The sequence below is a fragment of the Triticum aestivum genome, chromosome 4A, assembly GCF_018294505.1.
Source record: "Triticum aestivum cultivar Chinese Spring chromosome 4A, IWGSC CS RefSeq v2.1, whole genome shotgun sequence".
Taxonomy (NCBI): Eukaryota; Viridiplantae; Streptophyta; class Magnoliopsida; order Poales; family Poaceae; genus Triticum; species Triticum aestivum.
The window spans coordinates 102,272,466-102,344,554 of NC_057803.1; positions in this window are offsets into that span (position 1 = coordinate 102,272,466).

Consider the following 72,089-nt stretch of genomic DNA (forward strand, 5'->3'; position numbering starts at 1 on the left):
ACTGCGGGCCAACTCGCTTGGCCATCTGGAGCAGATTGAAAGTTACGCCCCTGGCCACCAGGTCAGGTTTGGAAGCTTAAACTACACGGCCGATATCCGCGGAGGCTTGATCTTCGACGGATTCGAGCCCCTGCCTTGTGCGCCATGCGGTCACGATGAGTACGATTTAGCTCTACCATCGGATAGTGTTCGAGAAATCGCTCCGGCAGCCGCTCTGACCCTCAATTCGGAGCCAGTTGCGCCATCTGTGGATGGGTGGATAGACCCCGCCACGGAGGCCGTATCCTCTGTGGTGATCGAGCCGAATATCGACCTTACCCTTCACGAGAGCCGTGTTGCCAAACTGCCGGATCCTTCCCCGGCCACGGACTCCGAACCGCCTGCGCCCGTTCCTATCGAATCCAATTGGGCGCCGATCATGGAGTTTACCTCCGGGGATATTTTTCAGCACTCGCCCTTCGGCGACATACTGAACTCATTAAGGTCTCTCTCCTTGTGAGGAGAATCCTGGCCGAACTATGTCCGGCAGGATTGGGATGCGGATGACGAAGAAATTCGCTGCCCACCCACCACCCACTTAGTAGCCACTGTCGATGACTTAACCTACATGCTCGACTTCGACTCCGAAGACATCGACGGTATGGACAATGATGCAGGAGACGAAGAGGAACCACTGCCCACAGGGCACTGGACAACCACCTCATCATACGATATATACATGGTGGACACACCCAAAGAAGGCAATGGCGACGAGACAACGGAGGATGACCCCTCCAAGAAGCAACCCAAGCGTCGGCGTCAGCGGCGCCACTCTAAGTCTTGCCAATGCAAAAGCGGTGATACCGACACAGGAGATAACAGCACTCCGGACAGTGCCAAAGACGGCAACAATCCCCTTCAGCAAGATTTAGGGCAGGAGGATGGAGAAGCCAGCCCACCATAGAGAGCGGCAGATGGAGAGGCGGAGGATGATAATTACATGCCTCCCTCCGAAGACGAGGCAAGCCTCGCGATGATGAATTCGTCGTGCCTGAGGATCCTGCCGAACAAGAGCGCTTCAAGCGCCGACTTATAGCCACGGCAAATAGCCTTAAGAAAAAGCAACAACAGCTTCAAGCTGGTCAAGATTTGCTAGCCGACAGATGGACCAAAGTCTTTGCGACCGAGGATATAAACTCGAATGTCCCTCCAAGAGTTAACCAAAGCGTAGGTTGCTACCCCTACTGGAGGAGGAAGCATTCAAACCCACATCTCCAGCACATGATGCGGCTGACCAGCCACCTCGTGGTCGCGACAGAGAGGCATTTCAGCCAAAAACTCAGCCCGCACCCTGACGCCATTCAAATAAAAAGGCATGGGGAAATACGCCAGACCTGTGAGACGTATTGGAGGACAAAGTGTAACACGCAAGATCAATCTACGGATCACGAGGGCGCGCCACTATGCGAGACGATAATCGTCACACCGGATACAGTAAAAGTAAGTCCGGCCGGGCCGAACACAGCGGGCAAGACTCATTTGAGCTGCGTCGCGACATAGCCCAGTATAGAGGCCCCGCACACCCCTTATGCTTCACAGACAAAGTAATGGATCATCAAATCTCAAAGGGTTTCAAACCCGTAAATATAGAATCATACGATGGCACAACAGATCCTGCGGTGTGGATCGAGGATTTCCTCCTACATATCCACATGGCCCGTGGTGATGATCTACACGCCATTAAATACCTCCCACTCAAGCTCAAAGGATCAGCTCGACATTGGCTCAATAGCTTGCCAGCAGAGTCCATCGGCTGTTGGGAGGATCTGGAAGCCGCATTCCTCGACAACTTCCAGGGCACTTACGTGCGACCACCAGATGCCGATGACTTGAGCCACATAATTCAGCAGCCAGAGGAATCGGCCAGGCAATTCTGGACACGGTTCCTAACAAAGAAAAATCAAATCGTCGATTGTCCGGATGCAGAGGCCCTCGCAGCTTTTAAGCACAACATCCGCGACGAGTGGCTCGCCCGGCACCTTGGTCAGGAAAAGCCGAAATCTATGGCAGATCTCACGACACTCATGGCCCGCTTTTGCACGGGAGAAGACAGCTGGCTGGCTCACAGCAATAACATATCAAAGAACCATGGTACTTCGGATACCTAGGATGGCAATGGCAGGTCACGTCGCAACAAACATAAGCGCCGCATTAACAGCGACAATACCGAGGATACGTCAGTCAATGCCGGATTCAAAGGCTCTAAACCCGGTCAGTGGAAAAGCCATTCAAAAGAAGCACTCCGGGCCCGTCTAGTTTGGACCGTATACTCGATCACTCGTGTCAAATACACAGCACCCACGACAAGCCAGCCAACCACACCAACAGGGATTGTTGGGTGTTCAAGCAGGCCGGCAAGTTAAATGCCGAAAACAAAGATAAGGGGTCACATAGCGATGACGAGGAGGAGCCCCGGCAGCCGAACACCGGAGGACAGAAGAGGTTCCCCCACAAGTGCGGACAATGAACATGATATACGCAACCCACATCCCCAACAGGGAGCGGAAGCATGCGCTCAGGGACGTATATGCGTTGGAGCCAGTCGCCCCAAAGTTCAACCCATGGTCCTCCTGTCCGATCACCTTCGATCGCAGAGACCACCCCACTAGTATCCGTCATGGCGGATTCACCGCATTGGTCTTAGACCCAATCATTGACGGATTTCACCTCACTCGAGTCCTGATGGATGGCGGCAGCAGCCTGAACCTGCTTTATTAGGACACAGTGCGCAAAATGGGTATAGACCCCTCAAGGATCAAACCCACAAAAATGACCTTTAAAGGTGTCATACCAGGTGTAGAGGCCCATTGCATAGGCTCAGTAACACTGGAAGTGGTCTTCGGATCTCCGGATAACTTCCGAAGCGAATAGTTAATCTACGACATAGTCCCGTTCCGCAGTGGCTACCATGCACTGCTCGGGCGAACCGCATTTGCGAGATTCAATGCGGTACCGCATTATGCATATCTCAAGCTCAAGATGCCAGGACCTCGGGGGGTCATCACAGTCAATGGAAACACAGAGCGCTCTCTCCGCACGGAGGATCACACTGCGGCCCTCGCAGCAGAAGTGCAAAGCAGCCTCTTAAGGCAATCCACTAGTTCGGCGATTTAAGGACCCGGACACCTTCAAGCGTGCCCGGAGTAATCGGCAACAGGACCACCTGGCACGTTCCGAGCTCGCATAGCAATGTGGCCCCCACCCCGGTCCCAGCCAAACGGTGAAATCCGTGCCACACATACATAATTACGCATTAAAAATACCACGGGCACATGTGGGGAGGGGGGCACGACCACGGCACGCTCCAAGATGCGGCTTAAACTGCACTAGGGGCTTCCCGCTCTATTATTTTTCTCTTTCAGGACTTTAATCTCTGAAACCCTGTCCGGAAGCATGATTGCCGAACACATGATGCAGCAACCAAGACGGCAGAAAGCTACGTCACACCACGGAACTCCTAGGTGGATTACGATAACAAGTCAAATATTTGCCTTAATACTATTCCTCAACTTGCCCTTGGAAGGGACATGTCAAACAGTCCTACTTTTTACTTATCGCACTACTTGTATCATTCTGCTTTAACGCACCTTTTTGAATAAACAATGCATAGCATTAAGACTATTATTGCATTCTTCCTTTATATATATATATATGTTCATTCACGACATCTAGCACCCGTACACTCTGGTATGGCCAATACGCTAGGGGCTTAAGCATACCCCATAATACGGCGTGAGAAGTCTGAACACTTTCGACAGTGCGGCACCCCGAACTTATTGCATTATATGCATCAGCTCCGAATCATGTCTTGGGTCAATAGTTGGGTTTTCCCGGCTCCCATGTTTTGGTACCTTACGTTCCACTATATCGGCTAAGGTAGCACTGGGAGAACTATTGCGATTGTGCCCCGATTCTGCTAGGCTAAGCACCTCAGTAGACAAAGCTAAAACTGACTGTCATAATAAGGCGAGAGACTGGTCGCTGTTCGAGAGGTTTCGAGTCCCTAAAGACTTATGCCGCTTAGAGTGAGGAGTCGGCCCTGTCCGGCTTAAGGCGTGTATCGCGCCCCGAATTCGGCCTTCCAAATACTAGGGGCTTCGCCGAAATTTAAAATTATAGAATTCTATGGCTAAGTGAGAGTGATAACGCATTATAGTCTGATGCCTTGTTCGTTGTGCTGAGCACCTCCCTCGAAGGACCCAACAATGGGAACAAGAGTGCTCAGGTTTATCCCGAACACCCTAGCACTCCGGCGTGGGGGCAGAAGCCGATGACTAGCCATCTCTCAGATTTGATAAACAGCCGAACATAAGGCAATATTTTAAATTCAAACAAGCGTTGCATAGCGCATATGAACAAGTTTTCATAATATAGGATTACACGAGCAAGTTTACTCAAATATTACATCTTTCGCACACTCGTCCGCTACAAGACGGGCACCCTTCAGGACACCCTCATAATACATCTCGGGGTGACGATGCTCCTTGCCCTGCGGCGGCCCTTCCTTCACCAGCTTCACGGCGTCCATCTTGGCCCAGTGCACCTTCGCACGGGCAAAAGCCCGGCTTGCACCTTCGATGCAGACAGACCGCTTGATGACTTCCAGCCGTGGGCAGGCATCCACAAGCCGCCTCACTAGGCCGAAGTAGCTGTTGGGAAGGGCGTCACCAGGCCACATCTGGACTATAAAGCCCTTCATGGCCTGTTCAGCCGCCTTGTGCAGCTCGACCAGTTGCTTCAGCTGGTCGCTCAGAGGCATCGGGTGTTCGGTCTCAGTATACTGAGACCAGAACAGCTTCTCCGTTGAGCTTCCCTCCTCGGCCTAGTAAAACTGTGCGGCATCCGACACGCTGCGGGGCAAATCTGCGAATGCTCCTGGAGAGCTCCGGATTCGGGTAAGTAACAAGTAATTTACTTTCACATGCTTACTTTGCATATAGAATGCCTTACCCACCGCTATCTTCTTCATCGCATCAATCTCCTGGAGAGCCTTTTGGACTTCAGCCTTGGCACTCTTTGCACTCTCAAGGGTCGCGGCAAGCTCAGACTCTCGCGTCTTCAAGTCAAGCTCCAATGCCTCGTGCTTCGTCACGAGAGCGTGGAGCTCTTGCTGCACCTCTCCCACCTGTGCCTCTTGTTTTTCCTGCTCGGTGCACTCTTGGGCCGCTTTGTTTTCAGCCTCGGATAGCGCTTGCTTTAGGGTTGCCACCTCGGTCGTCGCCCCTGGCAAATTAAAGATGATCCTGTCGTTTTGCAATCGCATCCCTTTTATATATATACATATCTACAGACTAGGTATTACTTACCTTTGTTCTCCTCGAGTTGCCTCTTGGCAAGGCCGAGCTCTTTCTTGGACCCTTCGAGGTCCTGCTTCAGTACGGCGACCTCCGCAGTCAGTGCAGCAGAGGCCAGCAACGAAGCCTGCATACACATATAGACATACTTATATTAGACTCTTACAGATATTAGTTGATCCTCTATTCGGCTTTTCTTTTTGAACACCAAACAGAGCATCAGGGGCTACTGTCTATGCGGTAATATTTTTCCTATATTTCAAATACTTACCTCAAAGCCTGTTAGAAGGCTGGCATAGGCTTTAGTCAGTCTGCTCTTGGCGGACTGAACCTTCTGGATCACCGCACTCATAATAGTGCGGTGCTCTTCGTTGATGGAAGCGCTGCGAACAGCTCCCAGCAGACTATCCGGTGCCTCTGGATGGACAGAGGTCACCGGCACAGGCATCTTGCCCCTTTTAGAAGGAGGCCGCCTGCCCGAGTCTAGAACCACTCGAGGTTCCGGTGCGGTGTTCGGCTGAGGGCCGAACTTGGAGCCCTCGAGAGCCTTACTCCCTCTGCTCCTGGAGTCCGGAAGGTCTCCTTGAGGCGCCTCTGGGATTGTCTCCCCTCGACCCAGTGCCTCTTGAGAAAATACCTCAGCATTGTCTGTAGGGCAAGGGGAGGTGGCGGTCGGAAGTGGATCGATATCCATGCCAACGAGTCCAAGGAGCCGCCCAACGAAGATACATCGATACGGGCTTGGGGCGGTCTGTATAATCATATTCAGCGTTAGGAGAAGCAGTGCAACAAAGGTATGCTATGAGTTACTCTGGTATCCGAATACTTACGACTTCTCCAGGGGCTCGGCCCTGAGCAGCCACTCGTCTTCGTCTTCGGCGACGGTGGTGGAGCAGTCCGGAAGGAGAGACCTTCCCTTCTTGGACCCTTCGCCCCCCCGGTTGGGGCGGCCTTCCTTTTCTTATCTCCCCCGACTGGAGGGGGAGCGTCTTCATCTTCCTTGTAAGTGCATCTAGTGCCCCTTAGTGATTTTGGTGTATTGAATACTTATAGGTTAAGGGACTAATGCGTTTGTGAGTGTACACAGGTCTATAAGTCTATGAGGAGTTTGATATTTACAGGAAAAGTTGACCCCTAAAAATGAATATCTTCGACTGAAGATTTTGGTATTTTTGAAGACTTTCATGAAGACTTTGAAAGTGAAGAAATTGGTGTGTCCGTGAATACTTGATATTCATGCGAGGAATATGAAGCTTGAAGACATTCGTTTTCATAGTTTTGTTTTTTCTCTTTCTTGAGTCATAGGAAACACCGTACTGTTAAAGGGGGTCGAGGAAATACTAAGGAAAAATTTCCATGTGATGCTCAACTCAAAATCCTACACCTACCAAACCCTTCGAGTGAAGCCATTGGAAATCTCATACAGTTCAGTCAATTTCTTCAGTGACAGAGACGAAGTTCTTCTGGTCTCTGAGGAATTTGTCCTGACTGAGGAGTTAGGAATTCGCTAGTGCGGATTACCTACACAGTGAGGAACATGATAGCCCTGAGGATTTTACTACTCAAAATTCCGACTGTTGCTGTGCTATGTGCCAGCTGTCCCAAAATATCTATCCACCTAATGGTCATATCATTGAAGGGCATTTATGTCTTATCATGTCGGGCTGCTCCCTAGGCTATAAATAGTCGCCCCCTACAACCACTAGCTGGTTGGCTGCTCCGAGAGAAACTGACACTTGTCATTTGAGAGCAACCCATCCTCTTAGGACTTTGAGCGAAAATCATCAAGTCAGGAAAAACCAAAACCGAAAACCCAAACACCTACAAACCCCAAGTGATTGAGCATCACTGAAGAGATTGATCCTGCATGGATCCGACGCTTGTTACCTTTGAAGACTGTGCTTCTTCTAGACGGTTAGGCGTCATGGTCTAGAGCATCCAAGAGGAATTGTGGATCGCTGAGTGACCGAGTTTGTGAAGGTTTGGAAGTCGCCTGAAGACTTACCACGAGTGATTGGACAAGGTCTGTGTGACCTTAGTTCAAGGAGAATATGGTGAGGATTGGGTGTCCTGAGATGCATGTTCAGGACTGGGTGTCCGGGACTGTGTGTCCTCGAGTTTAAATACTCAGCCGCTCCAACCAGACGTACAACTGAGACAGCAGTTGGAACTGGTCTACCAAATCATTATCTTCACCTAGCTTACTGGTTCTATTTCCTAACTCTTTCATTCCCTCATAACTGTGTTGTGTGTTTGTTCATATCTGTGTTTGAAGACTTTGACTGAAGACTTTCTCAATTTCCTTAGTTCAATTTCTTCAGTCTGTTTGTCTTCATCCTGTGTTATCCTGTGATTACGCTTCCTGTACTATGTGCCTGTCTTCATTTCATCATGATGACTATGCTTGTATTCTGTTATGTTTACTTTTGAGTACTTATTCCACTGCTAGTAGTTCTTCACTAAGGAATTTCCTCACCGGCAAATTCCTCAGTGAAGAATTTTATAAAAATCGCCTATTCACCCCCCCTCTAGTCGATATAACGCAGTTTCAATTGGTATCAGAGCAAGGTACTCCCTTGTTCTGTGTGATTTTGGTTTAACCGCCTAGAGTTTTAGTTATGTCGACCGCAGGTATGACGAAAGTGACATGCCCCATCTTTGACGGTCATGAGTATCCCAAGTGGAAGGCCATGATGAAGAAACGCCTCATGGCGATGAACAGCGAGTTGTGGACCGTCACTGAGATTGGTCTGGCCGATCTGTGCAAGATGGCGGAAGCTGATGACATTCGCAAGTACACTCTTCTCAACCTCACGGCGAAAGATGTCATCTGCTCTAGTCTGTCATAAAATCAGTTCAGGAATATCTTGCATCTTGATCATGCGAAGCTCATCTAGGACCGTCTCTCTAAGGTCTATGAAGGTCATCGAACCTGTCATGATCCTTGGTTTGAGGACCTCAAGGAATCTCTCAAAGCGATGACATTCGAACCAGAATCATCATCTTCTGCATCATGCCTTATGGCAAAAGATGTTGAGGTAACTGAATGCTACCTATCCGAGTCTAGTGATGATGAATCTGGTGATGAATTTGGACCCAGCTATGTCAAACTTGCTTCCCTTGCCACTAAACAACAAAGAGCTTTGGAAAAAGTTCACTATATGCTAAACAAGAGCGATGATATGTTGGGTGAAGAAATGGATCAGTCAAAAGCTTTGGATGAAAGTCTTCAGAGACTTCATACTAAGTATGACACCCTTCAAGATCAACATAACACTCTCTTATCTGACCATGAGAATCTTTCTTATGAATTTATTCAAAGAAAGAAAGACCTTGAGAAGCTAAGAGTGAGTTATGAAGATCTTCAGAAGGAGCGCGATTCATTACTTGCTCAACAAATCAGCGCTTCTCAGGAAGAATTTGTTCCTCCAAGCTTGAAGTGCATTGAACGTGAATCTGCTAATTCTTCACTTGAATGTTCAAATGCTGCTAATGTTTCAAATTCTTCACATGCCTCTACTATCACTAATTCCTCATCTGAGGCACATTTCTAGTATCACTGACGATGCAGGGCTGAAGGAATTGTACACGACAGATATGTACAAAAGTCTCAAAGGGCATCAGGCTCTTTGTGATGTGCTTAAAAAGCAGATCCTCAACAGGAACCCTAGGAAAGAGGGTATCGCCTTTGAGAGGAAACGCAATGCTGATGGTACATATTGGAAGCCTGAGCAGTACCCCAAAACTACATGGGTTGCTGCAAAGGGACCTCCAGTTGATCCATCTAAGTTATCTGGATTTGCATGTGAATCTCCTCATTCTGATGATGAGTCAATTGACTCCAACTATAAACTGTTCAAAAATCAGAATGGTGAAGTATTTGCTAGATATATTGGCACTAACTGCAGGAACAGCTCCCCTATGAAGAAAATCTAGGTTCCCAAAAGATGCCTTGAAAATCTTCAGGTGAATGTCATCATGACGCCACCTATGAAGAATAGGAACCCTAGATCAAATTCTTCATATGGACCAAATTCTTCATATGGATTCAAGTCCTCATACGGACCAAATTCCTCATATGGATCAAAGTCCTCATATGAACATCATCGTGCTAACCCGTCTGTTTCGCAGGGAAGATCTAAGGATTATGTATATGTGCATTATTCTTCAAATCATTATGTCCATAAGTCCTCGAAGAATTTCTCTGCATACTCTTATGCTTACTCTAACCCCTCTTATGTGAAACGAAATGGACTGGCTTCTATGCCATCCTTCTCGTAAGGAGCTCACAGAATGATAAACTCTTTGCCACCCCTTCAGATGTGGGTGGTGAAGAAAAAGAACTAATCTCTTCTGCAGGGTCAGGTCTCCAGACGCACGTAATCGTCTGAAGAATTTGCTAGAGACCTGAGCATGCCTGATAGGATGCAGGCTAATCATGAAGAAATGAACTTTCAATTCTCACGTCCTCATATTGCTTTATAAGTTCTTTTACTTGATGAAATTGATCTGATGAATTGATGTCATATTCTTCACTGATGAAGTATGTGAGTTTGTAAGCTGCACTAATTCGTCTGTAGGATGATCAACCCAAAGCCACTGAGTGGGTCCTCGATAGTGGATGTACAAACCACATGACTGGTGACAAGAATCTATTGATGGATGCTCCATTATCTCCGTCGCATCTGAAGCATATCATCTTTGCTGACAAAGGCAAAAGTCAGGTATTGGGTCTAGGTAAGGTTGCGATTACAAAGGATCGACACATGGACAAAGTCATGCTTGTTGAGTCCTTAGGATACAACCTTATGTCTGTCTCAATGCTTTGTGATCTTGATATGGTTGTTGTCTTTGGCAAGTACCGTTGTGTTGTGGTTATGGAAGCTGACAATTCCAAAGTCTTCGAAGGCTTTAGGAGAGGAGACCTGTATATTGTTGATTTCTCTACAGGACCACAACCAGCCGTGTGCTTACTTGCAAAAGCTTCAGAAGGCTGGCTCTGGCATCAACGACTTGGTCATGCAGGCATGAGGAATTTGCACACGCTTGCAAAGAAGAAGCATGTCATTGGCATCGAGAATGTCAAATTCCTCAAGGATCACCTATGCGGAGCCTATGAAGCTGGGAAGATGACGAAGGCCAAGCATCCAGCAAAGACTATCATGACCACCACTCGCCCGTTTGAATTGCTTCACATGGATCTCTTTGGTCCTAATCATTATTCTGCTATTTCAAATGAAGCATATCAATATGGCTTTGTTATTGTTGATGATTATTCTCGCTACACATGGGTACACCTTGTTACTTACAAACATGAAGTGCAGGAAGTCTTCAAACGATTTTCCTTGAGGGCTTCAACCAACTGTGGTGTGAAGATCAAGCACATCAGAAGTGACAGTGGCACTGAGTTCAAGAATTCTGGTCTCGATGACTATCTTGATGAACTTGGTATTACTCATGAGTTATCTGCTCCTTACACTCCTCAGCAGAATGGCGTCGTGGAGCGCAAGAACAGGACTCTTGCTGAGATGGCTCGCACTATGCTTGATGAATACAAAATGCCTCATCGTTTCTGGACTGAGGCAATTGATACTGCGTGCCACATCATCAACAGAATGAACCAGCACCTAAGGAAACTATCAAGTTCAAGGCTACTGAGGATGTCATTCCTACTGAAGAATCTGCTGAAGAATTCATTCCAGAACATTAAGAACGTCGGGCTAATGCACCTGAAGAAAATGCTGAAGAAAATGGTGCTGAAGAAAATGTTGATCAAATTCTTCAACGACAACCAGGTCATCCTCGCATTGCAAAAGAAGTGCAAGTTGAAAAGATCATTAATGACATCAAAGCGCCAGGTCCTCTCACATGCTCAAAAGCTTCACATTTGTCTAACTTTTGTGGGCACTATGCTTTTGTCTCTATTACAGGGCCCACTAAGGTAGACGAAGCATTTCTGGAGCCTAAGTGGATTCAGGCCATGCAAGAATAACTACATCAGTTCGAGCTCAACAATGTCTGGGAACTGGTCAAACGTCCAGATCCTCGCAAGCACAATATCATCGGCACAAAGTGGATCTACCGCAACAAGCAAGATGAAAATGGCCTTGTGGTGAGGAATAAGGCACGGCTTGTAGCTCAAGGCTACACACAGGTTGAAGGAATTGATTTCGATGAAACTTTTGCACCTGTTGCTAGACTTGAGGCTATTCGCATATTACTTGCTTATGCTAACCATCATGATATCACTTTATATCAAATGGATGTGAAAAGGGCATTCCTCAATGGTAAGCTTGAGGAAGAAGTATATGTTGCTCAACCCCCAGGTTTTGAAGATCCAAAGAATCTTGACAAAGTCTTCAGACTAAACAAGGCCCTCTATGGCCTCAAGCAGGCCCCACGGGCTTGGTATGATACCTTGAAGGAACTCCTCATGAAGAAAGGCTTCAAACCCGGTTCACTCGACCCTACTCTTTTCACTAAATCTTATGATGGTGATTTTTTTGTGTGCCAAATATATGTTGATGATATTATCTTTGGCTGTACTGACCAACGTTATAGTGATGAATTTGCCTATACGATGAGTGAAGAATATCAAATGTCTAGGATGGGAGAGTTGAAATTCTTTTAGGTCTTCAAATTCGTCAACAACGCAATGGCATATTCATATCTCGGGAGAAATACCTCAAGGATGTACTGAGGAAATTTGGCATGCAAGATTGCAAAGGCGTCAAAATTCCTATGCCCACAAATGGCCACCTGTGCATTGATGAAAATGGTATTGACTTCGATCATAAGGTATACCGCTCCATGATATGTTCCTTATTGTACTTATGTGCATCTAGGCCAGATATAATGCTTAGTGTTTGCATATGTGCCCGATTTCAAGCTACACCGAAGGAATCACACAATAAGGCTGTGAAGCATATTCTTCGATATCTAGCTCACACACCAACACTTGGATTATGGTAACCCAAGGGCTCGGCTTTTGATCTTGTTGGATATTCTGACTCTGACTATGCTGGTGATCGTGTGGATCGCAAGTCAATATCTGGTACGTGTCATTTCCTCGGACGATCTTTGGTCTGTAGGTCCTCGAAGAAACAGAACTGTGTATCACTATCTACTTCTGAAGCTGAGTACATTGCCGCTGGTTCTTGCCGTGCCCAATTGCTATGGATGAAGCAAACTCTAAAGGACTATGGCGTCAACATGAAGAATGTGCCTCTCTTCTGTGACAATGAGAGTGCCATCAAGATTGCTCACAACCCAGTTCAGCACTCGAAGACAAAGCACATTCAGATTTGTCATCATTTTTTCTTCATGATCATGTGTTGAAGGGCGACATTTCTATTGAGCATGTGAAGACTGAAGAACAACTAGCCGATATCTTCACAAAGCCCCCAATTGAAGTCCTCAAGCAGACATATTCCTCAGTTGATGGAAAGGGCAAGGCACCAGCTGTAATAGATGAAGGCATTCGTCCATTGGATGGTCAGATTCGCAAAGTTGCATCTTATTCCACCAATGATGACTCTGCCACACATGACTCTGCCAATGCACCCAAGTCCACTCCTCAAGCCACTGCTCCGCGCGTGATGACTGACCGTGAACTTCTGCTTAGTCTTCACCAGAAGGTGGATCGAAATCACAAATGGGTTAAGCGTCAGTTTGGTTCACTTCTTCACAACATGACTGCCACACACAATGCAGTGAAGAAAAACCACTACTACCTCCATCAAGTCTTCGGTCGCACCTGGGCAATCCTGTCACATCTGTATGGTGAAGAAGATCTGAAGAACATGGGTCTCAAAGAAGATTTTGACTGGTCTGCACCTCCACCAAAGAAATTCAAGAAGGTCCAGGTTCCTTCTCTGGTGGCCAGCTCATATTCTTCATCGCGCGACACTGATGAACATGAAGATTTGGACGACACTGCAGCAGGCCCTACATCAACAAACGACCCCAACAACGCTGGCGCTCCTTCATCAACATGATTATCTTCAAGGGCGTTAGTCCTCATTTTCGATCCTTTTGGTCATTCGATGAAAAAGGGGGAGAAATATGAGTTAGTCTTCAAGCGGGTCTACTATATGGGCGTTTTTTTGCTAAGTTACAACTCTCGTTCTTCTGAAACTTTATTGGATCGAGTTGTAATCTTAAACCCGATGGTGCTCTGATACTTTTGATGCACTATTCTGCATGCTTATTCCTTGTTAATATTATTGCACGCATGTTGAATTTCATCAGGCACCATATTTCATCATGCATTTCAAATTCTTCATATTATATGTTAAATGCGTGTATGAATTACAAGATATAGGGGGAGATCTCCATGATTCGACTCTTCAAGTGTGCATTGCTTCAAAAGTAAATTCCTCACTATGCACATCTTCAGGGGGAGTTCTTCTATATCTTGCAATCAAATTCCTCAATATCAATAGTTACACTTCATATGTTTATCCCCATTGAAAACTTGACCTATATTGTCATCAATCACCAAAAAGGGGGAGATTGTAAGTGCATCTAGTGCCCCTTAGTGATTTTGGTGTATTGAAGACTTATAGGTTAAGGGACTAATGCGTTTGTGAGTGTACACAGGTCTATAAGTCTATGAGGAGTTTGATATTTACAGGAAAAGTCGACCCCTAAAAATGAATATCTTCGACTGAAGCTTTTGGTATTTCTGAAGACTTTCATGAAGACTTTGAAAGTGAAGAAATTGGTGTGTCCGTGAATACTTGATATTCATGCGAGGAATATGAAGCTTGAAGACTTTCGTTTTCATAGTTTTGTTTTTTCTCTTTCTTGAGTCATAGGAAACACCGTACTATTAAAGGGGGTCGAGGAAATACTAAGGAAAAATTTCCATGTGATGCTCAACTCAAAATCCTACACCTACCAATCCCTTCGAGTGAAGCCATTGGAAATCTCATACAGTTCAGTCAATTTCTTCAGTGACAGAGACGAAGTTCTTCTGGTCTCTGAGGAATTTGTCCTGACTGAGGAGTTAGGAATTCGCCAGTGCGGATTACCTACACAGTGAGGAACATGGTAGCCCTAAGGATTTTACTACTCAAAATTCCGACCGTTGATGTGCTATGCGCCAGCTTGTCCCAAAATATCTATCCACCTAACGGTCATATCATTGAAGGGCATTTATGTCTTATCATGTCGGGCTGCTCCCTAGGCTATAAATAGCCTCCCCCTACAACCACTAGCTGGTTGGCTCCTCCGAGAGAAACTAACACTTGTCATTTGAGAGCAACCCATCCTCTGAGGACTTTGAGCGAAAATCATCAAGTGAGGAAAAACCAAAAACCCAAAACCCAAACACCTACAAACCCCAAGTGATTGAGCATCACTGAAGAGATTGATCCTGCGTGGATCTGGCGCTTGTTACCTTTCAAGACTGTGCTTCTTCCAGACGGTTAGGCGTCATGGTCTAGAGCATCCAAGAGGAATTGTGGATCGTCGAGTGACCGAGTTTGTGAGGGTTTGGAAGTCGCCTGAAGACTTACCACGAGTGATTGGACGAGGTCTGTGCGACCTTAGTTCAAGGAGAATACGGTGAGGACTGGGTGTCCTGAGCTGCGTGTTCAGGACTGGGTGTCCGGGACTATGTGTCCTCGAGTTTAAATACTCAGCCGCTCCAACCAGACGTACAACTGAGACAGCAGTTGGAACTGGTATACCAAATCATTGTCTTCACCAAGCTTACTGGTTCCATTTCCTCAACTCTTTCATTCCCTCATAACTATGTTGTGTGTTTGTTCATATCTGTGTTTGAAGACTTTGACTGAAGACTTTCTCAATTTCCTTAGTTCAATTTCTTCAGTCTGTTTGTCTTCATCCCGTGTTATCCTGTGATTACGCTTCCTGTACTCTGTGCCTGTCTTCATTTCATCATGATGACTATGCTTGTATTCTGTTATGTTTACTTTTGAGTACTTATTCCGCTGCTAGTAGTTCTTCGCTAAGGAATTTCCTCACCGGCAAATTCCTCAGTGAAGAATTTCATAAAAATCACCTATTCACCCCCTCTAGTCGATATAACGCACTTTCATTCCTCCTTGCCTTCGGGGGAGGAGTGCGTCATAGAGTCATCGAACGATGAGTCCGGTACTACCTGGGCGTCGAGAACTCCTTCGAGTTCCCTTGGCCTTCTTGGTCTTCCCTGGCACCTCGTAAGGAGCCGGAGTCAGCATCTCCGTCAGGAGAGCGTCCGCAGTGTCTTCGGGCAGAGGGTCCGGACAGTTGATCTTCTTCGATGCCCCCACCCAGTCTTGTCAAAGGCATGGGAGCTCAGACCTCAAACGTGGTTAAGCTATGGGAAGTAAAAATCCTACCAGATGTACAGAACTTACCGAATTCGCAGGGCGCTTCACGCTTAGCCCATGGTCCTCGGTGAGAGGGGGAGGGACCTCGGCGCCCTTGAATAGCACCCTCCAGACGTCCTTGTGCACCGTGTCGAAGAGCTCGCTCAGAGTGTGGTGCTGGGCCGGGTCGAACTCCCACAAGTTGAAATCTCGTTGTTGACACGGGAGGATCCGGCGGAAGAGCATCAGCTTGACTATGTTGACAAGCTTGAGCTTCTTGCTTGCCATATTCCAGATACATTTCTGGAGTCCGTCCAGCTCCACCGATGAACCCCAGGACAGGCCCTTCTCTTTCCAGGAGGTGAGCCGTGTGGGGATTCCGGATCGAAACTTGGGGGCCACCACCCAGTTGGTGTCGCGCGGCTCGGTGATGTAGAACCACGCCGATTGACACCCCTTTATGGTCTCCACGAAGGAGCCTTCAAGCCATGTAACATTGGGCATCTTGCCCACCATGGCTCTGCTGCATTCTGCTTTTTGGCCTCCCACCACCTTCGACTTGATATTGAAGATCTTTAACCACAGGCTGAAGTGGGGTGAGGGAGTCCTGGATTAGGGGGTCTTCGGACAGCCGAATTATATCCTTTGGCCTGACTGTTGGACTATGAAGATACAAGATTGAAGACTTCGTCTCGTGTCCGGATGGGACTCTACTTGGCGTGGAAGGCAAGCTAGGCAATACGGATATGGATATCTCCTCCTTTGTAACCGACCTTGTGTAACCCTAACCCTCTCCGGTGTCTATATAAACCGGAGGGTTTTAGTCCATAGGACACAACAACTACAACATACAATCATACCATAGGCTAGCTTCTAGGGTTTAGCCTCTCCGATCTCGTGGTAGATCTACTCTTGTACTACCCATATCATCAATATTAATCAAGCAGGACGTAGAGTTTTACCACCATCAAGAGGGCCCGAACCTGGGTAAAACATTGTGTCCCCTGCCTCCTGTTACCATCTGCCTTAGACGCACAGTTCGGGACCCCCTACCCAAGATCCGCCGGTTTTGACACCGACATTGGTGCTTTCATTGAGAGTTCCTCTGTGTCGTCGCCGTTAGGCTTGATGGCTCCTACTATCATCGATAGCGATGCAGTCCAGGGTGAGACTTTTCTCCCCGGACAGATCTTCGTGTTCGGTGGCTTTGCACTGCGGGCCAATTCCCTTGGCCATCTGGAGCAGATTGAAAGTTACGGCCCTGGCCACCAGGTCAGGTTTGGAAGCTTAAACTACACGGCTAATGAGGGAGTCCTGGGTTAGGGGGTGTCCGGATAGCCCGACTATACCTTCAGCTGGACTCCTGGACTATGAAGATACAAGATTGAAGACTTCGTCCCATGTCCGGAAGGGACTTTCCTTGGCGTGGAAGGCAAGCATTGGCGATACGAATATGTAGATCTCCTACCATTGTAACCGACTCTGTGTAACCCTAGCTCTCTTCGGTGTCTATATAAACCGGAGAGTTTTAGTCCGTAGGACGAACAACAATCATACCATAGGCTAGCTTCTAGGGTTTAACCTCTCTTATCTCATGGTAGATCTACTCTTGTACTACCCATATCATCAATATTAATCAAGCAGGACGTAGGGTTTTACCTCCATCGAGAGGGCCCGAACCTGGGTAAAACATCATTTCCCCTGCCTCCTCTTACCATCCGACCTAGACGCACAGTTCGGGACCCCCTACCCGAGATCCGCCGGTTTTGACACCGACATTGGTGCTTTCATTGAGAGTTCCTCTGTGTCGTCATTTTAGGCCCGATGGCTTCTCCAATCATCAACAGCGATGCGATCCAGGGTGAGACTTTTCTCCCCGGACAGATCTTCGTATTCGGCGGCTTTGCACTGCGGGCCAATTCGCTTGGCCATCTGGAGCAGATCGAAAGCTACGCCCCTGGCCATCAGGTCAGATTTGGAAGTTTGAACTACATGACCGACATCCGCGGAGACTCGATCTTCGACGGATTCGAGCCACAGCCGAGCGCGCCGCACTGTCACGATGGGCATGATTTAGCTCTGCCGTCGAACAGTGCCCTGGAGGTCGCACCTGTGTCCGCTCCGACCCCTAGCTCGGAGCCGATCACACCAATCGAGGATGGGTGGTTAGACACCGCCTTGGGGGCCGCAATCTCTATGGCGATCGAGCCGAACACCTGCCCTATTCTCTGCAAAGCCCGTGACTCCAAGGAGCCAGACTCCTCTCCAGACTCCGAGCCCTCCGCGCCACGACCGATCGAACCCGATTGGGCGCCGATCATGGAGTTCACCACCGCAGACATCTTTCAGCACTCGCCCTTCGGTGATATTCTGAATTCACTAAAGTCTCTCTCTTTATCAGGAGAGCCCTGGCCGGACTATGGTCAACAAGGTTGGGATGCGGATGATGAAGAAATTCAAAGCCCACCCACCACCCACTTCGTAGCCACTGTCGATAATTTAAACAACGTGGTCGACTTCGACTTCGAAGACATCGACGGTATGGACGACGATGTAGGAGATGAACACGAACCAACGCCTACAAGGCACTGGACAGCCACCTCATCTCATGATGTATATATGGTGGACACACCCAAAGCAAGCGACGACGAGGAACACAGGGATGCAACGAGGGATCGTTCACTCGAAAAGCAATCAAAGTGGCGACATAAACGCCGCTCCAAGCCCCGCCTCGACAGAGACAACAGTCATACAGACCCAGCCATAGAGCAGGACGAGCCGGCGGACGATGAACATGCCTTCGAGCAAGCGTCCGAACAGGGAAACTTGGATAAACAAACCGAACACCCCGTCCCCGGTGAAAACAACAGTCCGGACAACCTTACGCCGGATAAACTCATGGAGTAGAAGAACCTCCACAAAAGGCTCGTCGCCACTGCGCATTGCCTGAAAAAGCAGAAGCGGAAGCTCAAAACTACGGAAGATGCACTCAGAATCAGATGGAGCAAAGTACGCAACACCGCAGACAAATATGCCGGCAGTCACCGCACAAAAAGCTATCCAAAGCGAAAGCTACTGCCTTAATTTGACGAGGAGGCCTTAGAGCCCCCGCAGTCAAAAAATAGGAAAGCCATCCGGTCGAACGGACGACCGCATCAAAAAGTCGCACACAAGCCGGCACGCGATCCACCAAAGGATCCGCATCAAAAAGACGGCCCAGCCAGATCTATATATGGGCCAAGAAAGCAAGCTCTAGTAAGCAATGCAACACAACAAATATCTGAACATCATGACACACCCAAATACAGGGGTGCCGCACACCCCCTATGTTTCACCGACGAGGTGCTGGACCATGAATTTCCAGCGGGATTCAAGCCCGTAAACATAGAGGCATACGACGGAACAATAGACCCTGGGGTTTGGATCGAGGATTATATCCTCCACATACACATGGCCAGAGGAGATGACCTCCACGCCATAAAATACTTACCCCTCAAGCTTAAAGGGCCAGCCAGGCATTGGCTCAAAAGCCCTCCCGAAAACACCATTGGAAGTTGGGAAGAGCATGAGGATGCTTTCCAGGCAAATTTTCAAGGGACCTATGTCCGCCCTCCAGATGCAGACGATCTCAGTTACATAACTCAACAACCCGGAGAGTCAGCCCAGAAATTCTGGAATAGATTTCTTACTAAAAAGAATCAGAGAGTCGACTGTCTGGACGCTGAAGCCCTAGCAGCTTTTAAGCACAACGTTCGAGACGAATGGCTCACCAGACACCTCGGCCAAGAAAAGCCAAGAACAATGGCCGCATTGACAAGCCTCATGACCAGCTTTTGCACGGGAGAGGACAGCTGGTTGGCAAGATGCAGCACCAGCGACCCAAGTACATCCGAAGTTAGGGATGGAAACGGAAAACCCCGACCAGCAAGGACCAGCGCCGGAATAAGGGAAACAGCCCGAAGAGCATGGCGGTCAATGCCGGATTCAAAAGCTCGCGGCAGAATCAGAAAAAGCCGCCCCTCAAGGATAACAGGGATGAGCTATCCAACTTAAACAAAATCTTGGACAAGGTATGTCAAATACACAGTACTCCCGGGAAGCCTGCGAACCATAGCCATAGAGATTGCTGGGTTTTCAAGCAAGTCGGCAAGCTCAACGCCGAACACAAGGGGCTCGACACACCAAGTGAGGACGACGACGAACCCCACAAGTAGAGCACCAGGAAACAAAAGGATTTCCCACAAGAAATCAAAACAGTAAACTTACTTCACGTGACGAACAGAACGACGCCACAAGAGATACGCGCCATACGGCCTATCCCAAAGGATTCTCGCCAATGGTTGTTAAAACCAATCACCTTCGACCATCAGGATTACTCTAAAAGTATCCGGAACGCAGGCTGGACTACCTTGGTATTAGATCCAATAATCGGCGGACTCCATTTTACAAATGTCCTGATGGACGGCGGCAGTGGTCTAAACCTGTTATACCAGGACACAATCCGCAACATGGGGATGGACCCAACAAAAATTCGCCATAGCAAAACCTCCTTTCAAGGGGTAACGCCAAGCCCGGATGCCCGTTGCATGGGTTCTCTCCGGCTAGAAGTTATGTTCGGCTCCCCCGATAACTTCCGTTGCGAATAGCTAACTTTCCACGTCGCCCCATTCTCAAGTAGCTATCAAGCACTGCTGGGACGCGAAGCTTTCGCCCGCTTTAACGCAATACCGCATTATGCATCTCTTACGCTTAAGATGCCCGGTCCACGAGGCATCATCTCATTAAAGGGAAAACATTGAGTGTTCCTCCCGCGTGGAAAACGGTGCGGCTACCTTGGCAGCCCCACAATAAAGCGGCTTCACCAGCCAAAGCATCTAAATAGGTCGTCAAGACCACGGACATGGCTAGACGAGTCCCGCATAAACATACAATTGATAAAGGCTTAATAGCCGTATACCCCTGTACTAGGGGCTCCGCGCATATAAAACAAGTGAAAATAAAGCTCAATTTTACCCATTTCGATTTATACTTTGTTTATTTAGTATAACTCATGTTCGGCATGATCTTTCTTTAACTAAGTTCCTCTCTTTTACAGATGAACACCGTGCTACGCCCGTCCAGGATACGACACAACAGAGACACAGGCGCAGACGTGCAGCAGGGACCCGTTCCAAGGATTCTTTTCAGATTAAGACCCTGCGTAAACCTTTTTTACTGTCTCTTGTTGATACACATCCCCTGGTTTCTTGGTATAACCAAGGAGGAGGCTGGCCACGTTAGAATTTTGCGCTTACCTGGGCACTAGGGGCTTATTACTAAGGGCGTTATCCCGCCCGCCCTCATAAAGACCGAATACCTTAGGGAGTGTTCGGCATCGCAAGTTTGGCCTTATATGCATCAGCTCCGAATCATGTCTTTGGTCAAATGTTGGGTTTACCCTGCTCTTGTGTTTTGCTGCCTTACGTTCCGCTCTATCGGCTAAGGCGGCACCAGGAGAACTACTGCGATTGTGCCCCGGTTCGGCTAGGCGAGCACCTCGGTAGAGAAAGCCGAAAACTGACTGTCATGATATAGCGTGAGACTGGTCAACCACTCGATGATATACCGGAATCTTTAGGATTCCTCCGCATTAACGAAGGGCCGTTTCCCGGCCAGGCACATACGCGCCCCGAGTTCGGGTGAGCGCAGGCGCCACCAGGGGCTATATAAGTAGCCTCAATGTCGAACTCCTATGGCTAAGTGAAAGTGATAAAGCATCATAGTCCGATTGCCTAGTTCACTGCGCTATCACCTCCTTTGTAGGACCAAGACGTTGGATCAAGTGTGAAAATGCGCCTTCTGCGAACACCCCCGCATTATGTGCGTGGGGGCTGAAGCCGACGACTGCCATCTTTCAGATTATATATACATATATGTTAAACGGCCGCACAGGAGGTATCATAATACTTGCAGGCACAAGTATAAAAAGCTTCTACAATTTATCAAAATATTGTCTTACAATAATACATGCTATTCGAATATAGTATCCTTCGAGCACTGCGTCACTATTAAACGAGCGCCTTGCAGAACTTCCTGAAAATAGCGCTCGGCAGGTACTCGGCTTCCATCCGAGTCTGGGGATGCAACAGCGGTGGCCTCCATTTCCTCCCAGTATGTCTTGACACGGGCAAGAGCCATCCGCGCACCCTCTATGCACGCTGACCTCTTCATCACATTGATATGCGGCACCGCACCAAGGAACTGCTGCACCAAGTTGAAACAACTTTTCGGCTCTGGTCTCTCTGGCCACAGATGACTCACGACATACTTCATGGCGAGTCCGAACAACCTATTTAGCTCGGCCCATTCGGCCAAATGATCGGCTAATGACAGTGGACGCTCTAGATTGTGGAACTGCGACCAGAAGAGCTCTTCCACTTTACGATCTTCTTGATCTCGGAAGTGCTCGGCCGCATCTGCGGCACTCGCTGCTAAATCCAGATAGGTGTCCTCCATACTCCACATATGGTCTAACGGAGCATGTTTAGGATCACAGAACTTCCTCCGCAGCATAAAGGGCTTTCCAGCCGCGATTTCTCTGGCCTGACGCAGCTGCTCCTTCATAGCTCTCATCGCAGAGCAAGCATCCTTGGCATCGGCAACGGCCTTCTTCAGGTCCGTCTGTTCCGCCTGATCTTCTTTTTTAAGAAGCTTGCAACGGTCAGCAGCGTTCTTCAGCTTCACGGCCATTTCCTTCTTGCTTCGGCAGTGAGCAGCCTGTTCGGCTTTCAGCTCTTCAATTGCCTTTCCGGCAGCCGCATCACTTTTCCTAGCTTGCTCCTTGGCTCGGGCAAGTTCCGCCCGTAGATTCTCCATGGCAGCAGCACCATCTGCATCAAGCGCACACATTGTAAGATACTGGCATAAAGCTCCTCTTACCAGGCACCGCCGAAGGAATTACATACCTTGTGCCTCGTCAAGCCGCTTGTTGACAAGCACGCTGTCGGCATCTGCCACGTCAAGTTGCCGCTTTAGCTCGGCAAATCCATCAGTCCGGCTAGCCACCGGACACTTCGCCACCTACGTATAAAGGCGGCATATTAGACCTGGGATTATGATCCTCTGTGCGCCGTCACTTTTGACAACACACAGAGTCTCAGGGGCTACTATCTACACAGGGCGCATCTTATTTATGCGCAACTGTCCAAAAAGGGTACATTATTTCGCGTACCTCAAAACCTGTCAGTAAACTCCTGACGGCCTCGTGCAATCCGCTCTCCGCGGATGAAATCCTCTCAATCACCGTACCCATCAATGCACGGTGCTCCTCTGAGATAGATGCTCGCCCTAGCAGATCCTTCAGCTCCTCCGACCGCGCACCAGACGGCGCTAGACTCGTCCGATGGCCCTTTTCAAAGGCCAGACGCGGAGGGCTTTGGGGGGCCATATGACTACCTTCCGGCCCCGCCGGATTCGGAGAAACCCTCCGCGACGATACCTCAGGGTCGCCCGCCTCGCAAGGCGGTATGGCAGGGGGAGGCGTTCCGCTCTCCATCATCTCCGGAAGAAGATCCCCCGAAGACGAGCTCTGCTGAGAAGGGCTAAGGTCCGAGCTACAAGGTAAATTTTCGATTACTTTTCTTAGATATAAAGCAGGGATTTCTCTCGTTTCCTAAAAAGAAAACTCCTCTCTACTTACGACTCGGTGGAGGGCTGTCCCCTTGAGGGCATAATTCGGTCGAAGTATCCCCCAGCACAGGACCCTCTGGCGAAGATTTCTTCCCCCGCTTTAAGGCCATGGTCTCCGGGTCTTCAGAGGCAGTCCTCTTCTTCCCCTGAGGAGAGGAATTTTCGATTCCTCCCTTCCGGACAACCTCCTTTGAGGAGGCTGTAGCTCCCTCATCCCCTCCCTCGCTTCCCTTTGAAGGCACAACCTCCAACATCCTGACTAGCACGGGACCCGGCGTGGTCTCGGGGAGGGGGGCCGGACACCTGATTAGCTTTGCTTTCGCTATCCACTCCTGTTTAAAGGACAACTCTTTTAGGGGCAATTTTATGATAAATATACGGATAGCGAGTCCGGGCACAAGGCTACTTACTTGAGTATCCGGACGATTGCAGCTCAGACCTACGTCCTCCGTAGAATCCGGACACACTACTTGTGGACTGAAGAACAATTTGTACATCTCCATGGGCATCATGCCAACAAAATGTTGGAGAACTCATGGTCCCTCCGGGTTGAACTCCCACAGGTGGATGGGGCGACGTTTGCACGGAAGAACTCGGCGAATTAACATAACCTGTGTCACCATGACCAGACTGATGTCTCTTTCTAGGAGATCTCGGATGTGGCCCTGCAACTGGGGCACGTCCTTTGCCGGCCCCTAATCCAGCCCCGTATTGACCCATGACGCCAGTCGTTGCGGGGGACCCGAGCGAAAGGCAGGTGGCGGCACCCACTTAGGGGCCCTGGGAGCGGTAATATAAAACCACTCTCGCTGCCATAAGCTGGACTCCTCTTGAAAAGAGCCCTCGGGCCATGGAGTACCAACATTCTTGCTTATAAAAGCACCTCCGCACTCTGCATGCCGTCCCTCGATCATCTTCGGCTCTACTTTGAAGGTCTTGAGCCATAGTCCGAAGTGAGGAGTGATACGGAGGAAGGCTTCACACACGACGATGAATGAGGAAATATGGAGGATGGACTCCGGGGCTAAGTCGTGAAATTCCAGCCCATAATAATACATGAGCCCCCTCACGAAGGGATCCGTCGGGAAGCCTAGCCCTCGAAGGAAGTGAGACATGAACACCACACTCTCACCGGGCTTGGGAGTGGGAATGACCTGCCCTTGAGCAGGCAGCCTATGCGAGATTTCGCCGGTCAAGAACCTGGCCTCTCTCAACTTCAGCACGTCCTCCTCCGTGACGGAGGAAGGCATCCATCAACCTCGAAGGTCGGAACCGGACATTGAAGGTCCGAAGCACCTGAAATCTGGAACCTTGGGTGTTGGAACTCGAGGCGAAGGGCGAACTCGTTTGATATTGAAAGAAAGGAGTAAGGCCTTGGTCTCTTTATAAGAGGTTGAATACCAAGGGCCTTCCCCGTGACCGTTTGGGACTCGCCTTTGATCGAGGAAATATACCAACGGGTACGGTTGGGTTACCCACGCCCGTGTTGATGAGAATCCCGGAATAAGGGGGCACGATCTCTGCTTTAACAAGACGTGCCAAGGAAACCGCCTTGCTAAACGCGCTAAGGTGGGACAATAAAACAATTCGAATAAAGACTTGACCGTGGTGTGATGTCACGCCACGGAATACGTCAGCAGATTCGATTTGTGTAAATATTATTCTCTCTATGGCAATATGTGGAAACTTATTTTGCAGAGCCGGACACTACCTTTGTGTTCAAAATCTTCTACGAAGTACTTGGAGGAGGAACCCACCTTGCAATGCCGAAGACAATCTGCGCGCCAGACTCGTCGTCATTGAAGCCTGGTTCAGGGGCTACTGAGGGAGTCCTGGGTTAGGGGGTGTCCGGATAGCCGGACTATACCTTCGACCGGACTCCTGGACTATGAAGATACAAGATTGAAGACTTCGTCCCGTGTCCGGAAGGGACTTTCCTTGGCGTGGAAGGCAAGCTTGGCGATACGGATATGTAGATCTCTTACCATTGTAACCGACTCTGTGTAACCCTAGCCCTCTCCGTGTCTATATAAACCGGAGAGTTTTAGTCCGTAGGACGAACAACAATCATACCATAGGCTAGCTTCTAGGGTTGAGCCTCTCTGATCTTGTGGTAGATCTACTCTTGTACTACCCATATCATTAATATTAATCAAGCCGGACGTAGGGTTTTACCTCCATCGAGAGGGCCCGAACTTGGGTAAAACATCGTTTCCCCTGCCTCCTATTACCATCCGACCTAGACGCACAGTTCGGGACCCCCTATCCGTGGAGACTTGATCTTTGACGGATTCGAGCCTCTGTCTTGTGCGTCACGCGATCACGATGAGTACGATTTAGCTCTACCATCGGACAGTGTTCAGGAGATCGCACAGGCAGCCACTCCGACCCTTAATTCGGAGCCAGTTGCGCCGTCCATGGACGCGTGGATGGACCCCGCCACGGAGGCCTTACCCTCAGCGGCGATCGAGCCAAACATCGACCTTACCTTGCACGAGAGTCGTGTTGTTAAACTGCCGGGTCCTTCTCCGGCCTCAGACTCTGAGCCGCCTGCGCCCGTTCCTATCGAATCCGATTGGGCACCAATCATGGAGTTTACCTCCGCGGATATTTTTCAGCACTTGCCCTTTGGCGACATACTGAACTCATTAAGGTCTCTCTCCTTGTCAGAAGGATCCTGGCTGAACTATGTCCGGCGGGACTGGGATGCGGACGACGAAGAAATTCGCGGCCCACCCACCACCCACTTAGTAGCCAATGTCGATGACTTAACCGACATGCTCGACTTCGACTCCGAAGACATCGACGGTATGGACAACGATGCGGGAGACGAAGAGGAACCACTGCCCATAGGGCACTGGACAGCCACCTCATCATACGATATATACATGGTGGATACACCCAAAGAAGTCAAGGGCGACGAGATAGCGGAGGATGACCCCTCCAAGAAGCAACCCAAGCACCGACGTCAGCGGCGCCGCTCTAAGTCCCGCCAAAGCAAACGTGGTGATACCGGCGCAGGAGATAATAACACTCCGGATAGTGCCGAAGACAATAACAATCCTCTCCAGCAAGATTTAGAGCAGGAGGATGGAGGAGCCATCCCTCCTGAGAGAGCAGCAGATGGAGAGGCGGAGGATGATAATTACATGCCCCCTCCGAAGACGAGGCAAGCCTCGGCGACGACGAATTTGCCGTACCAGAGGATCCCGTCGAACAAGAGCGCTTCAAACGCCGGCTTATAGCCATGGCAAATAGCCTTAAGAAAAAGCAGCAGCTTCAGGCTGATCAAGATCTGCTAGCTGACAGATGGACTGAAGTCCTCGCAGCCGAGGAATATAAACTCGAGCCCCCTCCAAGAGTTACCCAAAATGCAGGTTGCTACCCCGACAGGAGGAAGAAGCGCATGACGCGGCTGATCGGCCACCTCGTGTCCGTGATACAGAGGCATTCCAGCCAAAAACTCAGCCTGCACCCCGACGCCATAAAAAGGCATGGGGAGATACACCAGACCTACGAGACATATTGGAGGACAAAGCAAAGCATGCAAGATCGATCTATGGATCACGAGGGAGCGCCACTATGCGAGACGAATACAGTAAAAGTAAATCCGGCTGGGCCGAACACAGCGGGCAAGACCCATTTGAGCTGCGTCGTGATATAGCCCAATACAGAGGCGCCGCACACCCCTTATGCTTCACAGATGAAGTAATGGATCATCAAATCCCAGAAGGTTTCAAACCTGTAAATATTGAATCATACGATGGCACAATAGATCCCGCAGTATGGATCGAGGATTTCCTCCTCCACATCCACATGGCCCGCGGTGATGACTTACACGCCATCAAATACCTCCCACTAAAGCTCAAGGGACCAGCGTGACATTGGCTTAACAGCTTGCCAATAGAGTCCATTAGCTGTTGGGAAGATCTGGAATCCGCATTCCTCGACAACTTTCAGGGCACTTATGTGCGGCCACCAGATGCCGATGACTTGAGCCACATAATTCAGCAGCCAGAAGAATCGGTCAGGCAATTCTGGACTCGGTTCCTAACAAAGAAGTCGACTGTCCGGATGCAGCAGCCCTAGCGGCTTTCAAACACAACATCCGCGACGAATGGCTAGCCCGGCACCTTGGTCAGGAAAAGCCGAAATCTATGGCAGCCCTCACGACACTCATGACCCGCTTTTGTGTAGGAGAAGATAGTTGGCTGGCTCGCAGTAATAACATATCAAAGAACCATGGTACTTCGGATACCAAGGACGGCAATAGCAGGTCATGTCGCAACAAACATAAGCGCCGCATTAACAGCGATAATACTGAGGATACGGCAGTCAATGCCGGATTCAAAGGCTCTAAACCCGGTCAGCGGAAAAAGCCATTCAAACAAAGTACGCCGGGTCCGTCCAGCTTGGACCGTATACTCGATCGCTCGTGTCAAATACACGGCACCCCAGAAAAGCCAGCCAATCACACCAACAGGGATTGTTGGGTGTTCAAGCAGGCCAGCAAGTTAATTACTGAAAACAAGGACAAGGGGCCACATAGCGATGATGAGGAGGAGCCCCGGCAGCCACACACCGGAGGACAGAAGAGGTTTCCCCCACAAGTGCGGACGGTGAACATGATATACACAACCCACATCCCCAAGAGGGAGCGGAAGCGTGCGCTCAGGGACGTATATCCGTTGGAGCCAGTCGCCCCAAAGTTCAACCCATGGTCCTCCTATCCGATCACTTTCGATCGTAGGGACCATCCCACTAGTATCCACCATGGCGGATTTGCTACACTGGTTCTGGACCCAATCATTGACGGATTTCACCTCACTCGAGTCCTTATGGATGGCGGCAGTAGCCTGAACCTTCTTTATCAGGACACAGTGCGCAAAATGGGCATAGACCCCTCAAGGATCAAACCCACAAAAACGACCTTTAAGGGCGTCATTCCAGGCATAGAGGCCCATTGCACAGGCTCAATTACACTGGAAGTGGTCTTCGGATCCCCGGATAACTTCCGAAGCGCATAGTTAATCTTCGATATAGTCCCGTTCCGCAGTGGTTATCACGCACTACCACATTTGCGAGATTAAATGCGGTACCGCATTATGCATACCTCAAGCTCAAGATGCCAGGACCTCGCGGGGTTATTACAGTCAATGGAAACACAGAGCGCTCCCTCCGAACGGAGGAGCACACTGTGGCCCTCGCAGCAGAAGCGCAAAGCAGCCTCTCAAGGCAATCCACCAGTTCGGCGTTTCAAGACCCGGACACCTTCAAGCGCGCTCGAAGCAATCAAAAACTAGACCGCCTGGCGCGACTTGAGCTCGCGTAGCAATGCGGCCCCCACCCCAGTCCCAGCCAAACGGCAAAACTCGTGCCACACGTACATAATTACGCATTAAAAATACCATGGGTGTTGGGAATATTACTATTGGGTGTAAACCGACCTATGTGGGCCGGGTTAGCTTCATCAGTAACTCAAGAGTGTTAAAGCCCAAGAAGATAGATGAGGGCCCGAGGCCCGTAGTCGGTTTAAGACTTGTAGCCGTAAACCGGCATCTGTATGTAAACTTGTATTGTTAGATAGGAATAAGGAGAGACCAACCCGGATACGAATATGAACCGGTGTTAGGACTCTGTGAACTGATGGGCGTCACCCGTGTATATAAGGGGACGACCCGGCGGCGGTTCAGGACAACAGACAACAACTCGAGACTTAGGCGAAGCTTGTTTGCTCCCTAGTCATCGAAACCCCATCAATTCCATCACAACTAGACGTAGGCTTTTACCTTCATAGAAGGGGCCGAACTAGTATAAACTCTCTTGCGTCCCTGTGTCTGCTTTAACCCCTTCAAGCTAACCCGTTACGATGGCTCCACGATTAAGTCCTTTCACGAGGACATCTGCCGTGACAAAACCACGACAGTTGGCGCCCACCGTGGGGCTATCGCACGATGGTTTCAAGTTCTTGGAGGGCCGCTTTGAAGAACTCGAGGGCTACGCTATGGGCCGGATGACTAAGAGTCGTCGCGGCAAGCTCTACATCGACGATGCAGGCTGGGGCCCCGAGGCGGCTCAGTTGAGTATGGGTACCGGGTCCCCTTTGGTGGCATACACGTTTTCATCGGCAAGATTGGTGAACCGGGCCCTGAGCCGGACATCTGCACCGACCCCGTCGAAACGGCTCAGCGTGCGTGATCCGCCCGGTTAAACCGGCCGTGAAGCGTGCCTTTGTGGGAGTTATCCATGGAGTAAGTTATGAGGATGGATCGGAATCTCGCGGCGAGACCGTCGTTTATTCCGGCGACAAGTCATCAACCGGAGAAACCGAATCTCTATATAAGCTACAAGATGGCCGAATTGGGGGCTGTTCCGATGGTAACAGTATTCCGGACCCCTCTGATCTACACAACCGAGTTGGAATATTCATGGCTGGCACACAAGCAGCGCTTCATTCTTTGACCGCTGCGCCAATAACCTCCAGTTTAGTAGTGGCGACGGCTGCCGGGGCAGGAGGTTCTGTACGCCCGCCGGCTCAAGTTCTATCAGATCTATTTGATGCATTGGTTGTGCTTATGGCAGAAGCTAACCCGGCAGATCAGGATGTCCACAACCCGGAGATTGCAAAGGTGAGGGAACAGATCACCCAGGCCAAGGCGGACCTGGTAGCTGAGAATGCCAGGATGACCGCAGAGCGGGCCGCTTTAGACGCACAAGCCTACAGGCTCATGTTGGACCAGAACGCGTCGCATGAAGTCATGAAGAGGAAGTACTGATCACGTTTGCCTTTGGTTTTCGAGGCCAGAGACCTTTTCAACACCCCAGGAGCAGGAACCAATAATCCTCTGGAGGTAAACCGGGCGGAAGCTCTAGGACCGGCACGCCGGTTCAGCCCCGTCTGATGGATCTGCCTCGTCAAAACATTGTTATACCTCAAGCCGTTTCAACACCTCCGGGTCACTACTCCAACCCGATGGACAATCTCGTTGCCGCTGCTGCATGGCTGGAGGCCATTCCAATTGAAGGTGACTCGCCGCAGGCGGTAGAGACGCGACGGGTCAAGGAGCTTCTTAGGACAGCTTTGGTCCAACAGGAAGCATACTCATACAGCGCGACCGGATCCACTCGACCCCTTGTCCAAACCGGAGCTATAGCAGGCATATGGATGAACCGGCAGTGTCAAGTAATGAACAACGTGGAGCACCCCGCGGCAACAACCTGGCGGGTGGTGCTGATAACGCTCAGGAAGTGGTGGACCGGGCCCGAGCGCGCAGGGAGGCCGAGTTAGCCGCACAGTATCAGGCTCGGCAGCTTACACTGGTTCGTCCAACTATCTCGGTCGAATTTGGTGTTACTTCTAGTTCTTTGGGGGTGCCTTGCCTTGTCGCCGCTTTACGCAATGTGCGCCTGCCCAAGGATTTCAAAGGCCCGCGCAAGGTACCAAATTACACGGCGGATCAACCTCCAGAGACATGGGTGGAGAGCTATGAGATGGCCATGGAGATGCTTGATGTGGATGATGCGGCATGTACGAAATACTTCACCATGATGCTCGAAGGAACAGCCCGTACTTGGCTAAAAAGCTTACCGGCCAATTCTATCAGTTCATGGGCCCAATTACGAGCCCAGTTTATCAGTAATTTCAAGGATACATGTAAGTAGCCTATGTCGATAGTGGACTTAGCTGCCTGCGTCTAGGAGGAAGGAGAATCGATGATTCATTGGGTGCGCCGGGTCTCACAAGTGTTGCATTCATCAGACCGCATCAACGCTGACACTGCAGTCATAACCCAAGAAGGCAACTGCCGGTTTGGGCCACTAAAGCTGAAGTTGGTGTCGGCGTTCTGGGAACGGGGGTCCCCAGACTTGCCTGCCTGCGGCCTACGGCGTGGCTCAAAGGGGGCCCAGCACGGCCCATCTTCATCGACACAACCCCAAGACCCTTGCAAGGGGCCAAGCCTAGTAGGGCGGACGACACGGAGCTTCCTCAGGCACGACCACATCAGGCTGGCTCGCGAGGAGGCGGAGAGATCAAGGCGGGGTACTTCACGAGGTGCCCGTGATGCAAGCCATGACGACCAAGGGCGCCAGGCGGGCGCCAGCCCGCGCAGTGTCCTCCTTTCCTCTTTGGTGCAAGGGGAGCAAGCGCAGCCGCGGAGTACCGAGGCATCGGGCAAAGGCTGCCATTTCGGTGCAACAAGACCAAAACCAGGAGGACTATAAGACGGAGGTCATTGTGGAGCCCAAGACGGCGTCACCACCAGAGCTTTGTGCAGGCGAAGACTACTTTTGTCAAGATAGCTGGTACTAGTTGTCCCCCTTCAAATTAGCCTACCATTGTTGGCTCCCTTCCCGCTCGATATTTGGGAAGAGGACCACGGCCTCTTTAAATAGGACCGGCCACCCACACGGCAAAGGGAGAGGATGAGAGAATCAGAGAGAGAAGGGTGACTGAACTCCTCCCACCAGTTCATCGCCCCAGCCAAGAGCAGACCCTCGCGAGGCTGTTCTTCCTTGTATTGTTCATCATCATCAGCCCAAGAGGCAATCCACCACGCCACACACTGGAGTAGGGTATTACACCACAACGGTGGCCCGAACCAGTATAAACCCTGTGTCTCTCGTGTTGATCTTTCCATAGCTTAGATCTTAGCGAGGCGGAGGGGAGCAGGTAGGTAGGAGGCGAAATCTCCGCGCGCACCCCAGTGTTCAAACCTCAAGGGTCTGCCGGAACCCGAAATCTGACATTTGGCGCGCCAGGTAGGGGTGCGCCGGAATTCGTCTTCCACCACCCCGTTCTCCTCCGACCATCGTATCCATGTCTGACGCTCGTCGGGCCCGCGCCGAGCGTCGGGCCGCTCTCGCTTCCCGCGTCGCCCAGACGGCTCCTATTGGCGAGCGTCCTCGCCGTTCCCCGTCACCTGCCGTCAACGCTGCCACCGGCCCGGCGGGGGATGAGCAGCAAGTGTCGTCTCAGCATCCGGCCGTGTGGCAAGACGGCTGCACCGCTACTCCCTCGCTCACCCCAGCTGGTTCTTCATCCCGCGCTCTCTGCGCACCCATGGAGGCTCGAGCTGCACTCATCGCGGCAAACGAGCTCCTGCGCTACTGTCCTGTCGACGACATCTACGAAGAATGGCTCGACCGCGTCACCGAGCTCGTCCGTGCCGCAGGGGGCTCTCCTGCGTCGTCCGTTCCGCTGCACCGCACCCCACCCCGCGCGGGTGACGAAGCTCCGGTGGCGCCCCGACCGCCTCCTCCTCAAGAAGGCGCCATGGCTCCAAGGCGCGTGGCCCCTAGAAGGAACCCGCTCCGTTAGGTGCCAGCGCGGCAAGAGCAGAGCCGCCAAGAAGTCCCTCGCCCGCAAGAAGCTGCCCGGGCGCTCCCTGCCCCTGCACGTCGCGACCATGCTCCTGCTCCCGCGCGTCAAGACCCCGCGCTGCTCCCAGCTGCAGCGCGTGGGGGCATGCAAGACAAAGCTCTTCGTCACCCAAGGCCTCTCGTGGCCACAACAGGCTGTCGTGCATTCACCGCCGAGCTACGCAGCGTCGCGTGGCCTGGCAAGTTCAAGTCGGACCTACCTCATCGTTACGACGGCATGGCCGACCTTGCGGAGTTCCTCCAGCTCTATGAGCTGGGCATCGAAGCTGCCAACGGAGATGAGAAGGTCATGGCGAACTGGTTTCCCATGGCGCTCAAGGACGGGGCCCGCACCTGGCTCCTGAACCTGGCTCCAGGCACGATCTCCTCCTGGGACGAGATGCGTACCCGCGTCATCGCCAACTTCCAAGGTACTCGCGACCGGCCACCCGCCGTGAGCGACATGCGCCGCATCAAGCAACAACCCGGAGAGACCCTGCAGAAGTACATCCAGCGCTTCAACAACGCACGCCTCAAGATTCCCAAGGTGACCGAGGAGGCCATCATCTCAGCCTTCTCCGACGGCGTGCGCGATGTCAAGATGAAGGAGGAGCTGGCGATGCATGAAGACCTGTGCACTTCCTTGGAGTTGTTCTACTTGGCAACCAAGTGTGCCAGGGCTGAGGAAGGGCGTCTCTCCCTCCTCGAGCTGCCTGCCGCAGACCCAGAAGAGAAGAAGCCCAAGGCCAAGGATGTGAAGCGCAAGGGGGCTGCCGTGCTCGCGGCAGAACCAGACACCAAGCGGGTCAGAGATCAGCCTGAACCTTCCAAGGACAGTCGGTACTATGTGTACCACGACCCCCACAACACAACACCAACGAGTGTCAAGAGCTCCAAGCCGTGCGAGAAGGAAGGGTCGGCCGTCGCCCCGATCGCGGTGACCGGGGCTACGATCGAGGAGGAGTAAGGAACGTAGGACGTTGGGAAGACCGCTGCCCGCGCCAAGGGTTGCACGATCAACCTCGCGAGGATTGCTGGCAAGACCCACCTCGCGATGGAGACTGGGGGGATCAGCCTCGCGAGGATCGCCCGCAAGGCAACACAGGCCTCCCTCCGCTGCCGCCGCGGCCAAGGAGAAACGAGGACCGCCACCAAGACGAGGGGGCTGGGGGCTTCCGGGAGCCGCGCGTGATCGCCTGCATCCTGGGCCGGGCTCAGGCCCCAGCCTCTCAATGCATCTTCAAGCAGTTCGCCCGCGAAGTGAATGCAGTCCTCCCCAGGCTTGAAGCCATGCACCCTCTCAGGTGGTCGGCGTGCGCCATCACGTTCAGCTCAGCAGATCAGCTCAAGTGTGCGGCTACAGCCGGAGTCCTCCCAATGCTTTGTTCCCCAATCATCAGCAACGTGGTGGTTACCAGGACCCTCATCGATGGCGGGGCAATGCTCAACGTCCTGTCCGTGGAAACATTCAACAATCTCCATGTGCCCTACAGCCAGCTTCAGCCAACCAAGCCTTTCTCCGGAATCACTGACGGCTCCACGGTCCCAATTGGACAGGTCCGCCTCCCTGTCACCTTCGGGGCACGCGACAACTACCGCACCGAGCTCATCGACTTCGACGTCGCTCACATTCGCCTGCCGTACAACGCCATCCTTGGGTACCCAGCGCTGGCCAAGTTCATGGCCATGACTCACCACGGCTACAACGTCCTTAAGATGCCAGGAAGTGGCAGAGTCGTCACGGTGCCCTGTGAAGAGAAGGACGCGGTGTGTTCCCTGGAACGAGCCTTTCAGGTCGTGTCACTGGAAGACCCGGATCGCGGAAGCAGGAGGCTTCCCGAGACCGCCCCCAAGAAGAAGAAGACATTGTCCGGCCCGGCCCCTCAGGAGGCAGGCCCCTCTGGGCCCGTGCCTGCCTAGGGGGAACCTCCTTCCATCGCATAGAAAGCGTGCCCGGCGCCCTCCTCAGGCAGGGCTCGGGGGCTCTCCCCTGGAGGGCCACCGACCTGGCTACGGTCACGAGGGAGGCGCTTGGGCACCACATGGAGGCGTGTTTCGAAGCACGTTTCCCTCAAGAAGGAGTAAGGCAAGGAGAGCCAGACCCTTAGGAGTTCGTCAGCAAGGCCATTCAGGAGCTACAGGAGTCGAGGGTCATGAAAGGCGGCCACCGTCTACCAGCAGTGGCTCCCCATCCAGGCGAGGATGGTGGGTTGCGCGTCTGCATCGACATACCAGGGCTCAACCGAGTCGCCACTCGGGAGCGCCTCTGGCCCTCGCGAGTGGGGCGCTACGGAGGTCCACCCCACAGCTACGTTCGCATGCCTTACGGCTTGCCGAACGCGGCTGCCACGTACCAGTGCCTCATGAGGGGCATCATGGAGGCTCAAGAGGCCAGGTGTTCCGCAGCCCTGGCGGAAATGGAGATGGTCCGCGAGGAGCCACCAGCACCTCCGGAGCCTCCCGAGGCCCCTGGGCCTGGGGGCTCGTGATGATCGGCTTCCGCAGCCCACCGAGCCTGCTACGCCAACGCTCCTTCGTCCTCAACATCATCAGGTGACATCTTCCAAGTTTCATTTCCAGCTGGGAGCGCCCGCCAGGGCTGCATTATTCCCCAGGCCGCGTGGGTCCGTCCCTGTGGCATGTATCCCTTTTATTTTATGTTGTTAGCTTACCTTGTTGGGGGCGCCCCTTGGGCTGCATCATCCCCAAGTCGCTCGGGCCTGACCCAGTGATGTCCGCCTTCCCAGCATCTATTTGAATGAATCCACTCCTTCGCGGCTAATGTGTTTGACCTAGTTGCCCGCTCAACATCCGCCCCAGAACTCTCGAGGTAGGAGACCTCGTGCTCAGGCGGGTTCTCTCCAGGGAGGGACTGCACAAGCTCTCTCCCATGTGGGAGGGCCCGTTCAAGGTTGTTCATGTTTCCAGGCCCGGCTCCGCGCGCTTGGAGACTCAGGAGGGGGTGCCGGTCCAGAACGCATGGAACATCCAGCACCTCCGGAGGTTCTACCCCTAAAAAGGCCCAGAGCCTGTGAAGCTATCGCGTTTTGGAAAAGGCCCAAAGCCTATGAAGAAGGCGAATGCCTGTGAAGATGTCGCGTTTTGGAAAAGGCCCAGAGCCTGTGAAGAAGGCGAATGCCTGTGAAGCTGTCGCGTTTTGGAAAAGGCCCATAGCCTATGAAGAAGGTGAATGCCTATGAAGGTGTCGCGTTTTGGAAAAGGCCCGGAGCCTGTGAAGAGGGTAAATGCCCGTGAAGCCTGCTTCCCCCAAGAAAGGCCCGGAGCCTGTGAAGAAGGCCAATGCCTGTGAAGCTCGCCGCCCCGTGACACTCTCATGTAATAATGAGTGGGGCTGTACACGCCCTGGAGTCTCAGGGGTGCCGGCCTCAGGCCCTGGGGCTCCCTCCCATGCCCAGTGGCAGCACTTAGCTCCGCGCTAGTGAGAAGACGTCCAAGACTAGATTAGGTGCCGGACGTAGCCTTTTGTCTGCTTTTGTTGCTTTTCCCTTAGGTTGTCGCTTTCCCCCGCTGGATTTAAGTTGGATTCGAATTTGAGATTTGTGTGTGTTCGGGGAAGGGTTGCTTAGTATCGTTCGAGCAATTTCTCGCGTTTTGGTTACCACTTCGCCTCAGCTGCCTCCCCTCATGAGCCGGGTCAGGCCTAGCTTGCGCGTAGCCCAGACAGCCGCTGCCGCGTCCTCTCAAGAGGGTTTTTTACTGTAGATCCTACGGATTCGATCAGGGAACACTCGGGACACCACAGCCTCCCATAGGCTACCTCAGGGCCCGCACGGGACAAAGGTAAATTAGCCGACCAGCGCGTCGCTTAAGCCAACCACTTGGCGCGGGCGCATGGGTAATGTAACGTCTACTAGTATGAAGAACACAAGTTTTACATGAGGGGATCCCCCTCCAAAATGCTCTCACAGCCATCAGGCCAAAACCTGAGTTCTATTCATGCAGGGTAAGGAAACAGGAACGATGCATGATCAGTTGGATAAATCCCCCAAGGCGTCCTCAGGAGCACCACCCAAACCGTTGCTGGCGTCGCTGAACTCGCCATCGCTGTCTGTGTCGTCGCCAGCGGTGTCAGGGCCGTTCACCACACCACCCTCGTCGGCAGCCACGATCACGCCGTCGTTGTCTGAAGCGAAGGCCCTGACAAGAGCATCCACATTGTCTTCCACCTAGTGCGCCAGGTCGTCTCGGATGGCCTGGGGGACTAGGGCGATGGCGGCGTCGAAATCGAAGTGGGGATCCATGTTCCGGAGATGGCTGAAGACGCGAGAAAAGGCGAACCCGAGCAGGGCGCAGCTCCTCTCCTCCACCAACCTGTCGGCCCTGACCGACCGCGCCTCCAGCTGCGTCACCACGTCGGTGAAGAACTGAAGGCTGCCGGCATAGTTGACTGCATGCGGCTCGCCAACAGCCGCCTCGCAGATGTTGCCCAAGGTTGTGTTGGCTCTCTCCCGGAGCATGGTGAGCATGGGGCCGTGCCCATGCTCCAAGATCTGCCGTTGACGTATCTCATCCGCATTCTGGCGCGCGACGACCTCAGCCTCCTCCACCCGCTGGCGAAGAAGGAGCACCTCAGCCTGGGAGGCAGTTGACTCCCCTTGCGCTACCTCAAGGGCGGCCCGAAAAGCATCGGCCCTCCGCGTCCCTTCCTCCAGCTTGGCCCTCAAGGCAGCAGTCCTACCTTCAGCCTCGGCCCGGATCAACTCCAGCCTCTCCTCGAACTCGTGCTCGAGGTTCAAGCGCGCCATCGCCACCCAACGTCCGACCTCCTCCAGGACACAAGCTTCCCGTGCAGCGACATCATCCTCTGCATGCGTCACCAAGCGCTCCCTCGTCTCCAGACGCTCGTACCCGCGGGTACGTTAGGCGGCTTTCAGCGTCAGCGCCTCCTCACGCTTCTGGAGCTCTGCTGGGTCGCCAGAGGCCACCTTCATCGATGCGAGGGCTGCCTCGCGCAGCTCCACTTGCTCCTCCAGTGAGTGGCACCAGGCCAGGAGCTCCTGAGCCCGCTCCTCCACCGCCTCTCGCCGCTGGTCAGCTTCCCAGGCCTCCTCAGCGTCCCAAGATTGGGCCTCCCGAGAGGCCACCAGCGACGCCTTGGCCTCTGCATCATCAAGATCACGCTGACGGCGCGCAAGGGCGATGGCGCCCTCTAGCTCGCGCCTCTCTGCAGCCAGGCGCAGGCCCTCGGCCTCAAGGCGCACGTCTTCATCAGCAAGCTCCTCACCAAGCAGGCTCACCGCGTCAGCCGCCCTTCGAAGGAATCCTTGGCGAAGAGCGCGACGCTCCCGGGCGCACTCGAGCAACAAAAAGGGGAGCGGCTATGTACGACTACGAGTCCGCCTAGCATGGCGCAAAATAAGGGGGCGTGGGGGAACAGTGCCGCCCACGCCCAATCAACCGCCACGCGGCGCCCGAGGCCGTAGGCTGTTAGGGCCCACGACGCTTCGCTCTTGCCCTTTCGCCTCCCTGCACGGCCAAGACCGGGCGCGCCTTGGGCCCGGGGGCTACTGTCGGTGTTCTAGGAACGGGGGTCCCCAGACTTGCCTGCCTGCGGCCTGTGGCGTGGCTCAAAGGGGGCCCGGCACGGCCCATCTTCATCAACACAATCCCAAGACCCTCGCGAGGGGCCAAGCCTCGCGGGGCAGACGACACGGAGCTTCCTCAGGCACGGCCACATCAGGCTGGCTCGCGAGGAGGCGGAGAGATCAAGGCGGGGTACCTCACGAGGTGCCCGTGACGCAAGCCATGACGACCAAGGGCGCCAGGCGGTCGCCAGCCCGCGCAGTGTCCTCCTTTCCTCTTTGGTGCAAGGGGAGCAAGCGCAGCCACGGAGTACCGAGGCATCGGGCAAAGGTTGCCATTTCGGTGCAACAAGACCAAGACCAGGAGGACTGCAAGATGGAGGTAATCATGGAGCCCAAGACGGCGTCACCACCAGAGCTTTGTGCAGGCGAAGACTACTTTTGTCAGGATAGCTGGTACTAGCTGTCCCCCTTCAAATTAGCCCGCCATTGTTGGCTCCCTTCCCGCTCGATATTTCGGAAGAGCACCAGGGCCTCTATAAATAGGACCAGCCACACACAGGGCAAAGGGAGAGGATGAGATAATCAGAGAGAGAAGGGTGACTGAACTCCTCCCAGCAGTTCATTGCCCCAGCCAAGAGCAGACCCTCGCGAGGCTGTTCTTCCTTGTATTGTTCATCATCATCAGCCCAAGAGGCAATCCACCACGCCACACACTGGAGTAGGGTATTACACCACAACGGTGGCCCGAACCAGTATAAACCCTATGTCTCTCGTGTTGTTCTTTCCATAGCTTAGATCTTAGCGAGGCGGAGGGGAGCAGGTAGGTAGGAGGCGAAATCTCCGCACGCACCCCAGTGTTCGAACCTCAAGGGTCTGCCGGAACCCGAAATCCGGCAGTTGGGACGGATGAATCGCCATTGCACTGACATGGGGACCCTCATGGCTGCCTTGGTAAAGTATGCTGATTCTGATAGTACCAAGGATCCTGAGTCTGATGATGAAAAGACAGGGAAGGGAAAGAAGAACATCAACTCCAAAGGTCAGCAGCACCACTCGGCAGGTAACGGTAGCGGAGGCAAGCGTAAAGCGGACGGCAACATGGACTTCATGGCTAATACCAACGCGCAGGACAAGGGTCAGCGACGCAAGGGTAAACCACCGAATCGCGGTGGAGCGCCTAACCCTAACCCGGACCGCTTAAATTATCTATTGAACCAGCCCTGTCCAAAGCATGGGACGAAGGAGGTGCCAGCAAACCACCTTTGGAAGGATTGCTTCATTATGCAGGAGTTCAAGAATTCTAATGCTTTCTGGTATGATCATGGCTCCGGCGGTGGCTCAGGATCTGGGCCGGGTTATGGTGGAAGAAATTCCGGTTCAGGATTTAATGGTAATCCGGGCGGACATAACAATCAAAATAATCAGAACAACCAGGGTGGTTACAACCAGCAGCAGCAACAGTCAGGTTACCAGAGCAACCCAAAGCAGTTGAATAGTGGGCAGTACCATGTCTTCACCACTAGCTTGGACAAGCGAGACCGAAAGGTTCAGAGGCGGGCAGTCAACTCTGTTGAACCGGCCGTGCCCCGCTATCTACGCTGGTCTAAACAACCAATCATATGGAGCAGAGAGGATCACCCTCCCCAGGTTGATAATATAGGTCAGTTGGCACTGGTGGTGGTGCCTCGGGTGGGAGGTTACAAGTTCACCAAGGTGCTCATGGATGGAGGGAGCAGCATTAATATCTTGTACTATGAGACCTTCCGTCGTATGGGACTAATAGATAAAAATCTCAAACCGTCCAATACGGTGTTCCACAGCGTGGTACCTGGCAAGTCAGCATATCCTGTCGGTAAGATAGCTCTGGAAGTGGCCTTTGGAGATGATCATGATTCCAGGTTGGAAACATTGACGTTTGAAGTGGTGAAAATCCAAAGTCCATATCACGCCCTGTTTGGGCGACCGGACTACGCCAAATTTATGGCACGGCCCTGTTATGTGTATTTGCAGCTCAAGATGCCGGGTCACAAGGGGACAATAACGGTTCATGAAAGCCGTAAAATCGCTTTGGAGTGCGAGGAAGGAGATGCGTCCTATGCAGAGTCGGTTTGTGCCACAGAGGAGCTGAAGTATTATAAGGACAATGTTGATCCGGCGGACATGACTCCATTAAAGAAGCCAACTACGGAGCATGATCCGGCCCTGAAGTTCAAATCGGTAGCTGAAACTAAGCTTGTTGACTTCGTGCCTGGCGATTCGTCCAAGCAGTTCAGCATCAGTTCCAACTTGGATCCAAAATAGGAAAGCGCGCTCATCGAGTTCATCCGTGAGAATCGGGACATTTTTGCATGGAAGCCCTCTGACATGCCAGGTGTACCGAGGCGACTCGCTGAGCACACCCTTAATGTGGATCCTAAATACAAACCGGTGAAACAGTTCCTCTGCCGGTTTAACGAAGAAAGACGCAAGGCAATTGGAGAAGAGGTAGCCAGGCTCTTAGCAGCTGGCTTTATTATTGAAGTTTTCCACCCTGAGTGGCTTGCCAATCCAGTGCTGGTCCTTAAGAAAAACGGCACCTGGCGCATGTGTGTGGATTACACAGATCTTAATAAGGCTTGTCCAGCAGATCCTTTTGCCCTCCCCCGTATTGATCAAATTATTGATGCTACGGCGGGTTGTGAGCGTTTGAGTTTTTTGGATGCATATTCTGGCTATCATCAGATCAAAATGGCAGTTAAGGACCAAGAGAAGACGGCATTCATAACTCCCTTTGGAGCCTTCTGCTATGTGTCTATGCCCTTTGGGCTCAAGAGTGCCCAGGCAACTTATCAACAGTGTGTACAAAATTGTCTTCACAAGCAGATTAGCCGTAATGTACATGCTTACGTGGATGATATTGTGGTTAAGTCAAGGGAGAAGGAGACTCTGGTTGACGACTTGAAGGAAACCTTTGATAACCTGAGGACGTACAAGATGATGCTTAATCTGGCCAAGTGTGTCTTTGGTGTACCGGCAGGCAAGTTATTGGGTTTTTTGGTGTCCAACAGGGGAATCGAGGCTAATCCGGAGAAGATCACAGCCATCACCTCCCTGGCTAAACCGAAGTGTATCAATGATGTTCAATGCCTGGCAGGCCGGATTGCCGCGTTAAGCTGGTTTATCAGCCGCCTTGGTGAGAAGGCAATCCCTTTGTATCAGATGTTGAAGAAGACGGATCAATTCGTCTAGAGTTCTGCTGCTGATAAAGCATTTGAGAACTTAAAGCGGCAATTGGCCAATCCGCCTGTGCTCGCTGCTCCCATTGACAAGGAGCCGTTGCTGCTATATGTGGCTGCTAATGCTCGTGCGGTCAGTGTGGCTATTGTGGTGGAGCAAAAAGAGGCAGGTAAGGAGCATCTGGTTCAACGTCCGGTCTATTATATCAGCGAGGTACTCATTGAGTCCAAGCAAAGGTATCCGCATTGGCAGAAGCTGGTATACGGAGTTTTTATGGCAAGCCGTAAGCTTAAGCAATACTTCCAAGGGCACCCCATTACGGTGGTCAGTTCTGCTCCCTTGGGGGATATCATCCAGAATCGGGAAGCGACTGGCCGGATTACCAAGTGGGCTATAGAGCTTGGGCCACACGGGTTGAAGTATGTGCCTCGGACGGTGGTTAAGTCCCAAGCACTTGTTGATTTCATCAATGATTGGACAGAACTGCAAGCACCTGAAGAAAAGCCGGATCACACATATTGGACCATCCATTTTGACGGATCCAGGCAATTGGAAGGCTCGGGGGCTGGAATCGTATTAACTTCCCCATGAGGTGATAAGTTTTGTTACGTTCTCTGCTTAATGTTCCCTTGTATTAACAATGCAGCTGAGTATGAAGCCTTGCTCCATGGTCTCCGAATGGCTAAGGAGATGAATCTAAGTCGAGTTAAGTGCTTCGGTGACTCGGACCTCGTGGCTCAACAAGTATCTGGCACTTTGGATTCCAAGGACCCACTCATGGCAGCATATCGTCGTGAGGTGGATATTGTTGCAGGTCACTTAAAAGGATATCAGGTGGACCACGTGGACCGACGGAAGAATGAAGCGGTGGATGCTTTAAGCCGGCTGGGCTCTCAGCGCAAACCGGTCCCGCCCAATGTTTTTCTGGATGTGCTGCACAACCCGTCGGTCAAGCTCCCTGGTGAAGCGGATTTGGCTATTCCTGATCCGGAGGCTCAATTGGTGGCAGCTCTTCATGTCATTCCGGATTGGATGCTTCCTTACCTGGCGTACATGAACCGGGGCGAGTTACCAGAGGATGAGACTCTGGCCCGACAGATAATCTGACGGTCCAAGTCCATGACTATTGTCAATGGCGAGTTGCATCATTGCAGTGTATCAGGGGCGTTTCAACGCTGTGTGTCTCCTGAAGAAGGCTGTGAAATTTTGCATGAGATCCACGAAGGAGATTGTGGTCACCATGCCGGTTCAAAATCTTTGGTGGCTAAAGCATTCCGCCATGGTTTTTATTGGTTAACTGCTCATGCTGATGCGGAGGATCTGGTCAGACGATGTGACGGTTGCCAAAAGTTTTCAAGACGTGCTCATATGCCGGCTCAAGAATTGAGAATGATTCCAATTACTTGGTCATTTGCGACTTGGGGGCTGGATATGGTTGGGCCTTTCAAAAGGTCCAAAGATAAGAAGACCCACCTCCTGGTGGCGGTTGACAAGTTTACAAAGTGGGTGGAGGCAGAACCTGTTAGCAAGTGTGATGCGGCCACGGCGGTTCAGTTCATCAAAAAAGTGATTTTCCATTTTGGCTTTCCACACAGTATCATCACAGATAATGGTACCAATTTGTCCAAGGGTGCCATGAAGGAGTTCTGCGAACGGTAGCACATCCGGCTTGACGTTTCATCAGTGGCACACCCATAGTCCAATGGTCAAGCAGAAAGGGCTAATCAAGAGATCTTGAGAGGCATCAAGCCCCGGCTTATGGCTCCTTTGCAGAGAACACCGGGTTGTTGGGTAGAAGAGTTACCATCTGCGTTATGGAGCATCAATACTACACCCAACAGATCAACAGGATATACACCATTCTTCATGGTCTACGGAGCGGAGGCGGTTCTCCCTAGTGATATCCGTCATGACTCACCTCGTGTGGCGGCTTATGTTGAAGCGGACAATGAGACAGCACGGCAAGACGCTTTGGACATGTTGGATGAAGAACGTGACATAGCAGCCGCCCGCTCGGCGATTTACCAACAGGATCTTCGTCGTTATCATAGTCGCCGAGTCAGAACCAGAACCTTTCAGGAAGGAGATTTGGTGCTTCGGCTCATCCAAGATCACACTGATATGCATAAGCTATCCCCACCTTGGGAGGGACCTTTCGTGGTCAGCAAGAATCTGCACAATGGGTCATACTATCTGATCGATATTCGAGAGCATAAAGACTCACGTACATCAGAGGAGGAGACCAACAGGCCGTGGAACATAGCTCATCTTCGGCCTTACTATACCTGAGCCATTGGCTCTACTTATGTACATATTACGACGATGTATATATTATGATTAATATAATAAACCGGAACCTCAGCTAAAGCGTGGTATCTGTTCTTTTACATCATGTGTGGTTACACGGAGTTGTTCTAAAGCGGCCTCCGGTTTACCCCTTGAGTTAGCTTTTCAAAGCATCATGTAATATCACTTGGGGGCTTGGTCGTATCCGAAGCAATGCAACACCTTTTGATAGGCGAAAGCCACCAGATCACTTGGGGACATGGTCAAGTCTGAACCAGTCACGCCTCTTGATCAGCCTAAGGCCACAGAATCACTTGGGGGCTTGGTCGAACCCGATCCATTGCCACGCCTCTTGATCGGCATAAATGCCACAGTTTCATTTGGGGACCTGGCTGACTTGAACCATAGCTACACCTATCGGGAGCTTGCTCGTGTCCGACCATGGTAACGCCATCTGATCGGCTCAAATAAGCCTCCTTTTGCAAACGGTTTTATCATTGCCTTTGCTTCACAATTTTCTTTGATAGATTTTTCTTTCTTTTTGTTGCGTTTTTTAAACTGACAAAGTTTTAAACCGGTTCAAACTGTCAATTGACGGAACACGGTCTATTTTTAATCCGGAGACTATTTGCCCGGTTTGATTTTTTATTAACATCCTATTACGGAGTAACACGGTCTTTTATTATAACCCGGCACGGTTTACATGGTAAACCGGCATTAGATATATACAGGAGCTGTTATCTCCTCCAATAGTGTGGGTTTATAAACCTCCGCTTCAAGATTGGCCAAGCCAACTTCATGCCCAAGGATCGCAGGTATTATGTATCCCAAAGATTTGATCATATGCTTAAATTTCAGATATTTTGATATGCAGACATCATACTCCGCCTGACGGTACAACCGCGGTGGCGCTTTAAGTTTTTTGTATTGCAGAAAATACTTTGGAAAGTTCATCACCCAAAGGAAGAACAAGTTGCAGTAATTATGCACGAAGGCATATCAAAATCAAGAGTATCGGCTAGCCTATTACAAGGCAACACAGTGCCCAAAATAAGATCATTGTTTTTTTTTTTGCAAAGGAGAAGCAGTTTAAACTGGCTTCCGGTTCAAGCTTGGTCACCAGCCTGGCCTAATGGTTGTGGGTCATCCCGTGCCGCTTCAACTTCAACTTCTCTACCCAGCGGCTGGAAATAAACAGTTGTCTAGTCGATTCCCATTAATGCTTGAAAGACAGCTTCATCATGGATCAGCAACGACGGTTCAATATCGGGAGCGTAAGTATGCTTACGGATTGGAGGGATAAGATTTTCCACTTCAGGAATTGGTGCAACTACTCGCTTGTTTTGGTTGTCATATTGGGCTTGATAATGAGATAAGTCTACTTCTTCAACCAATTGACAAGCTAGCGGACGCACCTCCCGGTTTATTACTCGCAGATCCGCTTCACTAAACTCTGACCCGTCTTCCTTCAAGCTGGGATAGCCCTGAGCCACTTCAATAGGATCAAAATCTGGCACCCAAGCTTTTGCTCGGATTAAGGCATTGATCGCACGGGTTCGAGCAGCAGATTTCTTCAGCTCTTCAACCCGGGTAGGAAGCATCGACAGTCTCTTCAGAGTGTCCTGAATCAAAGTGGGCGCCGGATTGTTGTAGGATGCAGCAGAGATGATCAGCTGTGCACCAGTGTACAGTTGTTCGGTCAATGTGTAGGCGGCTTTCAATTTCTTCCGCACATCTGACCCCAAGTGACCAATGCGTGTCCCTGAAATATTACAAAGGGTTAACAAACCGGCAGCTCTATAAGACGGCCGAATCAATCCAGAAATCAAACCATCTTACCAAAGATAGCAGCGGTCATGGCATGCACTTGCCGCTTTATGCTGGTCAGTTCGTCCACCACCGGTTTTAGTGCAGCCTCGGCATCTTCTGCTCGTTTGGTTAAAGCAGATTTTTCAGTGGCCCAATCCGCCCGCTTCTTCTTGAAGCCCTCCTTAAGCTGTTCCATGGCGCTTAAAGCGCTGGTTAATTCCTCTTTTGCTTTGGAGGTTTCACCTTGTTGGCACTTCAGATTTTCTTGCAGATCAGCGATTTGGTTTTCCTTTTTGTTCAGCTCAGCCTGCATATAGACAGTCATACAATTCGGATAACGGTACAAGAATTGAAGTACCAACCACATAACAAGTTATGCCCTTGGTACTTGGGGGCTAATGCATATTTGCTCTTCAATTATTCAGAAAAGTCCCAAGCTCAATGCAAGTATTCAACTTGGCACTTGGGGGCTAATGTCTATTTGTTCAGTTAATATTGCTGCTACAATCTTGATTACCTAAAGTCCCAGTTTAACTACACTAAGTTGAACCGGCCCTTGGGGGCTATATCAGCAAATTCAGAAAACATTGAAGTCTGCATTGACAAATCCTGGTTTGAATGGAGATTCTAAACCGGCCCTTGGGGGCTAGGAGAGTTGACAGATTGAAGTACATACGCAGATAAGCACATGGAAGTTACCTCAAATTTCTCTTTCATCATATTCACCAGACCAGCTTCATAGTCACGGCTGGTGTATAGCCGGTTCAGATAGCCGGAATGGAGATCTTGGGCGTTCAGAGCGGCATAAGTTGTTAGATCGGCATTCCATTTTCCCTTGCCAATGGCAGCAAATTCTTCCTTGGCAGTGTGTCTGGATAAAGCAACGGGATTGCCTGGCTCTGTGCGACCAATGCCAGTAATGACAACCTCATCATCCTTGGCATCGCCGGTTTGCACTGGGGCCGTTGGCTTATCAGTAGGCTTTGATGGACTGGTGGATTTTTCAATCCGGATGGGGCTTGTGGGCTGGTTGACAGGGCCTGAGGTCTCAATAGGCCTTTCTTCAGCAACAAAATCGTCATCCTGCTGTGGTGGATCATTGGGTATATGTTCATGAATAGCCGCTTCAAGATCTGGTGTTTTACCCGGTTCAGGGACGGTGTCCTCCTCGGCCGCTTTATCCAGGCGAGCCTTCTTGCTTGGTCTAGGCTTGGCCCTGAAAGGAATAACAAAGTCAAAAACATCATATATTACAAGGTGATGTACCAGAAATATTATGATAAGTATAGCTTACCCAAGCACCGTTTTGAGCGGTGGCAGCTGAGTAGCCGATGACTCGCTAGAGGATGAGTGGGAAGTAACCTGATAATCAGAGTCAGATGGATTAAGAGGTTGACAAAAACATCCCGGTTTAGGACAAGCACTGACAAGCAAATTAGAGACCTCTGAACGGCGTTTCCGAACCGGACTGTTCGGTAAACCGGCGGAGGTAACTACCTGGCCGCTGTGCCCGGTTGTGCGGCGAGCTTCGTAATGTTGGGTCTTCATAAGAAATTTGGGATCCAAGTAAGCAAGAGGATGAGAAAATTTAACCTTCCGGTTTGCCTGACGGATTTTTAGTGAAGGCAAAGGGTTTGTATCGGAAGAGAGAGTAATTACCTCTGCAGCATCTGCATGGCTGGCTTCGGCATCATCCTGACAAATATCATCATCAATAAGGCGCATGAAAAATAAGCCAAGTGAGTCAAGCTCTACCTCAAGGTCCGGATTACCCACATCATCATCAGGGGTCGGATCAGAAGATGCAGTGGTTTTCTTCTTATGAGCAGGCCGTTTCACGACTTTATTCTTTGGCCGGGTTGGTCTTTCCGGTTTGTCTGTTTTTTCTGGCTTCTCCTGTGAAAGTTTCTTGCTCCAAAATGGATCATCACCCTGTTTAAACAGACATTGATATTAAACAATGACCAGATATATCAATAACAGGTTCAGTAAAAAGAAAAATCAAGCTCTTATAGCTGGCGGTTTGTTGGTGGCACAGAAGGGAAGCAGGCCAATTCGAGCACAGATGTGTTCCGATTCATTCAGCATTTTATTCACAGCTTCTGTGATTTCTTCGTCGGTGAGCTGGATGTTAGCATGTCGCAGTGGGTCATCAACACTGCCAGTATACTCGCACATCAAACCAGAGCGCTGACTAAGGGGCGGTATGCTCCACGATATCCAACAGCGAGCGAGATCAACCCCTGTTAAACCGTTGGCCATGAAGGCTCTGAGCTTGGACAATTGAGGAGCGTATTTGCTTCTCTCCTTGGCAGTCAACCTTTGCGGAAAGGGGTGTGTATTGCTAAGCCGCTCCGGACGAAAGCCAGGCAAAGGATTTTCATCAGCAGGGGAGGTGTCTTTGCAATAGAACCATGTTTGATTCCACTCTTTGGGGTGGCTGTGCAGTTTGGCATGAGGGTATGTGACCTCTTTCCTTTTCTGAATCGCCACACCACCCAATTTCGTATTGGAACCGTCAGTAAACTCAGTGCGGCGGTTTAGATGGAAGCAGTCTCCGAACAACTCAACTGTGGGCTCCTCTTGAAAGAACACCTCACAGAGCACTTGGAAGTGACACATGTTTGTAACAGAGTTGGGACCAGTGTCTTGTGGGCGGAGTTGAAAATTGGCTAAAACATCCCGGTAAAATTTAGAACTGGGCGGCTTAAAGCCCCTGGCTAAGTGATCTACGAACACGACGACCTCTCCTTCTTGAGGTGTGGGAGGGCATTCTTTGCCAGGGACCCTCCAATGGATGGTGTTTTTGCTGCCTAAAGCGCCGATCAGGACTAAATTGTTTAGTTGAGTCTCTGTGACGCGAGAAGGAACCCAGTTGCACTCATATACTTGCTTGGCCATGATGAAATCTACAAGATAGGTGATTCCGGTTCAAGAATGCATTGATTAAAGTACACTGGTATGTACAATATTAAACCGATGACAGCTCTATCTAAACCGGAGTTTTATGAAGCAACAGCATCTAGCGGTTCAAAGAGGGGACTAATGGTATATACCGGTTTGTTAATTTTTTCTACACCAAGTTAAACCGCCGGATCTAAGCATTGAAACAGTTGAGATTGTGGAGGGGTAAGTGTACAGAAACAGATTTCACAAGATTTCTCTAGAGCGATGGATCTGAAGCAAGTTTAGAAAAGAAGGAAAATATTCAAAAGCTCAAAGCAGAATAGTATTGAATCAATGGGTGGAAATATATGTGAGATCTATGGTTTTAGGCATGAAACTAAAGGCGGATACTAAAAGTTATCACTACACAGAGAAGGGGTTCACAGATGCATCCAGGAACTAGCATATGAACATGAACAGGTGATGAACGCAGCAAGAACACGAAACCCTAGAATAGATCTATGCTGAGAAGAGCAGAAGACCTACCAGAGCTGAGGAAGATGCGGAAGGTCGTCGCAGTTTTCTGGTACGCTCAGGTTGATGCAGCGGCCAAAGTTGATGCAGAAGACGACGGCGGCGGCGGAGCTCTGAGACTGGCGGCGCGAGGAAGACGAAGAGGAAAGGCACGAAGGGGAGAAAAGAAATGACCCTTCGGCCCTATTTATAAAGCAAAAAGACATGTGTCAGGCGCGTGAATCCAGGAACCGAAAATTTCAGAAGCAGAGCTGTCGCCTCGGTTATTGTGAGTTTATTAAACAAGAAGATATTCTTTATGACAGATGACGTCACCCCGGCTTACAACAACTGGAGAGGATGACATCATAGCGGTTCAGCAACTACGAGAAGATGTTGAAGATGAAGATTTTGCTAAGGATTGACATGAACCCGTTCAAATCAATCTGGGGCCTAATGTTGGGAATATTACTATTGGGCGTAAACCGGCCTATGTGGGCCGGGTTAGCTTCATCAGTAACTCAAGAGTGTTAAAGCCCAAGAAGATAGATGAGGGCCTGAGGCCCGTAGTTGGTTTAAGACTTGTAGCCGTAAACCGGCATCTGTATGTAAACTTGTATTGTAAGATAGGAATAAGGAGAGACCAACCCGGATACGAATATGAACCGGTGTTAGGACTCTATGAACCGACGGGCATCACTCGTGTATATAAGGGGACGACCCGGCGGCGGTTCAGGACAACAGACAACAACTCGAGACTTAGGCGAAGCTTGTTTTCTCCCTAGTCATCGAAACCCCATCAATTCCATCACAACTAGACATAGGCGTTTACCTTCATAGAAGGGGCCGAACTAGTATAAACTCTCTTGCATCCCTGTGTCTGCTTTAACCCCTTCAAGCTAACCCGTTACGATGGCTCCACGACTAAGTCCTTTCACGAGGACATCTACCGTGACAAAACCACGACAATGGGCACAGGTGGGGAGGGGGGCACAACTGCGGCACGCCCCAAGGAGCGGCTTAAACCGCACTAGGGGCTTCCCGTTTGGTTATTTTTCTCTTTTTCAGGACCTTAATCTCTGGAAACCCTGTCCGGCAGCACTATTGCCAAACACATGATGCAGCAACCAAGGAGGCAGAAAGCTATGTCACACCACGGAATTCCTAGGTGGATTACAATAACGAGCGAAATATTTGATTTAATACTATTCCTCAGCTTGCCCTTGGAAGGGACATAGTCCTACTCTTTGCTTATTGCACCATCTGTATCATTTTGCTTTCATGCACCTTTTTGAATAAACAATGCATAACATTACGACTATTATTGCATTCTTAATATATATATATGTGTGTGTGTGTGTGTGTGTTCATTAATGACGCCTTGCAACCGTACACTTTGGTACGGCCAATACACCAGGGGCTTACGTACCCCACAATATGGTGTGAAAAGTCCGAACACTTTCACAAGTGCGGCACCCCGAACTTATAGCATTATATGCATCAGCTCCGAATCATGTCTTTGGTCAAATGTTGGGTTTGCCCGGCTCCTATGTTTTGGTACCTTACGTTCCGCTCTATCGGCTAAGGTAGCGCTAGGAGAACTACTGCGATTGTGCCCCGGTTCTGCTGGGCTAAAGCACCTCAGTAGATAAAGCTAAACTGACTGTCATGGTAAGGCGAGAGACTGGTCGCTGTTCGGTGAGGTTTTCGAGTCCCTAAAGACTTATGCCGCTTAGAGCGAGGGGCCGGCCCTGTCCGGTTTAAAGGCGTGTATCGCGCCCCGAATTCGCCCTTCCGAATACCAGGGGCTTCGCCGAAATTTAAAATTATAGAATTCTATGGCTAAGTGAGAGTGATAAACAATTATTAGTCCGGTTGCCTTGTTCGTTGTGCTGAGCACCTCCCTCGAAGGACCCAAACATGGGAACAAGAGTGCTTAGGTTTATCCCGAACACCCCAGCACTCGTGGCATGGGGGCAGAAGCCGAGGACTATCCATCTCTCAGATTGGATAAACAGCCAAACAGAAGGTAATATTTTAAATTCACACAAGCGTTGCATAGTGCATATGAAACAAGTTTTCATCATACAGGATCAAACGAGCAAGTTTACTCAAATATTACATCCTTGGAACATTCGTCCGCTACAAGACGGGCACCCTTCAGAACACCCTCATAATAAATTTCGGGGGTGCGATGCTCTTTGCCCTGCGGTGGCCCTTCCTTGATCAGCTTCACAGCGTCTAGCTTGGCCCACTGCACCTTCACACGGGCGAAAGCCCGGCGTGCACCTTTGATGCAGACGGACCGCTTGACGACCTCCAGCTGTGGGCAGGCATCCACAAGCCGCCTCACCAGGCCGAAGTAGTTGTTCGGAAGGGCGTCGCCAGGCCACAGCCGGACTATCAGGCCCTTCATGGCCTGTTCGGCCGCCTCGTGCAGCTCGACCAGCTGCTTAAGCTGGTCGTTCAGAGGCATCGGGTGTTCGGTCTTAGTATACTGAGACCAGAACAGCTTCTCTGTTGAGCTTCCCTCCTTGGCCTGGTAAAACTGTGTGGCATCCGACAAGCTGCGGGGCAAATCTGCGAATGCTCCTGGAGAGCACCGAATTCGGGTAAGTAATCGGTAATTTACTTTTACATGCTTGCTCTGCATATAGAATGCCTTACCCGCCGCTATCTTCTTCATCTCGTCGATCTCCTGGAGGGCCTTTTGGGCTTCCACCTTGGCACTTTTTGCGCTCTCAAGGCTGCGGCAAGCTCAGACTCTCGCGTCTTCGAGCCAAGCTCCAACGCCTCGTGCTTCGTCACGAGAGCCTGGAGCTCTTGCTGCACCTTGCCCACCCGAGCCTCTTGCTTTTCTCGCTCGGTGTGCTCCTTGGCCGCTTTATCTTCGGCCTCGGACAGCGCTTGCTTTAGGGTCGCCACTTCGGTCGTGGCCCCTGGCAAATTCACGATGATCCTGTCATTTTGCAATCGCATTCTTTTTATACATATCCACAGACAGGGTATTACTTACCCTTGTTCTCCTCGAGCTGCCTCTTGGCAAGGTCGAGCTCTTTCTTGGACCCCTCAAGGTCCTGCTTCAGTACAGCGACCTCCGCAGTCAGTGCGGCGGACGCCAGCAGCGAAGCCTGCACACGCATATGGACATACTCATATTAGACTCTTGCGATATTGTTTGATCCTCTGTTCGGCTTTTCTTTGTGAACACCGAACAGAGCATCAGGGGCTACTGTCTATGCGGTAATATTTTCCTATATTTCAAACACTTACCTCAAAGCCTGTTAGAAGGCTGGCACAGGCGTCAGTCAATCCGCTCTTGGCGGACTGAACCTTCTGGACCACCGCACTCATAACAGTACTGTGCTCCTCGTCGATGGAAGCGCTGCGAAGTGCTTCCAGCAGATTGTCCGGCGCCTCTGGATGGACAGAGGTCACCAGCACAGGCGTATCGCCCCTCTTAGAAGGAGGTTGCCTGCCCGAGCCCGGAACCACTGGAGGTTCCTGCGTGGTGTTCGGCTGAGGGCCGAACTCAGAGCTCTCAGGGGCCTTGTCCCCTCGGCTCCCGGAGTCCGGGAGGCTGCCTTGAGGCGCCTCCGAGACTGTCTCCCCTCGACCCGGTGCCTCGTGAGACAGCACCTCGGCGTCGTCCGCAAGATGAGGGGAGGTGGCGGTTAGGACTGGATCGCTATCCATGTCCGACGAGCCTAGGGAGCCGTCCGATGATACATCGATACGGGCTCGGGGCGGCCTGCATAATCATATTTCGGCGTTAGGGAAAGCAGTGCGACAAAGGAATGCTATGAGTTACTCTGGTATCTGAATACTTACGATCTCCCCAGGGGCTTGGCCCTGGGCAACCACTCGTCTTCGCCTTCGTCGGCGGCGGTGGAACTGTCCGGAAGGGGAGTACTTCCCTTCTTGGACCCTTCGGCTCCCCCAATTGGGGCGGCCTTCCTTTTCTTAGCTCCCCCAACAGGAGGGGGAGCATCTTCTTCTTCCTCGTCTTCGGGGGAGGAGTGCGCCGCAGAGTCATCGGACGGTGAGTCCGATGACGCCTGGCGTCGGGAACTCTTTTGGGTTCCCTTGGCCTTCTTGGTCTTCTCCGGCACCTTGTAAGGAGCCGAAGTCAGCATCTCCGTCAGGAGAGCGCCCGTAGTGTCTTCGAGCAAGTGGGTCGGACAGTTGATCTACCCCGACGTCTCCACCCAGTCCTGTCAAAGGCGTGGAAATTAGACCCCGCACATGATTAAGCTAGGGGAAATAAATGTCCTACGGGACATATTGAACTCACCGAACGCGCTAGGCGCTTTGCGCTTAGTCCGCGGTCCTCGGCGAGAGAAGGAGGGACCTCGGCGCCCTTGAACAGCACCTTCCAGACGTCCTTGTGCGTCGTGTCGGAGAGCTCGCTCAGAGTCTGGTGCTGGGCCGGGTCGAACTCCCACAAGTTAAAATCTCGTTGTTGACACGGGAGGATCCGGCGGATGAGCATAACCTGGACTATGTTGACAAGCTTGAGCTTCTTGCTTGCCATAGTCCGGATACATTTCTGGAGTCCATCCAGCTCCACCGATGAACCCCACGACAAGCACTTCTCTTTCCAGGAAGTGAGCCGTGTAGGGAATCCAGATCGAAACTCGGGGGCCACCGCCCATTTGGCGTCGCGCGGCTCGGTGCTGTAGAACCACGCCGATTGCCATCCCTTTACGGTCTCCACAAGGAGCCTTCAAGCCATATAATGTTGGGCATCTTGCCCACCATGGCTCCGCCGCATTCTGCTTGTTGGCCTCCCATCACCTTCGGCTTGATATTGAAGGTCTTTAACCACAGGCCAAAGTGGGGCCGGATGCGGAGGAAAGCCTCACACACGACGATGAACGACGAGATGTTGAGGACGAAGTTCGGGGCCAGATCATGAAAGTCCAGCCCGTAGTAGAACATGAGACCACAGACGAATGGATGGAGGGGAAACCCCAGTCCGCGGAGGAAGTGGTGGAGGAAAACTACCCTCTCGTGAGGTTCTGGGGTAGGGACGATCTGCCCCGCAGCGGGCAGCCGATGTGCGATATTCGCACCTAAGTATCCGGCTCCGCGCAGCTTCTTGATATGTCCCTCCGTAATGGAGGAAGCCATCCATTTGCCTCCCGCTCCGGACATGTTTGGAGAAGGTTGAGGGAAGGGATGTGGACTTGGGCGCTAGAGCTCGAGTGTGCGAAAACGGATGAGCAAAGGAGGACGAAGGCGTGGATGAAAAGGTGAATCCTTATCCCTTTATATGGGCGGACGAAACTATGAGTCCCCACTAGCCTGGTAAAACTCGCTTATCCCCCAAGCGCCGTAATCGATGGCACGGTTGGGTTACCCACGCCCGTATTGATGAGAATCCCGTGATAAGGGGACACGATCTCTGCCTTGACAAGACGTGTCAAAAAACTGCCTCGCGTTATGTGCGGGGCTAGTTAAAGGAAACGGTTCGAATAATCACCGGGCCATGGCATAATGTCGGGTTGCCAAAACAAGTCAGCAAATTAGATTTGCGGAAATATTATTCTCTCTACTGTGGTATGTGGAACTTATTTTGCAGGGTCATACACTATCCTTGTATTCAAATTCCTCTATGATGTATTCGGAGGAGGAACCCACCTTGCAATGCCGAAGACAATACTGCGCACCGGACTCATCGTCATTGAAAGCCTAGTTTAGGGGCTACTAAGGGAGTCCTGGATTAGGGGGTCTCCGGACAGCCGGATTATATCCTTTGGCCGGACTGTTGGACTATGAAGATACAAGATTGAAGACTTCGTCTCGTGTACGGATGGGACTCTACTTGGCGTGGAAGGCAAGCTAGGCAATACGGATATGGATATCTCCTCCTTTGTAACCGACCTTGTGTAACGCTGACCCTCTCCGGTGTCTATATAAACCGGAGGGTTTTAGTCCGTAGGACACAACAACTACAACATACAATCATACCATAGGCTAGCTTCTAGGGTTTAGCCTCTCCAATCTCGTGGTGGACCTACTCTTGTACTACCCATATCATCAATATTAATCAAGCAGGACATAGGGTTTTACCTCCATCAAGAGGGCCCGAACCTGGGTAAAACATTGTGTCCCCTGCCTCCTGTTACCATCCGCCTTAGACGCACAGTTCGGAACGCCATACCCGAGATCCGCCGGTTTTGACACCGACATGGGGCCGGATGCGTAGGAAAGCCTCACACACGACGATGAACGCCGAAATGTTGAGGATGAAGTTCGGGGCCAGATCATGGAAGTCTAGCCCGTAGTAGAACATGAGACCACAGACGAATGGATGGAGGGGAAACCCCAGTCCGTGGAGGAAGTGGTGGAGGAAAACTACCCTCTAGTGAGGTTTCTGGGTAGGAACAATCTGCCCCGCAGCGGGCAGCCGATGCGCGATATTCGTGGCTAAGTATCCGGCTCGCCACAGCTTCTTGATGTGTCCCTCCGTAACGGAGGAAGCCATCCATTTGCCTCCCGCTCCGGACATGTTTGGAGGAGGTTGAGGGGAAGGATGTGGACTTGGGCGTTGGAGCTTGAGTGCACAAGAATGGATGAGCAAGGACGAAGAAGGCGTGGGTAGAAAAAGGTTAAACCTTATCCCCTTATAAGGGCGGCCAAAACTATGCGCCCCCACTAGCCTGGTAAAACTCGCTTATCCCCCAAGCACCGTAATTGATGGCGTGGTTGGGTTACCCACACCCGTATTGATGAGAATCCCGTAATAAGGGGGACACGATCTCTGCTTTGACAAGACGTGTCAAGAAACTGCCTCGCGTTATGTGCGGGGCTAGTTAAAGGAAACGGTTCGAATAATCACCGGGCCATGGCATAATATCATGTTGCCAAAACGTGTCAGCTGATTAGATTTGTGGAAATATTATTCTCTCTACGGTGGTATGTGGAACTTATTTTGCAGGGTCGGACACTATCCTTGTATTCAAATTCTTCTGTGGTGTATTCGGAGGAGGAACCCGCCTTGCAATGCCGAAGACAACACTGGGCGCCGGACTCATCATCATTGAAGCCTGGTTCAGGGGCTACTGAGGGAGTCCTGGATTAGGGGGTCTCTGGACAGCCGGACTATATCCTTTGGCCGGACTGTTGGACTATGAAGATACAAGATTGAAGACTTCGTCCCGTGTGCGGATAGGACTCTACTTGGTGTGGAAGGCAAGCTAGGCAATACGGATATGTATATCTCCTCCTTTGTAACCGACCTTGTGTAACCCTATCCCCCTCTGGTGTCTATATAAACCGAAGGGTTTTAGTCCATAGGACAACATACAATCATACCATAGGCTAGCTTCTAGGGTTTAGCCTCTCCGATCTCGTGGTAGATAAACTCTTGTAATACTCATATCATCAAGAATAAATCAAGTAGGACATAGGGTTTTACCTCCATCAAGAGGGCCCAAGCCTGGGTAAAACATCGTGTCCCCTGCCTCGTGTTACCATCCGCCTTAGACGCACAGTTGGGGACCCCCTACCCGAGATCCACTAGTTTTGACACCGACAGAGACCATCTTCATCCTATGCCTCCTACGGATTGATAAACCTTAGGTCATCCACTTGAGGGAAATTTGCTACTGTCCTACAAACCTCTGCACTTGGAGGCCCAACAACGTCTACAGGAAGAAGGTTGTGTAGTAGACATCCAGCTCTTTTCTGGCGCCGTTGCCGGGGAGGTTAGCGCTTGAAGGTATATATTTAGATCTTGCAATAGAATGTTTTTATTTCTTGTTTTAGCACTAGTTTAGTTTATAAAAGAAAACTACAAAAATATATGGAATTGAGCTTGCCTCATACGCTTCATGTTTTTAAAATCTTTCGTGAGTATGATGGAAAGGAAAATTGTGCCAAAGTGTTAGAAGAAGAATGCATTAAAATGTTTGGCACTAAATCTTTGAATGATTAGCATGATTGTAATGTTATTGTCGGCGTTCTGGGAACGGGGGTCCCCGGACTTGCCTGCCTGCGGCCTGCGGCGTGGCTCAAAGGGGGGCCCAGCACGGCCCATCTTCACCAACACAGACCCAAGACCCTCGCGAGGGGCCAAGCCTCGCGGGGCGGACGATGCGAAGCTTCCTCAGGCACGGCCTCACCAGGCTGGCTCGCGAGGAGGCGTAGAGATCAAGGCAGGGTACCTCATGAGGTGCCCATGACGCAAGCCATGACGACCAAGGGCGCCAGGCGGGTGCCAGCCCGCGCAGTGTCCTCCTTTCCTCTTTTGTGCAAAGGGGGCAAGCACAGCCGCGGAGTACCGAGGCATCAGGCAAAGGTTGCCATTTCGGTGCAACAAGACCAAGACCAGGATGACTGCAAGACAGAGGTCATTGTGGAGCCCAAGACGGCGTCACCACCAGAGCTTTGTGCAAGCGAAGACTACTTTTGTCAGGATAGCTAGTACTAGCTGTCCCCCTTCAAATTAGCCCGCCATTGTTGGCTCCCTTCCCGCTCGATATTTGGGAAGAGGACCAGGGCCTCTATAAATAGGACCAGCCATCCACAGGGGGAAGAGAGAGGTGAAGGGAGATCAAGAAAAACAATAAGAGGGGGAGAATCAGAATCAGAGAGAGAGAGGCTAGAGGTTGGAGATCAACAATCGGAGAAGAGAGAGAGAGAAGGGTGACTGAACTCCTCCCAGCAGTTCATCGCCCCAGCCAAGAGCAGACCCTCGCGAGGCTATTCTTCCTTGTATTGTTCATCATCATCAGCCCAAGAGGCAATCCACCACGCCACACACTGGAGTAGGGTATTACACCACAACGGTGGCCCGAACCAGTATAAACCATGTGTCTCACGTGTTGTTCTTTCCATAGCTTAGATCTTAGCGAGGCGGAGGGGTGCAGGTAGGTAGGAGGCGAAATCCCCGCGCGCACCCCAGTGTTCGAACCTCAAGGGTCTGCCGGAACCCGAAATCCGACATTTGGCGCGCCAGGTAGGGGTGCGCCGGAATTCGTCTTCCACCACCCCGTTCTCCTCCGACCATCACGCCCATGTCTGACGCTCGTCGGGCCCGCACCGAGCGCCGGGCCGCTCTCGCTTCCCGCGTCGCCCAGACGGCTCCTGTCGGTGGGCGTCCTCGCCGTTCCCCATCACCTGCCATCAACGCCGCCACCGGCCCGGGGGGGACGAGCACCAAGCATCCTCTCAACATCCGTCCGTGCGGCAAGACGACCGCACCGCAACTCCCTCGCTCACCCCAGCTGGTTCTTCGTCCCGCGCGCTCCGCGCACCCATGGAGGCTCGAGCTCATGCGCTACCATCCCGTCGACGGCGTCTACGAAGAATGGCTCGACCGCGTCGCCGAGCTTGTCCGCGCCGCAGGGGTCTCTCCTGCATCGTTCGTTCCGCTGCACCGCACCCCGCCCCACGCGGGCGACGAAGCTCCAGCGGCGCCCCAGCCGCGTCCTCCTCAAGAAGGCGCCATGGCTCCAAGGCGCGTGGCCCCTGGGCGGAACCCGCTCCATCAGGTGCCAGCGCAGCAAGAGCAGAGCTGCCAGGAAGTCCCTCGCCCGCAAGAAGCTGCCTGGGTGCTCCCTGCTCCAGCACGTCGCGACCATGCTCCTGCTCCAGCACGTCAAGACCCCGCGCTGCTCCCAGCTGCAGCGCGTGGGGACATGCAAGACCAAGCTCTCCGTCACCCAAGGCCTCCCGTGGCCACAGCAGGTTGTTGTGCCTTCACCACCGAGCTACGCAGCGTCGCGTGGCCCGGCAAGTTCAAGCCAGACCTGCCTCCTCGTTACGACGGCACGACTGACCCTGTGGAGTTCCTCTAGCTCTACGAGCTGGGCATCGAAGCTGCCAATGGAGACGAGAAGGTCATGGCGAACTGGTTCCCCATGGCGCTCAAAGACGGGGCCCGCACCTGGCTCCTGAACCTGGCTCCAGGCACGATCTCCTCCTAGGACGAGATGCGCACCCGCTTCATCGCCAACTTCCAAGGTACTCGCGACCGGCCACCCGCCGTGAGCGACATGCACCGCATCAACCAACAACCCGAGGAGACCCTGCAGAAGTACATCCAGCGCTTCAACAACGCACGCCTCAAGATTCCCAAGGTGACTGAGGAGGCCATCATCTCAGCCTTCTCCGACGGCGTGCACGATGTCAAGATGAAGGAGGAGCTGGCGATGCATGAAGACCTTTGCACTTCCTTGGAGCTGTTCAACTTGGCAACCAAGTGCGCCAGGGCTGAGGAAGGGCGTCTCTCCCTCCTCGAGCTGCCTACCGCAGACCCAGAAGAGAAGAAGCCCAAGGCCAAGGATGTGAAGCGCAAGGGGGCTGCCATGCTCGCGGCAGAGCCAGACACCAAGCGGGGCAGAGATCAGCCCGAACCTTCCAAGAGCAGTCGGTACTGTGTGTACCATGACCTCCACACCCACAACACCAACGAATGTCAAGAGCTCCGAGTCGTGCGAGAAGGAAGGATCGGTCGTCGCCCCGACCGCGGTGACCGGGGCTACAGTCGAGGAGGAGGAAGGAACGCAGGACGCTGGGAAGACCGTGGCCCGCGCCAAGGGTGGCGCGATCAACCTCGCGAGGATCGCTGGCAAGACCCGCCTCGCGAGGGAGACTGGAGGGATCAGCCTCGCGAGGATCGCCCGCAAGGCAACGCAGGCCTCCCTCCGCTGCCGCCGCAGCCAAGGAGAAACGAGGACCGCCACCAGGACAAGGGGGCTGGGGGCTTCCAGGAGCCGCACGTGATCGCCTGCATCCTAGGCGGGGCTCAAGCCCCAGCCTCTCAACGCATCTTCAAGCAATTCGCCCATGAAGTGAATGCAGCCCTTCCCAAGCTCGAAGCCGTGCGCCCTCTCGGGTGGTCGGCGTGCACCATCACGTTCAGCTCAGCAGATCAGCTCAAGTGTGCGGCTACAGCCGGAGTCCTCCCGATGCTTTGTTCCCCAATCATCAGCAACGTGGTGGTCACCAGGACCCTCATCGATGGTGGGGCAGGGCTCAACGTCCTGTCCGTGGAAACATTCAACAATCTCCAAGTGCCCTACAGCCAGCTTCAGCCAACCAAGCCCTTCTCCGGAATCACCGACGGCTCCACGGTCCCGATTGGGCAGGTCCGCCTCCCTGTCACCTTTGGGGCACGCGACAACTACCGCACCGATCTCATCGACTTCGACGTCGCTCACATTCACCTGCCGTACAACGCCATCCTTGGGTACCCGGCGCTGGCCAAGTTCATGGCCGTAATTCACCACGGCTATAATGTCCTCAAGATGCCAGGAAGTGGCAGAGTCATCACGGTGCCCTGTGAAGAGAAGGACACGATGCGTTCCCTGGAACGAGCCTTTCAGTCCGCGTCACTGGAAGACCCGGATCGTGGAAGCAGGAGGCTTCCCGAGACCGCCCCCAAGAAGAAGTAGACATCGTCGGGCCCGGCCCCTCCAGAGGCAGGCCCCTCTGGGCCTGTGCCTGCCCAGGGGGAACCTCGCGCTCGGCGCCCTCCTCAGGCAGGGCTCAGGGGCTCTCCCCTGGAGGGCCACCGACCTGGCTAGGGTCACGAGGGAGGCGCTTGGGCACCACATGGAGGCGTGTTTCGAAGCACGTTTCCCTCAAGAAGGAGTAAGGCAAGGAGAGCCAGACCCTCAGGAGTTCGTCAGCAAGGCCATTCAGGAGCTATAGGAGTCAAGAGTCATGAAAGGAGGCCGCCGCCTCCCAGCAGCGGCTCCCCATCCAGGCGAGGATGCTGGGCTGCGCATCTGCATCGACATACCAGGCCTCAACCGAGTCGCCTCTCTGGAGCGCCTCTGGCCCTCGCGAGTGGGGCGCTGTGGAGGTCCACCCTACAGCTACGTTCGCATGCCTTACGGCTTGCCGAACGCGGCTGCCACGTACCAGCGCCTCGTGAGGGGCATCATGGAGGCACAAGAGGCTAGGCGCTCCGTGGCCCTGGCGGAGATGGAGATGGTACGTGAGGAGCCACGAGCGCCTCCAGAGCCTCCCGAGGCCCCTGGGCCTGGGGACTCGTGAGGATCGGCTCCCGCAGCCCACCGAGTCTGCTACACCAACACCCCTTCGACCTCAACATCATCAGGTGACATCTTTCAAGTTGTCACTTCCAGCTGGGAGCGCCCCCCAGGGTTGCGTCATTCCCAGGCCGCGTGGGTCCGTCCCTGCGGCGTGTATCCCTTTTATTTCATGTTGTTAGCTTACCTTGTTGGGGGCGCCCCTCGGGCTACATGATCCCCAAGTCGCTCGGGCCAGACCCAGCGGCATGTATCCCATTTGCGTTTATTTCCGGTTGTGCGTTCGACCCACCATGCTTGATTATTTGATGCCGGTCGATGGCACCTCTTCTTCTCCATGTCGACCACTTGCACGTTAAATGGGGGTACCTGAGCATCGCGACTCAGGGCTCTTACTGGCTCTCCAGCCCTCACCCTCTGGCCTTGTCCACGGCATCGCGACCTGGCATACCAGTGACGGCTGAGACCAGCTCGAGGGCCAGGACCTGAGGATGTAGAGTGCCGACATCTAACCGAATTTGTAGGGACACATCACAAGATAAGGCCCAGTGCCAGGCGCAAACCGCCTAGAGGTAGGGCCCCATGAGTCCCGCGCTGGCTCACGGGTGCCCAGATACACCTCGCCAGGCCCTACCGTGCCAGCCACATGTTAGGGCGGGGCTGTACACACCCCGGGGGCTCCTCCCGGAGTGGGCCCCCCTCCCACGTACCAGTGGAAGCACCATGCTCCGTGCTGGCTGACGACACTGCCGAGGAGCGGCTATGCCCGTACACATACGGAAGCGCTATGCTCCGCACTGGTGATAAACAACTGAGGGTGGCCCCCGGGCCGCATCAACCTCAGGGAGCCCAGAGCTCAGTGTCTAGCCTCATCGTAATGCCACCCCTCGGGAGTGCCGCGTGAGGGGGCTGGGCACGGGGGCTGTGCCTGGGTCACACCCAGACGCACGCCGCCCAACCAGGTGCCCCCGGGCCTGGTTCGTCGCGCGCCTCTCCCCGAGCGGAGCCAAGGTACGAAGGCCGTTTGAGCATCAAGGGGGACTCCTGAGCATCGCGACTCAGGAGCCTAACTGGTCATGTAGCCCCTCACTCCTTAGTTCCGAAAGGCTAACGGCGGTTGAGGTATGCGCGCGGCCGGGCTCTGCAGACGTAGAACGGTAGATCCACCCACATCACACCTCCCTACTTGCTGTTCGTACGCCAAGGGGGGCTCCTGAGCATCGCGACTCAGGAGCCTAACTTGTCACGTAGCCCCTCACTGCTTGGCCCCGTCCTGGTTTCCGGTCGGGACTAACGCTGGGTGAGGTATGCGCGGGGCCGGGCTCTGCCGGCATAGAACATAAGCAAGTAGGAAGGAAAAGCACAAATTTCAAGGAATTCAAAAGCAAATATTATAGTCCACACTGTTATCTCAATGCCAAACGCAAGTTTAAACGCCTCCCCGAGGCATGATACATGTGCTGGAATTAAAGGCAGGACAGGAGCCACAACGGAGTCACTTGTCGGCGGTGGAGCAGCGCGGAGTGGGTTCGCCTCATGGAGCAGTGGGGTCGGCAGCGCCTTGCTTCGGCTTGGTGCTGAAGGCCCGGAACTTCGCCAGCAGAGACTCCGCGCGACCCTTCACGGCCTCGGCAGCGGCAGCAGCACGCTCGCCGCTTACTGGCTCCAGCAGGCCGTTGAGGTCAACGTCGGGATCGCGAAGGTAGATGTGGGTGAGGACCCGCGTCACACCTGAATGGCTGAGCTCTGGCCGCGGCAGCCCCGCATGGCGCCACCTCGTCAAGCCTTCAGTGCCTCGTTACCCCTCGGAAGCAACCAACGGCTGACTGTCAATTGTCATGGCAACCCCTCATTTTTTTCTATGATGGGTCTATAGGATCTCCTGAAGGAGCTGCGTCAGGCGAGGCCCTTGCGGTGTCTCCTTCACTCTCATCCGCGTGAACCGCTTGCACGTTAAATGGGGGTGCCCGAGCATCGCGACTCAGGGCTCCTACTGGCTCTCCAGCCCTCACACTCTGGCCTTGTCCACGGCATCGCGACCTGGCATACCAGCGACGGCTGAGACTCGCTCGAGGGCCGGGACCCGAGGACGTAGAGCAGAAAGGGGAGCAAAGGCGAGAGGGGAGGGACACGCGAGGACCTCGCCGAGCAACCTCGCGCCTGCCGATGCACGGACCCGGCGACACACCAGAGAGCGGCCCCTGATTCTCGAGATAAGTCACCACCCGGAAGCGCCAGCTACCGTGGCACCACCCCCGCACCTAATGCAATCCCGTGTTAGCGACGCCGCTCTCCTTTCTCACCGAACGACGGCTGCTTGAGCGCCAAAGGGGACCTCCTAAGCATCACGACTCAGGGGCTCTTACCGGACTCTGGGTCGCTCACCTCCTGGCCTTGACCACGGCATCGCGACCTGGCATACCAGTGACGGCTGAAGTCGCCTTGGGACTGGGACCTGTCGGCGCAGAGCACCAAGCCCTCGTGAGGTTCGAAAGGGAGGACTGAGCTAAGACGGAATGAGCAACTCGCACAATTCTATGACAAGGGTTATATTAATAAAACAGGATCACAGGCACCTTATAAGCCCCCATGGGACGCGTCTTTGATTCCTCGCAGGGAACAGATCCTAAAGGGACACTTACTACGCGCGCCCCTGCAGAAGACGCCATCATCAATAGTGGGTCATCAAGCACCGGCGCCAACCTCATCCAGATCAGAGTCGGCGGTGGCCTGACGAGCCCGCCCTGCTCCAGGAGCGGCGCCGGCTCGGGGGCTCGTAGCTGTCGTCGCTCATCTCCGGAGTCGCGAAGAGCTCGCTGGAGTCGCTGGAACCTCCGCCGCCTCCGCCGCCTGATGAGCCGCCAAGGGAGCGGTCGACGGGCCCAGTCCTTGCCGCAGCAGGGTCCCAGCCACCTCTCCCGGGGCAGCACTCCAGCCAGCGCCCGTTCGCATCAAAGACCTTGAAGGACATCACCGAAGCACTGTCGTAATCCAAGTGGATCGCGAAGGCGCCCCTTGTCCTGCAAACCCGGGCGATTTCGCTCCAGCCCCGAGTCATGAAGACCTCGCCCGGGGCAACGACCGCGACCTCTGCCTCGGTCGCAAGGGTGCTGCAGCTGGCGTGCTGCAGCCAAAGCTCCAGGGGCTCTCCCTGTGGGATGATGGAGGCGAAGAAGGGAGGAAGGCGAATCCAAGACTGAGGAGGCATGGCGGCGTGGAACACGAACTCTCGGGAGGAGCCCTCAGTGTGGACCCCAGGGGGGACGACCCACACCTTCGTGACACGTCGGCGTCGACGGCGGCGCCGCCCGTGGCGATCAGCATCAGCTCCTTCAGGGCCCTCGTTGTGGGCGTACAAGGGAAGCGGGAACCCCGGCGGTGCCCGCTCGCACCAGGGCCTCGACACCATCTGATGAGCCCCCTCGTCCGGGCCGCGGAGGACGAGCCGTTTCTTCGGCGGGAGCGGGACTGATTCCTCTCGGGGAGCCTTTTCCTTCTCTGCCGTAGAGAACCGGCGGATCGGGGCCATCGCAGCAAGACGGAGCAAGGATCGGGAAGAAGGAGAAGCAAGAAGGGATGGACTGGAAGGGCGCGCACCGTTTCGTACTTATAGCCGGCGAAGGCCAACCGCCGACCTCCACGATCACAGCTAATCATGACCCGCTTTGCATGCAGGGACTTGTCCAATCCATGCAGTTGCCGAGGCGCCATGGGGTAGTGGAGACGCCCACATCCAATCAACCGCCACACGGCACCCAAGGCCGCAGGCTGTTAGGGCCCGCGGCGCTTCGCTCTTGCCCTTCCGCCTCCCTGCACGGCCAAGTCCGGGCGCGCCTTGGGCCCGGGGACTACTGTCGGTGTTCTGGGAACGGGGATCCCCAAACTTGCCTGCCTGCGGCCTGCGGCGTGGCTCAAAGGGGGGCCCAGCACGGCCCATCTTCACCAACACTGACCCAAGACCCTCGCGAGGGGCCAAGCCTTGCGGGGCGGACGATGCGGAGCTTCCTCAGGCACGGCCTCACCAGGCTAGCTCGCGAGGAGGCGGAGAGATCAAGGGGGGGTACCTCATGAGGTGCCCGTGACGCAAGCCATGACGACCAAGGGCGCCAGGCGGGTGCCAGCCCATGCAGTGTCCTCCTTTCCTCTTTTGTGCAAAGGAGGCAAGCACAGCCGCGGAGTACCGAGGCATCAGGCAAAGGTTGCCATTTCAGTGCAACAAGACCAAGACCAGGATGACTGCAAGACGGAGGTCATTGTGGAGCCCAAGACGGCGTCACCACCAGAGCTTTGTGCAGGCGAAGACTACTTTTGTCAGGATAGCTAGTACTAGTTGTCCCCGTTCAAATTAGCCCGCCATTGTTGGCTCCCTTCCCGCTCGATATTTGGGAAGAGGACCAGGGCCTCTATAAATAGGACCAGCCACCCACAGGGGGAAGAGAGAGGTGAAGGGAGATCGAGAAAAACAATAAGAGGGGGAGAATCAGAATCAGAGAGAGAGAGAGGCTAGAGGTTGGAGATCAACAATCGGAGAAGAGAGAGAGAGAAGGGTGACTGAACTCCTCCCAGCAGTTCATCGCCTCAGCCAAGAGCAGACCCTCGCGAGGCTGTTCTTCCTTGTATTGTTCATCATCATCAGCCCAAGAGGCAATCCACCACGCCACACACTGGAGTAGGGTATTACACCACAACGGTGGCCCAAACCAGTATAAACCCTGTGTCTCATGTGTTGTTCTTTCCATAGCTTAGATCTTAGCGAGGCGAAGGGGTGCAGGTAGGTAGGAGGCGAAATCTCCGCGCGCACCCCAGTGTTCGAACCTCAAGGGTCTGCCGGAACCCGAAATCCGACAGTTATTAGTACGAACTATTTGAATATCCATAGTACTAATGATGATTGCACTAGTCATGATGAGAATGTCTCTTATAAGCATGTCAATTTTTGTGGAGTGCATAGAGTTTGCAAGTACGCACCAATTAGGGAAGATAGATTTTGCAAGAGGCATACGTACTTAGAAACTAAACGGTTGCAAGAAAGGCTAGATGTTTGTGCTGAAAATTTAAATTTTCTTAGCCGTAGTTGTGAACTTTGCAATGAACATGGTCATTTAACCATCCGATGCAAATTCTTTCATGATCTAATCGTTTACAAAAATTGTGATGGCTTGATTTCCCTTGCACATCATAATGAACTTAGTTTGTTATGGGTTATGAAGAAATGAAACGTATAACTAACTATCTTCCAGTATTTTCCTGTGATAAACTTCTTGATTTTGATCTAGAGAAAATTTATATGTATTGTGCGGTGAATTGTATTGAAAATCCTTATATTGCCAATTACATAAAGAAAAGAAAACAAATAGAAGATGAAGAGAATACTAATGAAAGGGAAGAGACTTCCCAATATCCTCCTATTATTTCTTATGATGAATCAGGTAACGAGGAGGAGCCTTCTTCTCAACCAATCTCATTAATAAGGAGCTCCAAAAAGAGGTTCGAACCCACACATGATGTGAAGAAGAAAAAGAAAATATGGAGAAGCAAAGGTAAAAAGGTATCTCTCCCAAATGATGTTTCTCCTATTACTCCTTGTGATGATGATAATTGCTATACTATTGGTGATATCCATACTATTAATGATGAGAGTGATTATGCTTATGATATGAAAAGGCCCAAGCTTGGGGATGCTATGTTTGATGAAGATGATGTTTTTGACAATATATTTGCTGCAACTAATGTTTGTCCCAAGCTTGGGGATGCTACGTTTAATGAAGATGATGTCTTTAGTCTCCCAAGTTTTGATATGCAAATTTATAATGATGATAGCATGCCTCCTACTTATGATGGTTATATTGATGAAAGTGGGTTTGGAAGAGTGTCAACTTTAGGAAGTAATGATACCACTATTTTGGAGGATGTTGAATCTTATTGTGATAATTATGAAAGTGGATTTGGAGATCGGTCATGACTTTATTTAGTAATGATTCCACTATCCTGGAAGAGGTTCCAATCGATTATGATGAGAACAAAGTGGCTACCTATGATGATTATTGTGATGATACATATGCTATAAAAAGTAGAGATGATTATATTTATAAAACTTGTCATGATTATTATTACCTTTTTTCTAAACATTACACTTTTAATGTGGAAACAATTTATAGTATTCAAGTTTTTTATGATACTCCCACTATTCTGAATGAGAAGAATATTGCTTATGTGGAGAGTAGTAAAATTTCTATGCTGGTAGATCATGAAAAGAATGCTTTATGTGATAGTTATATTGTTGAATTCATTCATGAAGCTACTGAAAATTATTATGAGGGAGGAACATATGCTTGTAGGAATTGCAATAATATCAAGTTTCCCCTCTATGTGCTTAAAGTTTTGAAGTTATGCATGTTTTGCCCTCCTATGCTAGTTGATTATTGTCCCCATAAATTGTTTGCTCACAAAATCCCTATGCATAGGAAGTGGGTTAGACTTAAATGTGCTAGTCATATTCTTCAAGATGCTCTCTTTATGTTTCAATCCTTATCTTTTATGTGAGCATCATTGAAATCATCATGCCTAGCTAGGGACGTTAAACGATAACGCTTGTTGGGAGGCAACCCAATTTTATTTTTGTTCCTTGCTTTTTGCTCCTGTTTATCAATAAATAATTTATCTAGACTCTGTTATTATTGAGTTTTTATGTTTTAATTAGTGTTTGTGCCAAGTAGAACCATTGGGAAGACTTGGGGAAAGTCTTATTGATCTTGCTGTAAAAAACAGAAACTTTAGCGCTCACGAGAATTGCTGCCATTTTTTATTGGAGAGTGATATTTAGTTAATTATTTTTGAAGATGATTAATAGATAAATTCCTAACGGCCAGCAAATTATTTTAGAATTTTTGGGGTTCCAGGAGTTTGCGTTAGTTACAGATTACTACAGACTGTTCTGTTTTTGACAGATTCTGTTTTTCATGTGTTGTTTACATATTTTGATGAATCTATGGCTAGTAAAAGAGTTTACAAACCATAGAGAAGTTTAAAACCAGTAGGTTTAACACCAATATAAATAAATAATGATTTCAGTACAGTACCTTGAAGTGGTGTTTTGTTTTCTTTCGCTAACGGAGCTTACGAGTTTTCTGTTAAGTTTTGTGTTGTGAAGTTTTTAAGTTTTGGGTAAAGATTCGATGGACTATGGAATAAGGAGTGGCAAGAGCCTAAGCTTGGGGATGCTCAAGGCACCCCAAGGTAATATTCAAGGACAACCAAGAGCCTAAGCTTGGGGATGCCCAGGAAGGCATCCCCTCTTTCGTCTTCGTTCATTGGTAACTTTTACTTGGAGCTATATTTTTATTCACCACATGATATGTGTTTTGCTTGGAATGTCATTTTATTTTATTTAGTTTTGCTTGCTGTTTGAATAAAATACCAAGATCTTAAGTTCTTAAATGTTAGAGAGTCTTCACATAGTTACATAATTATTCAACTACTCATTGATCTTCACTTATATCTTTCGGAGTAGTTTGTTGTTTGCTCTAGTGCTTCACATTTATCCTTTTAGAGCACGGTGGTGGTTCTATTTTACAGAAATAGATGAACTCTCATGTGTCACTTATATTATTTTGAGAGTCCTAAACAGCATGGTAATTTTCTTAGGTTATGAATTTAGTCCTAATATGATGGGCATCCAAGAGGGATATAATAAAAACTTTCATATAAAGTGCATTGAATACTATGAGAAGTTTGATGCTTGATAATTGTTTTGAGATATGAAGATGGTGATATTAGAGTCATGCTAGTTGAGTAGTTGTGAATTTGAGAGATACTTGTGTTGAAGTTTGTGATTCCCATAGCATGCACGTATGGTGAACCGTTATGTGATGAAGTCGGAGCATGATTTATTTATTGATTGTCTTCCTTATGAGTGGCGGTCGGGGACGAGCGATGGTCTTTCCCTACCAATCTATCCCCCTAGGAGAAAGTGCGTAGTACTTTGTTTCGATAACTAATAGATTTTTGCAATAAGTATGTGAGTTCTTTATGACTAATGTTGAGTCCATGGATTATACGCACTCTCACCCTTCCACCATTGCTAGCCTCTCTAATACCGCGCACTTTTCGCCGGTATCATATACCCACCATATACCTTCCTCAAAACAGCCACCATACCTACCTATCATGTCATTTCCATAGCCATTCCAAGATATATTGCCATGCAACTTACCACCGTTCTGTTTATTATAACACGCTCCATCATTGTCATATTGCTTTGCATGATCATGTAGTTGATATCGTATTTGTAGCAAAGCCACCGTTCATAATTCTTTCATACATGTCACTCATGAGTCATTGCACATCCCGGTACACCGCCGGAGGCATTCATATAGAGTCATATTTTGCTCTAAGTATCGAGTTGTAATTCTTGAGTTGTAAGAAAATAACAATGTGATGGTCATCATTTTTAGAGCATTGTCCCAAGTGAGGAAAGGATGATGGAGACTATGATTTACCCACAAGTCGGGATGAGACTCCGGACTAAAAAAAGAGCGGCCATAAAAAAAGAGAAAAGGCCTCAAAAGAGAGAAAAAGAGAAAAGGGGCAATGCTACTATCCTTTTACCACACTTGTGCTTAAAAGTAGCACCATGATCTTCATGATAGAGAGTCTCTTGTTTTGTCACTTTCATATACTAGTGGGAAATTTTCATTATAGAACTTGGCTTGTATATTCCAACAATGGGCTTCCTCAAATGCCCTAGGTCTTCGTGAGCAAGCAAGTTGGATGCACACCCACTTAGTTTCTTTTGTTGAGCTTTCATACATTTATAGCTCTAGTGCATCAGTTGCATGGCAATACCTACTCACTCACATTGATATCTATCGATGGGCATCTCCATAGCCCGTTGAGACGCCTAGTTGATATGAGACTATCTTCTCCTTTTTGTCTTCTCCACAACCACCATTTTATTCCACCTATAGTGCTATGTCCATGGCTCACGCTCATGTATTGCATGAAGATTGAAAAAGATTGAGAACATCAAAAGTATGAAACAATTGCTTGGCTTGTCATCGGGGTTGTGCATGATTTAAATATTTTGTGTGGTGAAGATAGAGCATAGCCAGACTATATGATTTTGCAGGGATAGTTCTCTTTGGCCATGTTATTTTGAGAAGACATAATTGCTTGGTTAGTATGCTTGAAGTATTATTATTTTTATGTCAATATTAAACATTTGTCTTGAATCTAATGGATCTGAATATTCTTGCCACAATAAAGAAGAATTACATAGAGAAATATGTTAGGTAACATTCCAGATCAAAAATTCTGTTTTTATCATTTACCTACTCGAGGACGAGCAGGAATTAAGCTTGGGAATGCTGATACGTCTCCAACGTATCTATAATTTTTGATTGTTCCATGCTATTATATTATCAACCTTGGATGTTTTATATGCATTTATATGCTATTTTATATGATTTTTGGGACTAACCTATTAACCTAGAGCCCAGTGCCAGTTTCTGTTTTTTCCTTGTTTTAGAGTATCGCAGAAAAGGAAAATCAAACGGAGTCCAATTGACCTGAAACTTTGCGGAACTTTTTTTTGGACCAGAAGAAGCCCACGGTGTATCGGAGATGGACCAGAAGAGTCCCGAGCTGGACACGAGGGTGGGGGCACGCCCACCCCCCTTGTCGCGCCCCCTGCCTCGTGGATAGCCCGGAGATCCACCGACGTACTTCTTCCTCCTATATATACCCATATACCCTAAAAACTTCGGGGAGCAGAATAGATCGGGAGTTCCGCCGCCAGAAGCCTCCGTAGCCACCGAAAACTAATCTAGACAACCTGCTGGAGGGGGAACCCCTCACCGGTGGTCATCTTCATCATCTCGGCGCTCTCCATGACGAGGAGGGAGTAGTTATCCCTCAGGGCTGAGGGATGTACCAGTAGCTATGTGTTTGATCTCTCTCTCTCTCTCGTGTTCTTGAGGTGGTACGATCTTGACGTATCGCGAGCTTTGCTATTATAGTTGGATCTTATGATGTTTCTCCCCCTCTACTCTCTTGTAATGGATTGAGTTTCCCTTTGAAGTTATCTTATCGGATTGAGTCTTTAAGGATTTGAGAACACTTGATGTATGTCTTGCGTGGGATACCCGTGGTGACAATGGGGTATTCTATTGATCCACTTGATGTATGTTTTGGTGATCAACTTGCGGGTTCCGCCCATGAACCTATGCATAGGGGTTGGCACACACTTTCGTCTTGACTCTCCGGTAGAATCTTTGGGGCACTCTTTGAAGTACTTTGTGTTGGTTTGAATAGATGAATGTGAGATTGTGTGATGCATATCGTATAATCATACCCACGAATACTTGAGGTGACATTGGAGTATCTAGGTGACATTAGGGTTTTGGTTGATTTGTGTCTTAAGGTGTTATTCTAGTATGAACTCTATGATAGATTGAACGGAAAGAATAGTTTCATGTTATTTTACTATGGACTCTTGAATAGATCGATCAGAAAGGATAACTTTGAGGTGGTTTCGTACCCTACCATAATCTCTTCGTTTGTTCTCCGCTATTAGTGACTTTGGAGTGACTCTTTGTTGCATGTTGAGGGATAGTTATATGATCCAATTATGTTATTATTGTTGAGAGATCTTGCACTAGTGAAAGTATGAACCCTAGGCCTTGTTTCAACACATTGCAATACCGTTTGTGCTCACTTTTACCATTAGTTACCTTGCTGTTTTTATATTTTCAGATTACAAAAACCTTTATCTACCATCCATATACCACTTGTATCACCATCTCTTCGCCGAACTAGTGCACCTATACAATTTACCATTGTATTGGGTGTGTTGGGGACACAAGAGACTCTTTGTTATTTGGTTGCAGGGTTGCTTGAGAGAGACCATCTTCATCCTATGCCTCCTACGGATTGATAAACCTTAGGTCATCCACTTGAGGGAAATTTGGTACTGTCCTACAAACCTCTGCACTTGGAGGCCCAACAATGTCTACAAGCAGAAGGTTGTGTAGTAGACATCACATGTCCTCGACACTGGAACATATCCCCACCGCGGCAGATCTCCTCTAGGGCACCTCTGCTTTTCCACTGTCACCTCTATAGATTTTGAATTTATTTCCTTTTTCT